The 68,012-nt window shown below is 36.9% G+C and overlaps 1 protein-coding gene across 1 annotated transcript; it reads left to right on the top strand.

Moving 5' to 3' along the window:
* The first annotated feature begins 25,195 nt into the window (after positions 1-25,195).
* On the top strand, positions 25,196-58,024 carry Lrrc63 (leucine rich repeat containing 63). Its single transcript, XM_077795469.1, has 10 exons — positions 25,196-25,310; positions 29,039-29,346; positions 29,463-29,502; positions 33,129-33,283; positions 34,878-34,976; positions 39,090-39,226; positions 49,018-49,101; positions 53,212-53,451; positions 57,706-57,866; positions 57,984-58,024. Exons 1-10 carry the CDS (start codon positions 25,196-25,198, stop codon positions 58,022-58,024), a joined length of 1,380 nt encoding a protein of 459 aa, XP_077651595.1.
* The last annotated feature ends 9,988 nt before the right edge of the window (positions 58,025-68,012 follow it).

The raw sequence follows: 68,012 nt of genomic DNA, 5'->3' as shown, positions 1-68,012 counted from the left end.
CCCAGTACCTCCCACATGCCAGGCAAGCACTCTACCACTGGGCCACAACCCTAGCACCCCCAGCTCTACTGTTGTACTGGTCATGTGACTTTGGGCAAATTATTTAATTTTAAGTCCTCATTTAGAAAGAGGACTGACACATGCAAGAACTGAGCACCTGCCACATAGTAACCACTATGTGAGTGTGAACTAGTCTTTGAATATTTATACCAGGCTCTGGACTAGACCCCTCACATACATGATTTCATTTATTCCTCACAACAACTCTAGGAAGTAGATATTATTTTTGGTTTTTCTTCCATTTTCAAATAATAGCCTTATTGAAATAGGATTCATATGCCATGAAATTCACCCTTTAAAACTACACAATTTGGTGGGTTTTATCATTAACAGAATTGTGCAACTATTACACTATGTAACTTTGGAACACTTTCATCATCCCAAGAAGAAACTCTGTACCTATTAACAGTTACTTCCCTCTACCCCCATTTCCCAAATTCTCAGCCATAGGCAACCACTAATTGACTTTCTCATTCTGTAGATTGGTCTATTCTAGACATTGCATCCAAATGGAATCATAGAAACATAATATTTCATGACTAGCTTCTTCCATGTAGTATGTTTTCAAGGCCCATGTGCTAGAACTTTGCTCCTTTTTATAGAAGAACATACTACATTATATCATTGTTCCACCGGCTGATGGCCATTTTGATTGTGCCTACTTTTTAAATATTATGACTAATGGTGTTATCAACATTTGTATAGACATATGCTTTCAATAATATATGTTTTCAGTAATTTTTTAAATGAAGGTAATACAAGTACATAGTTTGGAAAGTCAGATATTTCTCCAAGGGTCATTATGAAACAATAGCCTCCTGACAACACCCTCTTCACCTGATTCTCCAGAAACAGCTATTTTCAATAGCTTTAGCTAGTTCTTCTGCTGTTTAGCTCCACATTTCTAGATTCTATGCTTATACTATATACAGGTTATTTGATATATATACACACATATAGATAATATGCAATACTTATATATAATTAATATTTCTACTTCCTGCTCAGGAGATAAAGATCTGACCCTCAGCCACCCATCAACATGTACACACTAATCCTCCTACCATCCTCCAAAATGGTTTATAACATCTTTTAAATTAAATCATCATTCAGCTTTTACAATGATCAAAATACTCACAACTGAGTTACGTAGTACACTACATTTTTTGTATCTTTTTTGTTTTTATGTACTTACTACTAACACTGGACCAAATTTTTGAACAGAGCTCAAAGAAATAAACACTTGCTCTTTCCCACTTTGGAAAGAATGCCCCCTGGAGATTTCTGTCCTCCTATCTGGTACTGTCCAGTTGCCATCTAGAATGTTCCTTCATCCTCATCCTGGGAAGCCCCTTTGTACCCTGCTGGGCTTATCTCCTGTTTCTGAACCACATCCCTTCTACTTCCTCGGTCTACTTCCTTGTTTCAATAAGCACATCCTCTAGTAGATTCCTGAGAAACAGTATCTGGGACATAAATTTCTTGAGACATTTTACACCTGAAAGCATATGTAGTCTCCCCCCTCTTCTTAGAAACCTACACTTCTAGGAAGTCATCTTCTCTCAAAATTTTGAAGAAATTATCCCAGTGTGTTCTGGGTTGCAGTGTTGCCGCTGAAAAGTCCCGAGGCCATTCCCACTCCCTGCAGTCATTTGGTTTTTTTTTCTAGAACTGCTTAGGATTTTTTTCTTTATGCCTGGTGTTCTGAAATGTTTTGTTGACGTGTCTTGGTGCATGTCTGTTTGCCTCCACTGTGCTAAGTACTCAGGGGTCTCTTTTCATCTAGAAATTCAAGTCTTTTGGTTCTGGGGAAATTCTCTGTTTTCTATGTACTTTCCCTGGCATTATTACATTTATTTGCATATTGTACCTTTTGGGTTAATGCTCTAGTTTCCTTTTTTTCCCCCCTCTTATTTGCTGCCTCTTGGCCTTCCTATTCTACTGCCAGAAGTTTTCAACATTTTCTTCAAAATTTCTACCGAATGTTTTATTTCTGCCATCATTATTGAAATTTCTCAGTCCATTTTGTGCTGCGGTGACAGAATGCCACTGATTGTGTAACCCATAAGAACAGAAACTTTATTGGCTTATAATTTGAGTCGTTGGGAATTCCTAGGTCATAATGCCAGCACCTGGCATGGGCCTTCAGGCTGTGTCATCACATGGCGGAAGGTAAGAGGGTGAAGAGCAAGAGGAGGCCAAACGTGCCCTTTTATGATGCATTAATTCCACCCATGAAGACAGAGCTCTCAAGGCCTAATCACCTGTTAAAGGTCCCACCCCCTAATACTATTATAATGGCGACTAAATTTTAACATGAGTGTTGGAAAGGACAAACACTCAAACCATAGCAATAGCCCAGACTCTTTTTCCTCTGAATGTCCCTTTTTCTTTTATAGCCGTATGGGGGGTCAGGATGGGATGGAAATATCTGTCTGTTCTATATGTAAACTTTCCACCAACCCTTTTCTTTTCAGCTCCATCTTGCACCCCAGTCTTCAAAACTAACTGGTTCCTCAGAGTCCTGAGCTTTGCTGAATGTCTGTTGTGTGAACTGAATTTCTTCTTGCTGGTCTCTCTCTCTCGCTCTCTCATGCTCTCTCTCTCTCTCTCTCCCTCCTCTTAAATGTTTTATCTGTTTTTAAAGTTTATTTATTTATTTATTTTTAATTTTTTAGTTGTCAATTAACCTTTTTAAATTTTATTTATTTATATGTGGTGCTGAGAATCAAATCTAGTGCCTCACACATGCTAGGCAAGCGCCCTGCCACTGAGCCACAACCCTAGCCCTGGCTTCTCTTATCACAGGCCTGGGGCTGTTTGTTACGTGTGCTAAAGCACTTCTCACAGTCCACCTACTTCATGGCCTCCAACATTCTGCTGACATCTCTTGGGTACTATTGCTTCCTTTGATACAGTCTCCCCTTCTCGACTTGGAATTCCTTCAGGTCAAGGGATGATTGTTTTGTCGCCTTCTAAACACTGTACCTGGCAACTCAAAAATGTTGGTTGTACAAATTCATGAAGAAAATTAAGCTGATACTTGAAGGATGAGATGGTAAGAAAGGGTGGACGCATTCTGTAAGCACAGGGAATGGCAGAGTGAAAGATCATGGGTGAGAGAAAGCAGCGCATCAACAACCTGACCACAACTGGATGTTACTGCAGTCAAGAGGGCGAAGCTGGGGGATTTAGCAGAAGCCAGTTTTTGCCTGTGTCCTGGAGCTTGGGCTTTACCCTGAGGATTAGGGTTTTCCAGAGAAGCAGAATAGAATGTGTATGCATGTATGCACACATCTACAAATACACACATACACACATACTCATACACACATACACATGTATGTGTATAAATGTTTCTGTATACACAGAGAGATTTATTACAAGGAATTGACTTATATGACTATGGAGGCTGACCATTCTCAAGTTGACTCAGCAAGCTGAAGGCCCCCAAAGCCCCTAGTGTAGTTCTAGTGTGCAGGCCGGCAGGCTTGAGACCCAGGAAGAGCCAGCGTTTCAGTTCAAGTCCAGAGGGAGAAAGAACCCGATGTCCCAGTTCAAAGGCAGGCAGTTTGAAGAATTTGCTCTTATTTGCTCTTATCCTTCTCTTCAGGCCTTTAATGGATTGGAAGAAGGTCACCAACACTAGGAGTTGTCCTCTGCTTTATTCAGCCTACAAATTTAAGAATTAACTTCATCCATAAACTCTTGCCCCAAATACCTAAATCAAATAAGATGATTTGATCAAATACGATGGAAACTCATGCAATAAGACAGGAAACTAAGGAGGAATGGTTTGGAGAAGAGGATTATTAACCTAAGAAATGCTACCTTATTTTTACATGAACTTTATTGAGTTGCTCTTCTTATTACTTTTCTGAAACTTAGACTCCAAAGTCTTCAATGTCCTTGCCTTTATATAATACTTCATACTATTAAGTAAGCTTTTCTTTTTCAAATTCTTTTCTTGATGAGCAACTATTGATAAATTTAAGTGCAAGGGATACTCATCCCAAGTATCTGAAACTGAACTCATCATTTCTTCAACAACTAGCAGTCCCACCTTCTCCCTTCTTTCTTTCATTCATCCAGGACTGTACCTCTGACCCAGCAAGGATCCAGGGTACTCCTTGAATCCTATTTTTTTCAAAATTCCAACATGTTGTCAAAATTACATTTATTTTTTTTCCCTCAGAGTCTCCCAATTCTGCTCTTTATACCAATTAGATTTGCTTCCTGATTTCCCTGTCTCCTATCTCATCACTCCCCAATTCATCCTATGTATCACCAACAAATCACTCTTGATGAAAGCTACACCCTGCTCCCATCCCTTTCTTACTTGCTATGCATCTGAAATTACTCACCACTTCCAGGATAATGTCCAAGCTCTGCCTAAATCTATCTTTCCAATCTCATACTAACAACACTAGCCCTCTGCTGCCTCTGAGCTGATCTGTCATTAATTCTCTGTCTGCCTGAAACATTTCTCATTATGCCTGAGATTCTTGGGCTCTTTCTGCCTGGATTCTCTCCCCACTCTACATTTCTATAAAAATGAGTCATTCTCTTAGAACCAAGAACAGGAACAGCAACATAATTTGGGTGCCCCAGAGAAAACCAAAAATGTAGAATTATGTTAGCTTTCCCTTGCTGTGACAAAATACCTGAGAAAATCAACTTAGAGGAAGAAAGATGTGTTTTGGCTCTTGGTTTCAGAAGCTTGAGTCCATGGTTACTCTGTTTTTCTTGGTCATGACGAGAAGAAAATGATGGCAGGGAGTATGTGATGAAGGCAAGGGGCTCTCCTCATGATGACTGGGAAGAAAGTTCGGGAGAGGGAAGGGTTCAGGATCAAAATATACCCTCCAAAGGCATATCCCTAGTGACCCACCTCTTACAACGAGGCCCCACATCCTGGTGTTTCCATTACCTCCCAATAGCATCACCAAATTAGGACTTAGCCTTTGGGGACATTCAAGATGCAAATGACAGCAAGAAAATTTTGCTAAAAAATTAAGAATTTTTAGATATCGACAGCATTAAACCAAATTTTGGGCCATTCTGGACATAAGGGCCTCGTGAGACTGCAAGGGCTATAAATCCATGAGTCTAGCCCTGACCATGAATCCTTCCTTGATTATCAGTCTATTCTTTCTTCTCCTCTAAAAACCTTGAGTACTGTTCATAAGCCATTCTTGATATCTCTTGCATGCTATTTTTCTTTGCCAGTTAATATTTGTACGATTCTGTGTGTTTATAGCATCTTTATTCATTCATCAAGATCTTACTGGGAACATACTCTATGCCAGGGTCACAGAAAACACAACTAAAAGACATGGTTTCATAAACTCACGGAGTTTGCAATCCAGGATGTTACAAAACATACTAAAAATTAAAATATCCTATAAACAACACTATAATATATATAGATGCATAAAATACCAAAAAGGCACTAGGGTAGGATGGCAGGAAGGACAGCATCTTAGAAAATCTATAACCACAGTAAGGTATCACCTCATACCTGTTAGAATGGCTATTGTCAACAAGACAAAAGACAGTAAATGCTGGCAAAGATTGTTGAGAAAAGGTACCCCTGCACACTGTTGGTGGAATGGAAATCAGCCCTGTCAGTATGGAAAACAGCACTAAAGTTCCTCAAAAATTAAAACTAGAACTACCATATGATTTTCTACTTCTGGTTATACAGCCAAAGGAAATGAAATCAATTGTATTGGTAACACAGCTGGATCCATTGTTTATTATAGTATTATTCACAATAATCATGTTATGACATTCAAATGCATACCAAGAAATAACTGGATAAAGAAATTGTGGTATATATATACAATTGAATATTATTCAGCCTTTAAAAGAAGGAAATCCTGCTCTTGGTAAAAACATGTATGAACTTGTAGGATATTACATTAAGGTAAATAATCTAGGAACAGAAGACAATCACTACATGATCCCACTCCTGGTGAATATAAGAATGTTGAACTTATGGGAGCAGAGCAGCCAGGAACTGGGGAGATGGGGATCTGGGGAGATGCTGGTAACAGGATACAAAATGTTGGTTAAACAGGGGGAATAAGTTCTACAGCTCTGTTGTACAGCATGGTAACTCTACCTGCCCCAGTAGATGCCATGAGTGTTTTAGTCTAAGTCATTTCTTCCCAAAGGTAAGCAATGTCTTCAAAATTTGAATATTCATAATAATGTATTTTATACTTCAAAATTGCTAAGAAGGTATATTTTAAACATCATCACTACAAAAAATGATGTCTGTGAAGTGATGACTATTTAAATAAGCTTGATCTAATTATCACACATTGCATACTTACATCACAATGTTGTTATATACCATAAATTGAAAAAAATTTTATTTGTCAATTTAAAAAAAGGTGATGATGATGTGTAACTGAATCTTAAGAAATATAAAGAAGTGGGACAGGAAAATGACGGGGGAGAGAGAATGAACAACATTTCAGTCAGAAGGACCAGCAGATATATACAGTGTGGGGGATGTTACAGACATTTCCCAAACATCACCTTTGGGACCACAGGAATCTCACCCTCTCACAGAACCTGACACAGTGCATCCTCCATGGACAAACTCAATACATATTTGCGTAGTTGAAAAGGCAAGCTGACTCCACAAACAATGTGGTACTTAAAAGTTAAACCAAAAAAAGCAAAAGTAACTACAAATTTTAAATATAAATCTAAAATTCACTCTCTATGATAAGTCTCCCAAAGAATTTATATATGCAGCTGCCACATAAGTGTTGATTTTACATCCATATGATAAGTTTACCATTCCTCTTAGATAACCAGGTAATAAAAGCTAATTATAGTTATTATTGCCAGGAGATCATAAAGACGACTGTTCTTCATGGTAAATTTTGTTTTCCCAAAATGTCAAGCACACAAAAATGTTCTCTCTACACTCTTCTTTAAGTATTAAAAAGTGAAATTCAGCAAATGAGGCAGGCTGTGTCCATTTCCAAAGTAGAAAATTCACCCACCTGTGGATCATAACAATTCCCTGTAATCCTCACGGACATTTGCTAACCCATGTGCAGGCACAGCCATTGGAGAAGATGCAGGCTGAAATGAATGTGTGTGCTTGCCTTCACCTTTCCATGCTGGCACTACCAGATCTCCTCCACTTGCAAACAAGTGGGGAGACCATGTTTCATACTCCCCCAACCACCAAGACTTCAAATAAAGGGGCCCAAAATTTTAAAATACGGATGCAGAAAAATGAAAGAAAAACAGTGTAGATCAAGTATTTCAATGGAAAAATAAATATGTAAAGTCATAAACCCTTTAACAATGTAAACCTAAAAAATAAATAAATAGGCATGCGATAAACTGATCAGGAAAATATTTGGGGGAGCAGAGTACATGGGAAAAGTAAAAAGTCTGGAATTAGAAAATATTAGACACAAATTCTGATTCCAATGTACACTAACAGATCTGGGGTAAGGCTTTCTCCTTTCCTTGGCTAAACTTATATGTACATTGGGGGAAATACCATCAGTTTCACAGGGTGACATCCAAGAATAAATGAGATAATATGTGTTAACATAGCTGACATAGGGTCATCATTAGGAGTGTCAAATTTTAGTTGAGTCTGAATTTTATAAACAGCAATTTACTTAAAAAAAAACAAACAGAATTGGGATTGCGGTTCAGGGGAAGAGCGCTTGCCTGGCGCGTGTGAGGCCCTAGGTTCGATCCTCAGCACCACATAAAAAATAAATAAGTGAATAAAATAAAGGTATTGTATCCAACTACAAGTAAAAAATAAATATTAAAAAAATGTTAGTTTAAAAAACAAATAAATATTTCATTACATCATGAAGTTAATTCATTCCATCATTTTGTTTTAAGGCTCAAGCAGGATTTCTTTTGCATCCCCCAGATTCTTAGCCTGGGTGGCTTTACACATCATTTTTAATACTTCCAGCAAATCTAGGGTATAGGTCACGTTTTAAAAATTTATCTTAAGGTAAGGAAACAGTCCCAGAGGAGAAGTCTGTGTCTTTACAGTTTATGTGCGGCTGCCATATGAAAACATCTATAATCAAGTTCCCCATTCTTTAAATAGAGATATGAATCAGCTGCTAATTCTCTACACACTAGGTCAAAGAATAGTTCACATAGCTTCTGTGAATTCATATGACACAGCTTCCTTATTTCAATTACTCTTAGGACTTACGGAGCAAGAATCCACCCTGCATAATGAAGTGCTAAAGAAGATGCAAAACAAAGACAGCCTGAAAGAATCAGGCAATTCCATCAGTAGAGAGGGAGACAAAGTGGAGCATTTTAGAAAATTAGTCTTCCAAGTAGCCAGAAACAAAAAAAGTTAGGAAACTGGGACTACCGTCAAGGGGTGAGGCCACACGACCAGGCCTAGGTTGGTGTTGATGGGCAAAAGGGACAAGAGGTACAGAGACTGATTGTCTCCTGAGGATAATTGAGAAGGATGAGTCAAGGGTAATCATCTAAGGATTCTGGGAAAGGTCCTACAACGGACAGAACTATGGCAATTAAGCAAGATAAAGATGAAATCCACTGGAGCCCAAGGAGGCTGAGGCAACATGAAGACAGCTCAGAGGGCTCTGAACAACTCAAGGCTTGTCCCAGCACAGGACAAGGTCAGGGCAGAAGATACAGATCTGAGCTCATCAGTACAGAGGTAACTAAAATCACAAGACAGAGTTAACTCTAGTAGGTAGCCCTTAGGTGCAAATGAGCAGAAGTGTAAGGACTGACATCTAAATTGGGAAGGAGAAAAAAAAGGCCAATTTAATCAATTTTGGCATGTACTATATTTTAGTAAGAAAAGAATGTTCTCTGTGCCCAGTTAATACCAACAAAGAACGAGGCATGACCCTTTAGATTCTGTCCATTTCAAGAACAATCATACTCAGGGGAAGGAAATCATGGCTAGAAACAAAGCCCTTGGAACCAGATAGAAATATTAAAATCTCATTTCCAATTCACCAGTGTGTGAGATCTGCTTCCATCAACAAAACCCTGGAAGTATCCAGCAAATCTGTCTTCTACCTGCAATGACCACATAACTCAATCTAAACTCCTTCTGTCCTTCCTCATCCATCCTATTTTCTGTAAGTTACTCAACCACATACTGAGCACACATTAAGAGTAGATAGAGATACCTTCTTCTTTGTGGAGTTCAGTCTAGCACATAGCATCTGCATCCTACCTCTTTGTTTCCGATCCAAAGTATTCAGAATTGAACCTAAGTGGCAATTAACTATCTGTGCTTCTCATCCTTCAGCCATGTAGTTTTTATAGATGAAGGCTGGGTGTTCATTAACCAGCATAGGGATGTCTTCTTTTAAATGAATTTATGTAGTAGGCATCAAATGTGATAAATATGTGAATAGGTCACCGCACATTTTAACTCAAGTGGTTGAGTGGTCCCTGTGATCACTCTGCAGGGCCTGTCAGTGGTCTGTATGGCAGAGGGTTTCAGCCTTACGAGGCTTCCTAGTCCCTTATGAACTCCAAAGGAAATAGATCACAGGTGGGAAGGGGATTCTTCTCACCTTGTCTCCCTTCTTTTTTTTTTTTTAAAGAGAGAGTGAGAGAGGAGAGAGAGAATTTTTTTTTTAATATTTATTTTTTAGTTCTTGGCGCACACAACATCTTTGTTGGTATGTGGTGCTGAGGATCGAACCCGGGCAGCACGCATGCCAGGCGAGCGCGCTACCACTAGAGCCACATCCCCAGCCCACCTTGTCTCCCTTCTTATCACTTTTTCAAAAGAAATGAAAGAAGGATAAATGAACGAGAAAATGTTTTTTAAATTTTTAAATAAAGCAAGAGAATGAATGAAATGTGGACTCGCTAAAACTGTTTTGGTAGTAGATTTACTGAACCTATTGAACTTATGAATATTCATGTTACGAATGTTCAGAAATAAAGCATGATGCTTTAGAATAAGTGTGATAACTCTACCTGTGATGGAAAGAGCCATTAGTGTTTTAATCTTACAGGTCATCTCCTTGCTTGTGGTTTAAGTCACTCTCAGAACCTACAGGGACTCATCATCTAACAAAACTGAATGAAATGGGTTGAGTATAAGTGGCAGGACTGTCTCCTCCTGGAAAAGATACGCCTTGTCTAAAGGCAGAAGGAGAAAGAATGCAAACTTGTTCAAACAAAAATGAATAAATTGAATTTTTTTCATGGAAAATATTTTTTAAAAATCAGCAAACTGTTTTAAAAAATTAAATGTCAAGTTGGTTATTCTGTAACTGATTCATCCAGAAGTCACCCATTTACCACCTCTAGCCTATAGCAAGTTTGTTATTTGCATAGAAACTCAAACCTTTGTGGGTTTACAAACATGATTGACTTTCTCACGCACACTAAATGCAAACAACTTGAGGATGTTGCAAAAACCTAAGAGTCATATATTTATAATGTAAAAGGAGAGAGAGAGAGAGAGAGAGAGAGAGAGAGAGAGAGAGAGAGAGAGAGAGAGAGAGAGCATTTAAAAAATTAAGAATGGTGATAAAACAATGAATATATTACTGGTGCTTGTGGGATGAAAGTTTGGATAGTAATAATGGCATTGAAAGTCCAATACCAAATCATGCAAGAGTGTTGAAATAGGCTGGAGCTATGCAATAATCATCATCATCGTCGTCATCGTCATCATCATCGTCATAATCATCATCCAGAACTAGGAGAAAATCTTTGGTGTGGACAATATTAATTCCAGACATTCGGAATTTCAGCAATGAACATATCATGTTGAACAACCAAGTTGTTGCAAGGCACAAATGATTCCAGTGATTCAGAGCCTTTTTCACTAAAGTTTGTGTTGGGGTCCCAGTGTGTGTTCATACAACTATTCATTCTTTCAACAAATATTTGTTGAGTACTTACTGTCTCAGGTACTATCAGATTATACTGGAGAGAGAACACAGCATGAATTAGACAGAAGTTCCTAACCTTCTGTAAATTCTATGAATTTACATTCCAGCTTGGAGAGAGAGACAATGCTTAACATGACTAAATATTTAGTGTATTAGCTTATTAAGCCTTAGGTAGAAAAAAATAAGGAGGGGAAATAGAAATCTCTGGGTATATAGTGTACATGCCTGGGAAAGGAGGAAGAGTGAGGTTTAACTGAAATTCTAAATAGGGTTCCCAAGAAAGGCTTTCAAAGAAAGTGATATTTGAGTAGAAATATGAGGGGAGGCAGGGCTGACAGTGAGGTTATAGAAGTGGAGCAAGCCCTGAAGATATCTGGGATAAGAGATTTCCAAGAGAAAGAAACAAGTACAAAGGTTCTGAGGAAAAGTGTGCTGGTCATTTTCAAGGTCAATGTGATAAAGCCAAGAATGAGGGGTATGGTGGTAGCAGATTAGGTCATAAAGGCCTGATCATGCATGGTATTGGCTTTTAAAAAGGTAACATTGGAAGCTACTGCAGGGAGGGGGTCTTATTGAGGGGGTTACAGAATCTGATATTTTAAAGGATCCCCTTGTCTGCTGTGTCATTATTGAACCATAGGAGAGCACCACCAAATGAAGTGAGACCAACTGGATAGTTGTTGCAATGTGTGTAGGTAAGAGACAATGGTGGTCTGGAGAAATCTTAGAAAAGGAAACGGCAAGATGACAGCAGATTCTGAGAACATTTGACAATAGAGCTGATAGGATTTGCTGAGAGACTGATTGCTTTGTGGCATATGAGAAGGTGAAGAGTCAAGTTTGAAGCACTGCAAGAGTGAAGTTGACATTAACCAACATGGAGAAGACTGGATGAAGAGCAGGCCTGATAGCAGAGAATAGTAGGTACTCAATTTTAGATCTGTGTATGAAATTATTGCCTAGAAGTTTGGAAGGATGAATGCTTTAGGAGAATGGGGTATGATGGCTGGGCAGTATTCAAAGCCAGCCATTATAGTTTTAAAATATTCTTAACTTTTCATTTTGAAATAACTTCAGAATTACCTAAAAGGTAAAATAATAGTTCAAAGAATTCCCTTATGTCCACCCAACTTTCCCTAACTAGCATCTTACTTAATCATTGTACAATATCAATATGGAAATTATCATTTCCACCATTAACTACAGACCTCTTTCAACTTTAGTAGATTGTCTATTGATGTCCTTTTTCTGGATTAGGATACCAATTCATGAACTTGGTTGTGATGTCTCTTTAAATCCGGGATAGTTCTTTAATCTGTCTTTTATCACCTCAACACTTTTAATAAGGACATTCATAGAATGTCCCTCAGTTTTGGCTTGTGTATTTCTTCAGTTTAATTTGGGTATATATTTGGGCAAGAGTATCACAAAAGTGATTTTGTATCTTTCTTAGAGCACTGTATCATAGAGCATGATAATCTGCTGCGGTCTTCCACTTTAAAGTTACTATTATTAAAAATAGGTGACCATGAATTTAAAATAAGAGTATTTCATATGAGTTTCCTCCTGCTACAGTACTGAGTAGGTGGAGAGTTAATTTAATATTGTGGTTTATCAAATGAGTGTCTTAGATAAGGTGAAACCTAAAACAGCTGCAGATATCATCACAGAGGAGGGTAAATTGCCTTCAAAGAGGAGGGTAAATACCTCTTGATCATCAATGGAGACCAAGACAAACAGTTATAGAAAGGGCAATGGACCGTTTGTGTATAACCTCAAAGAAGAAAAACAGACCTAGTTTTAAAATTTTTCACAGAACTGATTTATCCCCATCTTTACAGGAAATGCTTCTGGGAACTTTTGAGAAATACTTTAAATCCATTTTAGTCACTCTAGACTAATACACAAGTGCACTTGCAAATAGCCTTCTGAAATCGGATCTGTTTGGAGGTTCTAGATTTTTACTTGTTCATGCAACAAATCCTTATTGACCAATATCTGTTCCCACTTGGTGTGTGCAATAGGTGACAGAGTACATAAAAGAGGTGTCAAATATCAAGTTAAAACATCCTAGGGACTCCATGAAAAATCAGGTTTTCAATCCCCAGTTCTATAATCAATCAAATGAAAATGAAAGTGAAAAAATGATTACATATTCTGAATTTTCTAATATACATGTACCAAACTAAGTATTTTTCTTACAATAAGATCTCAAACCCCTCTTTAGCTCTACACTTTCAAAGAAAGGCAGAAAATGAAGGAGGTCTGAGGCAAGGTAGGAACTATACTAGATCACATGTCAAGAGATCCTAAATCTACATATGGCTGGTTCAAGCTGGTCTAGAGACAAGGGTAAGCTAGCAGGCCCTGGAGTTACAAAGGCCTGGGTTCCAAACCAGCTCCTGAATTTATGATCTTAGTGACCTTGGACAAGCTTCTTAATGCCTCTAAGCCTCAGTTTCCTTATCAGTAAAAGAGGAACAGAGTACATAATGCTTACATCATAGCACAGCTGCAGGGTATAAATGAGGAAATGCATGATGAATACTACCATGTAGTCCAACAGAGCCCGTATTAATACATTTTATTGTCATTCATTATTAGTCATCTTTCTGGGCTTCATTTTCCAGAACTAAGGACAATCAACCAGACTAGAATTTCTCTAACATGCGTGAGTATATATAAACAATGATCCCAAAGTTCCAGAGTTGTGTTTACCTTTTACACCAGCAAACATAAAACTTGAAATAAATTGCTAATGCAGTTAGATCACAACTATAAATCCAAGCTTAAAATTGAACACATACACACCCCCAACTCAGTATTTTAATAAGGATAGTGGTAATTTACTGGGATTGTTATACTTAGCCCTGTGGCCTGATGCTGACCCCCAAGGCCGGGTTCTGCCCAGGCTTCAGCCCATGCATTCTGTGCCAGCTCAGCACTTGTTCACTGTCAGTGAACTACTACTACCTTCAGTGACATCATGGGCTTTTCACTTTACACTTACTCCTGATTAAGTCAGACCTGCTTCTTTTATCATTCTCTCTTAAACGTTACAGGAGTAACTTGGCTTCAATTCCAGATTCATTTCAGTACCAATTCCATGGCTTCTCTACTCCAAATGTGTCAGTGGCTCTCTACCACCAATTGATACCCTGATATTTAAGTTCCTCCCAGACCTTCATGTCCACCCTTACCTACCTAATTTCTTCTCTATTCAAACAGGGATACCTGCTAAGCATCTCTGGAATTTGTTGAGATTTCCTCTGTGGCCAAGTGATCACAATCCTGGTAAATATTTCATGTATACTAAAGAGAATGTGTTTTTTCTACCTATTAAACACAGATATCTATACATATTTCTCAGATCATGTTTAATGACTTATTCAAAAATTCTATATCCTCAGTAATTTTTTTTGTTCACCCTTTTATTTTCTAAGATACATATGTTTTACAAAAAAAAAAGTAAAAAAATCCCCATGTTAGAGGTGGGCTTTCCAATATTTCCTTATAATTTTTTCAATTTGTGTTTCATGTATTTAGAAGTTACAAGGTTCATAAAGTTTCATATGGGCAATTCATTTTGCTGAATAATATTTTGTGTATCCTTAAAAATGAGCCCTGTAGGGCTGGGAGTATAGCTCAATGTATAGCACTTGCCTAGAATGTACAAGGTCCTATATTCAATCCCCAGTACTGCAATCAATCAATCAATCAATCAATCAAACAAAAGTGAACCCATCAGACTCTACTTTGTCCAGCATATTATTTGATTAGCCTTTCAATCACTAGGGAGAACAATTTCCTTGACACTGTGCAGGCCAGGGTGTGGATTTCCACTCTCTATTTTATAGAAAGGGTCTCAATTTTGAGGCTGTCAGCTTTGTACACAGTGTTTCATTTCATTTGGTTGCCTGCTGTGTAAACTAGACAGCCTGTCTTCTATGGAGGTGGGATGATTCCAGTGTCCACTTCTTAAAAAGTCCATGTCCAAATCAGATATCCCTATGACCACCATGTCTTCACCTACAGTTCACATGATTGTCACTAGCATCTTTTTTGTTTGCAACACCAGGATGTCTTTTTCTGTTCATCTCAAGTATGTATTTTATCTAGCATTTCTACTCATTTGAGGTGGGCAGGAGGCCATCCATATCAGTGCTGGTGGCCACATAGACTCAAAGTCCCAGCATCAATTTCTAACTAAAGGAACTACACATGCTTAAATATAAAATAACTTCATTCAAAAGCATACAATGCCATTCTCATGTAACCTATCAACAAAATCAGTTATATGTAGTAATAATAACAGTAGTAATAAGTATGGTACTTCCTTTGGAATCCATTGAGAAAAAAACAGCAGTTGACATTCACTGAAGATTTCCCATGCTCCAGACACCAGGTTAATAATGCACTTTGAGGATGTTCTCATTTAATTTTTCACAATAACTCTATATGGAGCATTATTATCCCAATTTTACTTACAGGGTTGAGTAACTTGACCAAAGTCATATAATTAGTAAATGGTAGTGTCCATATTTAAACTAGTCTGTCTGACTTTAGGGTCTTCATATGTAACCATTTTATATCTCATATTAAATTGAGGCATTTTAGGTATCCATAATGTAAAAAGACCCCTTAAAAATCACTAGGGAGAACAACACACATTACAATGTAAAAATTAGCAAGGCACTAAGATAAGCCATTTACAACAGAATACATCCAGTAATAAGCACAGGAAAGAATGTTTGAATTTGTTATTAATCAAACCTTGCACTAATTAAAATAAGATGGAATTTTCTACCTATCAGAGTAATGACGATTAAAGAATTGCTTAATCCTAGGATCACTTAGAGTAAAAAGAAATGAACACACCACACAACTAGTGAGAGCTAAAATCAAGATTTCTGGAGGAAAAATATGGAATATTTTATCAAAAACTTTAAAATATTTATGCCATGTAGAAAAAGTTCTCATATTTTTAAGAAAAATAATACTTTACAAAATAGCAATGTAACAGAAAATTTTTAAGTTGAAAATATTTAAGGGCACGTGTGCATTTGTATCTATATAAATGGCTGTAAGAATATATTATATGAAGACATTAACATTAGTTATCTCTATATGAGATAAGTACAGGAAATTTTGCTTTTCTCTGTTTTTTTTAAAATGTATATAACTTAATTTTTCTACAATAAACCTCTACAAATTTCATTACTCCCTGTTTGGTGGTTTTTTTTTTCTTTCTTTTTCTTCTTCTTCTTTTTTTTTTTTTTAACAATATCTGGGCTGATGGAAAGTCAAGGTGCTAAGTCTATAAAACTGAAGGCTGATATCAGAAAGAGCAAGGAGGATCTAACCCTATTGTTCTATGGGATGTATATGATGTGGATCTGAATGACCCCCAAAAGTTCCCGTGTTGAAAGTGTGGTCCCCAGGAAGGTGCAGAGGCAAGCTCTTGGGAAATGATCAGATAGCGAGGGCTCTGACCTCATTAGCTAGTTGATCTACTTGATGGAGTAATAATTTGAATTACTACAGTTTCCGTGTTGCTGTGAGCTGAGCAGCTTTCCTCTGCCATGCCTGTCTGCCGTGACAGTTCAGCAATGTAAGTGGCTGACTGTGGACTGGACTAAGACCTCTGAAGCCCTGACCCCAAATAAATCTTTCCTCCTTTAAGTTGTTCTTGTCAGGTATTTGGGTTACAGGGACAAAAAGCTGACTAACACAGGATGTCTGAGGTAAAATGTCAAGGAAAAAAGAGAGTTGCTAAAGAAAAAAATAATAGAGTTTTCCAAAAAATACAATGTGATCTCTTTATATAGAAGTTATATAAATACTGTACATACACGTACATACATACATAATACACGTGTGTGTAAATATATATATTTAAATATATATTTATATTATATGTATATAAATGAATATTTACATACATATAATATAAATATATATTATATATTACATATAATATAAATATATTATATATATTATATATATTACATATAATATATATACATATATAAATTCTGAATGTCTCACACCAAACATTTAGAGTTGGGGAGAATACAGAGAAGAATTTCACTTCCTGCACCTTATTATTTTTTCTCCAACAAGCAGAAATTACTTTGATATTAAACTCAATTAAACATAAGAAAGTTGGGCTGGGGATGTGGCGCAGTGGTAGAGCGCTTGCCTTGCATGGGCAAGGCCCTGGGTTCGATCCTCAGCACCACATAAAAATAAATAAATAAAACAAATAAAGGTATTGTGTCCAACTATAACTAAAAAAATAAATATTAAAAAAATAAGAAAGTTGGAGAAGAAACTGATCAAAATCCGTGAAGTATATACATGACTTTGCTCACTAAATCATGGAAATTCCAAACTCAAATGCTATCATTAACCAAAACTTGATAGATTTTATGTAATGATAAATAAAAATCACCCAGTCTAATAAAAAAAACAGAAACAGAACTATAGACATTTGTACTCTAAGACCAGCATAGGTGAAAACAACCAATATATTCAAACATTATTTATTTATACTTATATATAATTGATAATACTAGTTTATGAGCAGAAACTAGCATTGGAATCATAGAACATGAGATGGAAAGATCCTTAAAGGGGAGGAAACAGGTTCATGGAGGCTAACCAACTGCAGCTATACTTTTAAGATTGATAAAGCAGATGAAAATGCCCGATAATTTCCTCAGATCCTTTTTTAGGAGAGAGCTATACTGGTGCTGACTCTAATTTCTTATGTACATCTCATGATGGCACTTTTAGGATAAGTACCCACTATTTAAAACAAGTAACTCTAAAGAGTATTTTACCAGTTTCATGAGTTTAAATTTAAAAAATCTGGATCTTGTCTCTAACTCACCCTGTGCCCATCAAAAATGTGTCCCTTCTACTTCAGAGAGGTACTATCAGATACCTGGAAGAAATGTGTCTGCTAATTTTTGTGCATTTGGTTCTGAAGGGCGGAGGTCGCTTGGGGGAGGTCTAAAGGTCACACAGGAGATAGAGGGCTTCTTTCATTTCTGCTGGATTCCTTCACCTCTGTGCTTCCTTAATCTTCAGCCAGAACCTGTCAACTCATTCACAATCCACACCTCCACGACTGTAGAAAACTCTTCTACAATGCTCTAAGGCTTCTGCACCTCACAGAAACACTTCTCTTTGAAAATGACTCTTTCCCCCGTGGACATAGTATAAATAAGAGAAATACGCTGATGAAGAAACACAGCCAAAGGTAGTCCTCGGGTATAAGTCTAAAAATCTCAGCTGTTCCAATTCATCACAGCTCGTCTTACAGTTAACCATACTAGATTAGAAAAACCAGCCCTTCCAGTTCCTAACTAAATAATTTCTCCTAAGCAAGTGGTGCCAAACCGGATTTATTATATTCATGGTTCTACATTCAGTCACCGTGGTCTGTCGCTTTAGCTCCCTTCAGAATGCTGGTATCATCTCGGTCCCCAGGAATACTAGTTTCCTTTATTTTTTTCTTGTACCTTCACTGGGGACATCAAGTATCTCACAACCACGTACTGCAAACGTCCACAGTGAGTGAGTGTGTAGGAGGAGATGCTTTGTTCTTTCCCAAGTAGGAACACCTGGGTAAAGTGATATGCCAAGTTACAAGTCCTCTGGAAGCAATCCTTTCAATGTCATGAATCTGAGTAGGGAAGTGCAAAGTGGAAAGGGAACATTCTGAATTCTTTTGTGCCTATGGAGGGCAGGGGTGCCTTATTGGTCTAATTCTGTGTGGACTGGGAAGTGATGATGCACGTGGGGTTCCTGGGCACAAGGAATGGGCAGGCAATGTTCCCATGACTCAGGGTGAGGCACCATCCAATGAGAAGCAGGAGTAGGCTAAGTCTCAAGAGTGGAAACATCTAAAACATCTAGTTTGGTTGTTTGCATGGACACCTCTCATAGTCACAGAACCTACTCTTCAAAGCCATTTTTCAGGAAAGTCTAAAATGTCCAACTTACAAAAGCAGAGCTTCTATTCTCCTGTGGCTTCTTAGTAGAGCTGGACAACAAATCCTCTTCCTTTGCTGGGTATTATGTCACCTGGAATGACTGGCAGAGGAAATGAGGGAGCTTTCTCCATACCATCAAGGCAAGTGACTACCTGAGGCAGGGTGAGGAGAGAAGCAGTGTCCTGGAACCATTGTTAATGTCAACCCTGATAAAAATTTCTGACATCAAAACACATTATGAAAGTGGAAACGTAGCAGAATGGTCAAAGCATATCAAACCACATGGTGCTGAAACACACGCTGCAGTTCCAGCTGTCCAGCTATGGTATAAGAAATGCAAGTTCTTATTTATTTATACTTCTATATAATTGGAGAATTCAGTGCATCACTACATGTCCAGGTAATCCCTGTCCATTCCCACCATTAGCCCTTTAAAATCTGTAGCTTCACTACACTTATGAATAAAACATATGCTCAATCAGGACAGTGAGTGTAAAGCAGAACGACAGGTTTGAAAAATAAATCACTGTATCTGCTGTTTAAGGTCATAAATTGCTATTGACATTATAAGAAAGAATAAGCCATTACAAAGCATTTCTAAATGCTACAGGTGTTTGTTGAGGGCTCAACGGAGGCCACGCAGCTCAGTCACCTTATGGAATGTTACATCTTCCTTGTAAGTTTAGGACAAACTCCCAGCAGAGCCCAAGACCTCAAATATACTCAGCTCCCAAAGCTTGGTGTGCCCATCTGAGAAACCCTAGGAAGGTTCTGTGCTTCTGTAACACCTTTTCTCTGGCTGTTCAAAGGAGCTTCACATGGCAGCCCTTCTGCCTTTCCACCTTTGTTAAGCTCACCAGCGGGCCCAGGAGGCTGAGAACAAAGTGGCTTTCATCCTCAGGTTGACTGGCTGAAATTCATCATGGATTCAGTCCAGCTGGATCAATGCTGCTACAATACTCCACTCACGTGAGGGACAGGTCAAGGCTTCCTGGATACGTCACTGTACTTGGACTCTTGCAGGCACCAGCTTGTCCCACTATTCCTCTGTGGCTCAGAGTATCAAGGACCAAGGACCAGTAACCGAATGTAGGCCACTTCCTAGGGCACAGACTGTGTGTCACTGAGTGCTATAAACTAGGTCCTCTAACTTTCAGAGACATCAGCAAACTAAGTGTGAAACTTGATGGAAAAATGCCCAGGATTTATCCTCTAGTCCTCCAGATATTTCTGTGAATATGAACTATTATCACATAAAGCAGGGGCATGGAGACAGAAACCTGGGCTGTTTGCCTAACTAAATAATTTTTATTAGTTTTCTAACACGTACTGAGCACTCCCTCACTAAACTCTGGACACTGATTATCTCTTTAAATTCTCAATGGCCTTGGGTTGGGTACCATTTCCTTCCAATTGTACAAGTGAGGAAACCAAGGGGGGTTAAAGAGGTTGGGCAGATGGCCCAAGGGCACAGAGCTAACAGGTGGCAGCAGGAGGATTTGAACCCAGACAAGTAGAGATATGCTATGCTGCTTTCGATTGAAATGTGATGCAAATATTAGAATTCTCAATTAAAGTGATAACTGGGCATAAGTTTAAGGCAGGAGAATCGTGAGTTCAAAGCCAGCCTCAGCAACTTAGTGAGGCCCTAAAGTCAACAATTAGCAGAGTGCCTTCCATATAGGAACAAACATTGCTCATGTTTAAGATGATGTCATAACCCACAGCATGAGGACAGTTTACTTAGTCAAACTAACAAGGAAACAAATATTAACTGTCTTTCTGTTGCTATTGTTGATGGACACAATCATATAATATACACAAATACCTAACATCACCTGGTTGCAGACAGCAATTGGGATAGTGCTATTTATAAAATATATATAAATAACACTATTCTACCTAAGCAACATCAAAACAAATTGTTAAAAAAATAAAAATTCAAGTAGCTATAATTATAAATAATGAAACCTTGGAAATGATTTAGTGTTTAAAATTATAAAGAGTCGAATGATTCATTATAAATTGCTTTAATAAAGTTTAAAGTTCAGCACCTAGCCAAATGTCTTATACATATTAGGTGTCCAATATATTAATCTGGAATGAATGACTGAATTCATTACTGTGCTTTTAAAATCAGACATTGTCCTTTCATTATGTGCAGGATATTTTTATATTAATTCCATAATGCAGACTGAATGTCATTTCCTTTTTGATAATGTTTTGTTTTTTTTTTTTTTACAAAGAAATTCCAGAATTTCTAGTTCAAACAAAGGAAATGAAATAGCTATCATCTTGAAAAAGCCAAAGGTATAACTGGCCAAAATAATGAACAGAAATGAAGTTTTGTTCTTTGCAGTGAAATATGAAGGGTAAAAGGAAGAGTAGAGTCTTCTAAATATCTTTATTAATATTGGAGAAAATATAAAACTATCCTCTAGGCAAGAGCATGAAAACACTTGGCATAAATGAATGTGTTTAAGACACTGTAAACTATGAAGAGTAAATATGTTTCATAGTATATATAATTAGTATAAACAGATAAACAGACCAAGAAAACACCTCTTTTTCAAAAGCACTTTGGTGTCCTGGGTTATCCTGGGGAATCAATATTGAATTCACATGTACTCAAAAATAACTCTTCATTCTTTAGAGGAAATTCAAAAACTAATATGAGCAGGGCATGGTGGTGCATGCCTGTAATCCCAGCGGCTCAGGAGTTTAAGGCAGGAGAATCGTGAGTTCAAAGCCAGCCTCAGCAACTTAGTGAGGCCCTAAGCAACTCAGTGAGACTCTGACTCTCAATAAAAAACAAAACAGGGCTGGGGTTGTGGCTCAGTAGTTAAGTGTTCCTGTTCCAAATACAAAACACACTAACAAACTAATATGAACATAAAACCACAAGTTACTACTTTATTTCCATATGATAAAATGGATTAAATCGACGCTGACACAATTGTTCAGCAAATTCTATTCTGTTTAAAAGGAAAATAACAGGAGAGAAATCTATGGAAAATAGTTAAGATTTCTAGTAACACTTTTTTTTTTTTAACTTCATTCCAACAGTGTGTCCTTTCGCCAAGAGCAAATCTAAGGTTCCCCCACTCCCAACCCCAACCTGTCCCACTCATTGGGGAAATAAGTAGCATTATCTACCAGTACCTAGGACTGCTCTTTTGCTTTTATCTCAATTTAACAACATGTTTTAAAAAGATTCAGGATGTCTATAACTTTGGTGCTCACCATTATCCTGAGCACCTTGATACAATTTGCTAATTGAGCGAAAGCATTGTGGTTTTTGTTTGACAAGCTTCTTTCCCTGGTTCTGCCAAACTGCAAAGCTGATGAGACAAATAAACAGGAACATGGTTCTGTACATCAGATAAAGTAAACCTTAAAACCAAACAGGGAGCTGCCTGCCTGATTTCAATGAGCCATATAATAATTATTTTTTAAAAAGAAAGAAAAATAGCAAATCTAAAAATAGTAAAGTGATCAAAATTGAGTGTGATTTGTTTTTTCAAAACCCATCCTACAATTTTATATCAATTCCATGGGTAAATCATATAAGATGAGTTAAAATAACTATGTATACACATCAAACATACTAAGCAATGGACTTAATTTTCATAGTAATTATATTATTTGTCTAAAGGTTTGGCACTAGGTGATACTAACAGAAGATAACAAAACTGTCCACACTGAGAAAGTTGCATATTAAACAGCCCTAGGTTCTGGCCTGGTACTTGCTAGAAGAAAATCTGCTAGAAGAAATCTGCAAGGAATGTAGCCTGATGCCTGCTGGGTCCATATGTGACAAAGCATTTTTATAAATATATTTAAAAATGCATTGCCTTGATTTTGACTATGCAAAACTAAGCACCAATTTCTAAAGGTCAGACATCTGTAAGTCAAACTGAAATCTAATAGTTCTCATGGTTCAAACCACTTTTCAGAGTATAGGAACTTGACTCAATTTATATAGTGGCATACATATATTTTTTTATGCTTAAGAATGATAGAAACATTTTTTCCATATTTGCAAATATGTACAATCTATACTACTATAGGCAAAGCCTCACCAGTAGATCTACCTTTTGCTCTCTGCTTTCTTGTCTTTCTGAGAAGTTCATAAATCTATGATGTAGACACAGGCAGAAATGGCATAAATTCATGGTCTGGTCATCTAATCTGGGACAAAGTAATTTTATAAGGAAAAGAAATCACATGCTAAGACTCTAAAGGAAATAATTTGCATAATGTTTCCCAGAGTCAGTTTCTACTTTTTTCATTGTGTTAAAATATAGGCTTACTCCTAAAGAGACTAAGGAAGATTTGATTAGGGAATAAATCTTGAAAGAGTCCCAAAGCTTATACGAAAGTGCCTCATTTTCCAAAATCCATTACTAAGGTTCCTGCCCCTGTACCTAACAAACAACCTGGAAGGAAACTCCATCTACTTCACTTTCTGAGCTGTGATTTCCCCATCTACATAGTGATTTCTTTCTGGTGCTTTCTCCCTCAAAGCTCCAGAGAAACAACATGCAAACACACGATGCATCTACCGCTGCACATACAGGTTCATCAACACCATGACTGAATAAGAGACAACTTACAATAATCAGAATGAACGACTGAGACAGAAAAGGGTCTCTTTTTTAAAGCCCACTCGAATTCCTCCCTAATGCTCCAATTCCTACACAGCTCCTCCTCAACCAGGAAGTTTAAAGGATCAGAACGACAAAACAGGTTGCATCAGAGGAAAGCAGAATGTTTGCTTTTCAGGGGGCACTGCCAAATAAGCAAGGAGACCCCGCTGCGCAAACGCGCATCATTAAAGAATACAAGCCCAGACTCTAGACACCCAAGTTAAGCTTCGTGTCAGAGAAAAGTAAGTCATTGTCATTAAGAATAAGAAAAGTAATAACAATTGTCACCACGGCGTTCCGTACAGCAGCTGCACGTGGAGTGGCGTCTCCTCTTGCCCAACCGCCCGCTGCCTCCCCAGCTATCCCACACCGCACCCGAGTGGCGCCAGGGGGCACCGCGCGCTGCGCCATGGGCGGGGCCGCCTCCGCGGGGCTCTGCGGGCGTCGCGATCGCCCCGCCCGCTCTCCGCCCTGCCCAGTCACCACTCCTGCCCGCCCTGCCCTCCAGCGCCTGCGCATGCCTCGGGCGGGGCGGGCTCTACCGGTCTCAGGTGGCCGCTAGTTGCTGAGTGGTCGGTTTTGGTGGCCTCTGGACACATCTTGCTGGATGGGAACATCTTGCTTGTTTGGGAACAGCATCCTACGGAAAGACGGGCGACCTCACTATACTTTTACCTGACTGGCTAGAGACCCAAGAAAAAGAGACGGAAGCCCCAAAGTCAGTTGATTTGAGAACCAGATGAGTGGTGTTGGAGTTCAACTCTTCCCGTAATCTCTTAGGATACTACCAGGGAAGTTTTCCAGCATCAAGTAGGGCATACCGCCAGGGAGCAAACCTTGAGCGCTTGTGTGCAGAATTATCTTTTATGGGTGAACAGCTCAATTGCGCAGCTGCAGGTTCCCTTCTAGGCTGTCAACGAAATAGTGGCGTGCCAGGCCTTCTTGATATTGCCCTGCAAACTGAACACACATTTGCGGGGTAAGAGGGGTGTGAATCTTCTCCCATCATTTCCAAAGAGTACTAATTGGGTTTACCAGCAATCCTGGGAAAGCCCATGTTATTTTTGGATTACATGGTTATGACCCAACTGTAGTGATCGAATTTAAACCAGTTATTGTTAGAGAAAGAAAACAATGAATTTGTCAATAGTTAGATGTGATGGGTCTTCAGAGGTTTGTATATTGAAAGGATCTTCCACATATAGTGATAACATTTTGTAGTGAAATAAAAGTCATTTCTACAGTTCCGAAAAATCATTTACTGGCTGAAAGAGTATTGGTAGATTGAATTTTGCCCTAACTTGGGAAATTTCAGGTTGATATTGATTAACAATTGTATGTGTATTTTTAAATTGTGCATTAATTAATTATAAATCTAAATTTTTAAAGTAGAAGTTATAAAAAATTATTTTCTTAATCTCATTTTCTTATAAAGAAATTCTGCTTGGATTCAGTATACTATTATCACAGAGTGAGTTTCCTTAAGATGTAATTAAATTCTAATAAATTGCTTTTCAGCAACATGCTTAAAAACTTTTTAATTCTCCCTTAACCAATAGTTATGAAAAAACAGAGTTTATTAATCAGTAAAATGCAACAATACCCACAACTTCTTCGAAGACCTTTACCTCCCAAACACCCTAAGCTGCCTTTATATACAAAGAAAACCCATACAGGTATGTGTATTAATCAGATATGTGTATTAAACTTTATGTGTTTTTCATAGAATTTCTCTGCCTTGCATAGCTCAGAATCATAATAGTTAAGGACAATAATAATCATAACTTACAGGTGTTTATTGTAAGATGATAACAACCAGATATTAGTTCTACAAGTGTAGACACTGTTCCTTATTTGTGAATTTGGTAAATATGGATTTACTCATTGGTAAGATTTATTTGTATAATCTGGCTCCTTCACAGTCATTTGTGAATCCGTGAAAACAGGAGCTGTGCCTCACACAGTGCTCCCCGCTGAAATGGAAGAGGCTACCGCTGCCTTCTAGTTTCTGCTCCCACTGTAAATAAGTGCCCCTTTCCTAGTCTATTTAGTGCCAGAGTTCTTGAATTTTGGGGCTTTTTGTTGGTAATTTCATTGTTTAAAATGACCCTAAGCATAGTGTGTAAGTGCAGTCTAATGTTCCTAAGCACAAGAAACTGGGATGTGCCTTACAGAAAACAATCCATGTGTTAGGTAAGCTTCTTCCTTCATGTACAGCACTATTGGCTGTAAGTTCAATGGTAACGAATTAATGATATATATTAATAAATGTTTGTTTTAGTCTGCTTTTTTATCACTGTGACCAACAGACCTGACAAGAACAATGGGAAGGAAGAAAAGTTTATTCTGGTTCACAGTTTCAGAGGTTCAGACCATGGTTGATGAACTCCATAGCTGTGGGCCTGAGGTGAGGCAGAATTATTACAGAAGGGCACAGCAGAGGAAAGCAGCTCAGGACATGACACCCAGGAATCAGAGAGCTTGTCTCACCATGGACAAAATAAACCAAAAGTCATGCCCCAAGGGACCTACCTTTTCTATTTACATTGTACCTGTCCACAGTTACCACCCAATTAATTCGTACCAGTGGATTAATCCACTGGTTAGGTTACAACTTTAAAAATCTAATCATTTCATCATTTAACATTTTTGCATTGTCTCACACTTGAGGTTTTGGGAGACACCACATATACAAACCATAACAATGTTTAATATACTTTTATTTGTGAGAGGCTGAGTCAATAGGATTTTAAGTTCCAACCCAGCAGATTCAGCAGCTTAGAAGACCTTGTCTCAAAACAAAAGAATAAAAAGGGCTGGGGATGTTGCTCAGTACTAAATACCCTGGGGTTCAATTCTCGGTAGAGAGAGAGAGAGAGAGAGAGAGAGAGAGAGAGAGAGAGAGAGAGAGAGAGAACGAACTGTGATTAGTATAGGGCTTGAACTAAGACTTGAGGAATTAAAGTGGTATGGAATATGTTTAATTATAGAGGAGACCTTGGCAGTTTTTGATGATAGAGGAAAGTGCTTGAATAGTAGGAATTTAATATACTAGAAAAAAATCAGAAATGATCATGGTGAGATTTTTCAAAAAAAAAAAAAAACCAACAGGGAAGTATGGAATTGAGAAGACAGACATCATCTTGTTTGGAAAGATTTCTTGAAGCATCTCTTCTCTTTTTATCGAGTAAGATTGCCTTCCTCTCTTCACAGTAGCCTGTACTTACTCCTGCCAACTATTTATTATTTTCCATTGCTACTGTTTACCTGCTTGGTTTCTATACTAATTTGTGAGATCTTTGCTGATGGTAAGATTTGTGCTCTTGTACCCCTGGCACTGTGTGTACAACTGGCACATACCATAGATGTTAATGTGTCTTCAATGAATTGATGAGAACAATAAGTCAAGCTGTAATCATCAAAGATGATTATATAAGGTCAACTTTGAAAGAAGAAAACTATGTAAATTGGTTAGTAAGAGAAGGTATTCCCTGCAGCGTGATTAACCTAAGAATGAAGTTATTAATGAGCAGCATGACATTTGTGATTATCAGTAGTAATTACCATAACTAGGGTTCTCATTGGAAAATGAGTCATCTTGAAGTGAATCTATGAATCCAGATCACCTGGATTCTTCTTCTTCTCCTTCCTCTTCCTTCTCCCTGCCTCCTCTTCTTCCTCCTTTTCCTCCTCCTTCTCTTTCTCTTCCCCCTCCCCCTCCTCCTTCTTTTCCTCCTCCCTCGCCTTCCTCTTCCTTCTCCCCTCCTCTTTTTCCTTCTCCTCCTTCCTCTTCCTCCTCCCCTCCTCCTCTTTCTCCCCCTCCTCCTCTTCTCCCCTCCTCCTCCTTCTCCTTCTTCTTCCCCACCTCCTCCTCTTCCTTCTCCCCTTCCTCCTCATCTTCCCTGCCTCCTTTTCCTCCTTCTTCTTCCTTCTTTGCCCTTTCCCTTTTTCTCTTCCTCTCCTCCTTTCATCACATTGAACCAGGGGGCACTTAACCCTTAGCCACATCCTTAGCCTTTCTTATTTTTTATTTTGAGATAGGTTCTTGCTCAGTAAGTTGCCTTGGGCCTAAATGGCCAAGTCTGGCTTTGAACTTGCAATTCTCCTGCCTCCTGAATCCTTGGAATTATAGCCATGCACCACCATGACCGACTACATAGATTCTTATATCTCAGTTATCACAATGAAGATTCTGGTAACTCAGTGAAAACGTTGTAAGGCAGTATCAGGAAATCAAGGGAAAGGTTAAGCCATTGTAGACTAGGAGGATGGCAGAGAGAATGAGAAGGGGAAACCTATTTGTGGGATTTTCAAAAATCAGTTTTTTGAGATCAAGTTTCAAATGCCTATATAAAAGCACTTTATAAAATTACTGTCTAATTTTAAGATGTTATTTGTAATACTCCCACTTGGCCCATAATTATTTCCTGTTTGCATCAACAGTGAACAGTGCAAAATGCTCTACAATGGGAGTCTAGGGATTTGAATTCTGGTCTCAATACCAGCTAAAGTAATGTATGGCTTTAATAAGCAATTTTGTCAACAAAACTTATCTTTCTATTCTGAAACAGCAGTTTTTAATTTTTTTCACTTTAATCCAGATATGGGTAGAATACAAATCCATCAGAACAAAAGCTCACCTTTTAAGTGATTCTTATGGTGGAGATGGAAAGAGAGTGTGCCCCCTTAAGGTGGGGGATAGCGTTAGAATTTGGGAATTAGAAACTCTACAGTTGACACATCATTTGAATAAAGCCCTGAGGTCAGACTGATTGTCTGTGTTAAATGTGAAGAAGGAGGGATGGGAGCTGTGTGTTAGCTCCTGTTAATGCAGGGAGAGCCGTCAGAAGTCAAATGATTACAAGAGCTGTAACCTAATCAGTCTATCCTAGTTTGAAGGGACTCACTGGTTGGTAAGTAGAAGAAGGTGGGGCGTGGCTGGAGGAGGTGGGTCACTGCAGGTATGCCCTGGAAGGGTGCCTCTTCCTACAACCCCTTACCTCTCTCTGCTTCCTGAACCCTCCTGAGCTGAGCAGTTTTCTTCTGCTGTGCCCTTCCTCCATGATGTGCTTGGAATTATAACCATGGGCCCAGAGTAGTGGAGTTGGCCTTTTATCTTAGTCTTTTCCCATCAGTTCTGTTCTTCCAAGCATATCTTCCTACCCTTTCTAAATTTAATACAATTTAGCCTATTAACTTCTTCAGTTGTTTCAAATTTCTCAAACTTTATCCCCATCAGCTTGACAAAAGTCTTGGTAGCTAAGCAAACATAAACAGAAATGTTTTTAGGGAGAGAAGGGTGAGAGGTAAAGAAAAAATGTGAATGCTATGACATTATAGTTTTTTCTCTGACATCTTGATAAAAGCCATTCAACTTTGCTCTTTTTTTTTTCCTCTTGTATAGCCAAGACTGGTGAAATTGAGACACTCTCTGGAAAGTTCACTCAAGATGAAACCACTCCAGTTCTCAAAAAACCTGCTTTACTTGATGTATCTTCAGAAGAAAAAGCACAAGGTCCTATCAATATCCAAGCTGACTCTTTGGATCAAAATGTAACAGAAGCAGTAACTGCAATTTCAACATCCACAAAATCGAGAAATGTCAGATCCATGTTTATTCCAAGTTATGCTTTAGTTTCAACTCAATTTTTCAAGAAAAATATAAGAAAAATGAAAAGAAGTTCAGAAAAGTCCACAACTAAACTACCCAAAGTAGAAAATATTATTACTGATAAAAAATTAGAAGACATTTTGGTTGTTTCTTCAAAGTTCCCTCAATCAGACGGTTCTTCGTTAGTTAACAAACGAAAGCATGACTCTTCCAAAAGTGCAGTATTGCCAAGTCGTCTAGTCAGTGCCTCACACAAGGTAGTAACCATTAGTAAAGTGCTACTAGGGATTACTCAGTTTCCAAGAAACATTGTCCTACCAACACCGATTTTACCAAGAAAACCTCATCCACAGTCTATCATAGGTAAATATAATCAGAACATGGTATCAAGTAATGGGGACCAATTGGAACAAAGAGGAGAAAGGAAACATAAAGGGTGCCCCTCCCCTGGGTGTTCAGGGTGGACAAATTGAATCACTTTTTGTGTTTACATTTAACACCTGAGCCAGAGGGCAAGAACAGAAATCTTTACCTTGCAGATCTACCAAGCCCAAAAGGGGTAGTTCTTCCAATGGTAATGATGGAGACCAGTAAGGAAATTCAAAGGATAAAAAAAAATAATAATGTAAAGGACCAGTGAGCAATGATTTAGAAGGTGATCTAGTTTTCCAAAGATAGGACACCAGTACCATTGGATAGCTTCATGGATGCATTCCAATGGATAATACCAGTTCATTAAATTGACAATTATAATGAAGCCAAAACATCCTCAAGTGAATTTTCACAAATATCCAAAAGCTCTCCCATTTTTTTTTTCTAGAAAGTCTTGCATCAGAAAATGAAAAGAGAGAAAGTGTTCTGAGGCTACCTGAAGGTAAATGCTAAGCCTATTATCATTCTTTTGGAAATTGTATATAAGATTATCTTTCTATAAAAGTATTGGTGATTTTGTGTATTTGTGTATGTGTGTGTGCAGTTCTGCTAGTGCTTTGATCTAGCAGAGACAAATCGAAAATTCTCCTTAAACAAAGATTACACCATTCTAGACTTTGCATTTATCTCTACCAACAATCTCACAAAAATAGTACAAGGCATATGATTTAGAATTATCAGGCAAAAAAGGAGAAAGTCAAAATGGTTAAGGACTAGCAGGAAGAGAAAGTAGTAGAAACAAACTCCTAAAAGTATTAAGTATGAGAATTATCAGGCACAGATTTTAAATAACCTGATGACTTCCATTTCTGTCATAATTGGGTAGCTTCTATTGGACAAATTTTCCAGCCAAAATCAACTATTAAAGCTGCCAAATATACTTAAAATAGTCATTAAAGGCACTGGAAAGCAACCAATGCAGACTCAACCTGAGCCACTACAATCTCTAGAAGGGCAGCCCTTGAGTTAGCTGGACCTATGGGCATTTGTGGTGTGGGAGAATACATATAGGTAGAAAGTGGTAGTTTTCATGGGTTGAGAAGATAGAAGTCAGACTTCAGAGTGGCCAGTGTCGCTGGGACTTGAGAAGCGAAATCTTGGAAAGGAGAAAAGTGAAGGGAAATGAATTTTTAAAAAATTCTATACACAGATTCCCTTGGGGGCATTGGCTGATTTTGAAGCTGTGCATCTGCAGGACAGGATTGAGAAACACAGCAGAGAACATCAGCTGAAAAGCCAAGAGATTTTTGCAGTTGCATAAGAAACAATTAATGGAGTTCAAGCTCTGGCCATGTGTAGGGCTTTTAATAACTCACTGGGCTTCTGATTGAAGATGCAGAGGACCTATGACATAGGACCTATGACGTAGGACTAAGGATGAAGTTCTAGGAGAAAGGACAAAACAAAAATACACTATAGAGTTTTTTAAAAAAAATTCAAAACCAATCCTTGATAAATCAAAGTGATACTTTCTGCCTAATAAAGAAAACCTGATACTTGTTAGAGACAGAATTATCCAGACCCCTTAAAATCATTCCTCCACAAAGTCTAGCATTGCTTAAAAAGTCACAAACATTCTTTAAAAAAATATATAAAATGTCTGTAAACCAATAGAAAGAAACAAGGCAATAGAAGCAGCTGCATAGCTGATTCATATATTGCAGTTTCAAACTGGAATTTTAAAACAATTGGTTACTATGTAAGAGGGGGGAAAAAAAGGTTGGAGAATTTCACCAGAGGACTGAAATTTTTGTTTTAAAAAAATAAGAGTCAAATGAAATTTTAGAGCAGGCAAAATAATATAACAAATTAATATTTCAATAGCTGCATTTAGTAGGACAAAATACACGGTAGAATACTCCACCACAGGACTTCTCGAGCCCTCCCTTTCTTCCCAGTCTTTGTGTATCACTGTGATGTAAAGGAACTGTGGGTCTCTTCCACATCATGAGCCCAGGCAAGCCATGCCGCCATTCCTGCATTATTGAGCTTCTTCCACTCTGATTTTCCCTCCTTGGAAAGTTTAAGGATCCTCAGGTACTTCAGAGATCTATTAGGGACTTTCTAACCCCTTTCTCTTTTCCACTCAAAAACCAGATGCTTGGGTTTAGATACTGAGGATGTATGATTAGGGATCAGGTCACAGACTTAGGTCTTAATACACAATCCTTTTCTTCTCGCTCCATTTCCCCTCACTAGACAAGGTATCACTATTTCACATTATGCATCCTTCTTTATTTTGGGGTTAACTTTCATATCTATTGATCTAAAATGGGCACAAAGTTTTCATTTTAGAGATTAAAAACAGATTTTTTTTGATTTTTTTTGTAGTTCTTCTAGGATGCTTTATTTCCTCTCCCTGAAACAATAGCATAGAATAATTGAGGTTGTAAAATATGTTTCTGCAAATAATACTGCAAGAAATGTCTGTGAATATAAAATATGGGCTTTAAAAAATATTTTTGTTTAGTTATAGATGAAACAATGACATTTATTTATTTATTTGTTTGTTTTATGTGGTGATGAGGACTGAATCCAGTGCCTCACTGGTACTAGGCTAGCACTCTACCACCGAGCCACAACCCAAGCCCTAAAATAAGTTTTTGAAAATTTCAAAATATTTTTTGGCTGCACTTTGGTGTATATTTTTGTAGACCATTTTTGATGGAAGGTGATCTCCAGAATGCTCATGATAAAGTAAATTTAAATGTAAGTGGTCTTTGCTCAGCTACACCTGGGTTATTTTTTGTCTTCTTTCCTTTCCTATGTGAAGTCTACAATCTGAGAGAAGAGTTATGTACAGCATTTGAATCATACATCCAGGTGATGTTAGGGGGAAAGTGAGATGCCGCTTGGGAGGTGATATCTGAGTTGTGTTGTCTTTTAATTTTGTGGACCAAAAGGTTGTTCCCTGTGATTTGTAGTAAAATTTTTGCAGATATTTTACATATAGTACAAAAATACAGAGTTTAATGGAACCTAACTTATTCAGGTAAAAATCTGTGAGCGTATCATTTTGTTTGAAAAACAATTGTACTATTCACTTTTTTTATTTGTTTTAATTAGTTACACATGACAGTACAATGACCTTGAACAAAACGGTACTCATGTGACAAATAGGAATCAACTAAGATTGGGTAGAAGAAGGATAGGGGGCATTTCTTCTAGAAGAGGTGTATAACTTTCCCCATGGTGACTCAATCTTATAGCATAAACACCCTTCAGCTTTCACTCTTAAACAATAACACTTGAATTTGATGATCATTACTATCCAAAGTACATGTATGAAGACACAAATTGTTGTGAATATACTATGTATACAACCAGAGATATGAAAAATTGTGCTCTATATATACAATAAGAATTATAATGCATTAAGCTGTCATATATAAATTTAAAAAATTACATAAAACAAATAAATTTCATGTTTTATTTTGATTTGTTAATTTAGGTGGCTCTAAATATAAAAAAACAGAATCAGACTACGTTTTATACGGTGACGGTTTTAAGACTATTGAGACAACACATTCCGAAACAATAATAGCGATGGCCAACCTGGCTGTAGTAACTTGCCAAGTGCATGGAAGAAATGCACTTAACCTTAAGGTATTCTAGATCTTTCTAATGACAATATCTTATCAATCATTTTTACTTTCACTCTTCTAAGGGAGGTTAGTTTCCATGGTATTAAAGGAGTCTTTCCTATTGCAATAAAGATTTCCCAGGAACAGAGTCAAATTGTATCTCTAAACCTATCTGTTCTAGTTTGCCTTCAGCCCCCCAGCTAAGTTTAAAAAGATGCTCAGATCCTAACAGTAATGGTGTCTTTTGCATTACATGGCATAATAACAGAAATGGAACTCAGATTTATCAGATTTTTTTTAGTTGTCCAATTTTATTTATTTTTTTATTAGTTGTTCAAAACATTACAAAGTTCTTGACATATCATATTTCATACATTTGATTCAAGCGGATTATGAACTCCCATTTTTACCCTATATACATAATGCAGATTCACATCGGTTACACATCCACTTTTTATCAGATTTTTAAGTTAGCAGCAATTTTTGGCTTTTCAACAAACACAAACCCAATACGATGCATAACAGAAATACTTGGTACCATTTGTTAAGCACTCACTATGTTCCAAGCCTATGCTACTCTTAAAACTTAGCATTCTGCAAAGTAGGTATTATAATCTTTATCTGACATATGAAAACACCAAGTTTCAGTGAAAGTAACTTGCATAAGACTACACAGTAAGCAAACTTCGATTTGAACCCAGAACTCTTTGGCCTAAAAAACCTATATATTTGATAAAAACATCAACAACAAAGAACTACTAAAGACTGTTTTAAAATGCTGCTCATTAGCCAAAGTGAAGCATGCACTAGTTTTTCTGTCAGATTTAGTGGTAAATATAAGAAGTCCTAACCGAGAATAACTTACCATATAACGTGTTTTGTAACCCTGGAGAAACTTCTGAATCAGCAAGCCTCTGTCAGAAGGTCACTGAACTCCTCAGATCCTTCTCATGCTCTGACAGTTTCTTGAAGACAAACATGACATTCTGTGTGAATGGGAAGTGTTACATAATGGAATAAATTGGCAACTCTACTGCATACAACAAAAAACACACTAATGCCTTCCCAAGAATTCAGTTTTCTGTCCCTCCTATGTAGGCTTTTCTTCAAAGGAAATTTGGAATTTGGAGATTTTAGTTCTCAGGGTTACAACATTTAGGATTTTAATCTTTCAGGATTGTGATTTGAGGGATTTTGATCTTTAGACATTTGGGATTTCAGGGAATTTGATCTTTGGGGATTACAACATTTCTGATTATGGTTGCTGGAGTTATGATCAGCACTGATGAGAAAGCTGCTAGAGCTAATAAACAAATTAAGACAATAATTGCATTTACAATAGCATCCAACAGAAAAAAAAGTGGGGGGCAAAATAAGTGAACAAACAATTCACTGAAACAAAATACCCTTATAAATATGAAAAGTGCTTGACCTCATTCAAAATAAAAACAATGCAATTTAAAACTACATAGAGAAACAATTTCTCCCTTCACAGATTAGGAAAAGTTTGACAGTGTTAATGAGTTTGTAGTATTACCATTAGAAATTTAAAAAGGAGCACTCTCATGGGGAGAATATATTGTTAAGAATTAATATCTCTTTTCACTTTCTTTTAGGGTTTTTTTCTCCTTTATTGTCCAGACTTCTCACCTTTGGCTTCCCAATTGATATATCTTAATTTATCATTTAATGACCTCCGTGAATTTCCCATAGAAGTGAGTCCATTTTAATTCTTGTATATATATATATATAATTATTGTATATACATATATTGCTATGATTTATTATTTATAAATAACTGTAACCAAAAAATAGACCCTGAAGTTACTATAAAGTACAAACATCTTGTATTGCAACTGAAAAGACTTATTCACACAATACAAAAAGGCTGTGGCTGTGGCACAGTGGTAGAGTGCTTGCCTGGCAGGTGTGAGACAGTGGGTTCAATCCTCAGCACCACATAAAAGTAAAATGAAGATATTGTGTCCACCTACAACTTAAAAAAATACATATTAACAAAAGTGTAGTATACTTTTCTTAGGAAGTCCCTTGACATAATCCTCAAAGGCTATGCTATAGTCAGACTCTCCAATATGTTTACTGTGTAAAATTTGTTCAATGTACAAAAAATATTTCTTCTAGTTCTTAATAATAAACATGTCCCCATGCCAATCCAAAGCTCTGAAAACAAAGTTAGTGATCAGGTGATACTTTAGCAAGTTTAATTAACCATAGACTGCTCAATGAAATATATGAAGGATAACATATCTGGAATGATATAATTTAATGCCATTTTAAATAAACAAGACATTAGGGCAAATTGTTTTTTGTTTATTTGTTTTAGTGTCTGTAGTCAATGCCTCACAAGTCACTGGGTGATTAATTGTTTTGTGAATTGACTTTCAGAATATTGACATTTAGTTAAGCCATTTTTTTAATATTTATTTTTTAGTTTTTGGTGGACACAACATCTTTGTTTGTATATGGTGCTGAGGATCCAACCTGGGATGCATGCGTGCCAGGCGAGCGCGCTACTGCTTGAGCTACATCCCCAGCCCCAAGTTAAGCCATTTTTAATTTTCAATCCAAATTGACCTGCTTCCTATTTCAAACATGTAGTAGTGAAAACACATATTTTCCAGCAAAACAAACAAAATACCTATTTCATGGAGCATATGCTGTAGTGGGGGGAGATCATACAATCTTTGGGAGTGATCTATCCTATGATAATAAGAGCTTTGAGGAAAAATAAAGGAGAAGGAGAAGGAGTTTTTATTTTTAATAGGAAGACTTGCTTTTTACTTTTCTAAACAATGAAACCAGTTTTATTAATTTGACTAAGACGAATTGAGACGGATTCCCAAGGAAAATAAGGATCTTAGTTTTTTGTGCTAATTTAATTTTGGCAATGTGTATCTGCCAAAAATTCTCCATCCATTAAAAAAAATGACATTTAAATGCAGGGGAGCTGTTAAGATATGAGATACAGAGTGCTTATCTTTAAAGTGATAGAAATTAGTAAAACTTGTCTTTACTATGTACATCTGTGCTATATAGCTGTAGATAAAATATTCTAGTGAGGGTGGTAACATCCAGGCATAGAAGGGCTACGTTGAGGTGAGCTAATTATACCCAGTTACTAGCATGGGACACAGGTAATGGATGGAAGCCTGGGGACTTGGGTGAGTGGGGTGACTGGAATTACGACAGGATTTAAGATGGGGAATCAGGCAGAGCACAGAGTCTGCTGCAATAGTTGAGGACAGGAGAAGGTAGAAGCAGAAATGTTAAATAAGAAGATTAATATAATATTCTATGTAAACATATTTGGTCTCCTTTCTTCTCTCAGCTTCTTTGAAAAGATGGAAAATTATATTTGGTAATAATTATAACAATATATCATTAGTCTTATAACCTATGGATGCAATATGTTTAACAATTACAGAAGAATAAAGGGAAGACAGAATAGACTACAGAGAAGGACATTTCTATATCTAACTGGAATTAAGCTTATGTAAATACGAAGTAGGTTCTAGTAAGAACTCAAGAGAATATAGTGAAAAATCATTAAAATAGTTACAATGTTTGCACTAGAAAATATTTACTCAATGCAAAAGAAAGCAGAAAATAAGGAACAAAAAATCATAAGACATATAGAAAGTTAAAAGTAAAATGGCAGGTGTAAATCCAGTTGTGTTTGTCATAATGTTAACCGTGAATAAATTAAGTGAAACTCACAGATTGTCAGGCTGGGCTTCAAAAATACACAGGGTCCAGTGATATGCTATCTGTAGGAGACACACTTAAGTTTGAAAATGACAAAGTGATTGAAAGTAAAAGCATGAGAAAAGATATATCATGCAAGCTGGAGTGACTGTAATAGTATCAGACAAAACAGATTTTACAACAAAAAATGTTACAAGAGACAAAGAAGGACATTTTGTCAATATATCAGGATGATGTGAACATACATGTATTTTTACAACAGAGCCCCAAAGTTTATGAAGCAAAAACTGAAAGAAAGGAAGAAATAAGAAATTCAACAATTATTATCAGATACGTTCATCACTTTCAATAATGCATAGAACCACTAGGAATATCATCAACAGGGAAATAGAAGAATTGGACAACACTGTAAACCAATTAGACTTCAAAGACATCTATGAAACAGTCCAACCAATAGCCATAGGAAAAAACATTCCCAAATTTTCATTTTTCGGGATAGACCATGTGTAAGGTCTCAAATAAGCCTCAACAAACTTAAAAGGATTAAAAATCATAAAGGTTTATTTTTTTTACTACAGTGGAATGACATTAGAAATCAAAGTCCAAGATTTGAAAATTCACTCATGTGAAAATTAAGCAACTCATTGTTAACTATGAGTCAAAGAAGAAATCAAAAGAGAAATTTTTAAAAAATTGAGAAGAATGAAAATGAAAAAAAGGAAATGATAAAAACCAGTACTATAACTGGTGAAATAGAGAGTAGAAAAAAGAGAAATAAAACCAACAAGCCCAAATGTTATTACGTTGAAGTGATCCACAACAGTTCACAAACCTACATAGACTGATGGGGGAATAAAAAGGCAGAAGGCATTGATACTAAAACCAAGAATGAAAGGTCGCTCCTGACCTTACCAATTTTTTATAAAAAGAGATTTTAAGAGAATACTATAAATAAATTGGCTACAAAATTTACTATCCTCCACTTCATCAATTTGTTATTTTATTATTATTAAAGGCTCAATAATAATAATCCCAGCAACTGGGAGGCTGAGGCAAGAGGATTACAAAGTTCAACGCCAGCCTTGGCAACTTAGTGAGACACTGTCTTTTGAAATGAAAAATAAAACAAGGACTGGGAATGTCTCTCAGTAATAGAGCATCCCTGGAATCAATCCTCAGAACCAAAAAATGAAACAAACAAACAAAAACAAGATTCATCAGAGAGCAGAAAGCAAAATTTATATTAAGCAAATATCATGGGTATAAATGGTATATCTTTAACTTTGATATGAAAATTAAATTACTGTGATAGCTCATGAAACAGTCTTACTGTAAGACTGTTTCACTGAGTATTGTTAGATACTATGTTAGATACTCTGTTATTGTTAGATAGCCGAGTAGAGTATTGTTGAATCACTCTCCTCCAAGTGGTTGGGTCCACTTACCTTCCCAGCTCTGCAGCTGTCTCCTTCCTCCCTTATCTTTCCATGGTTGCTTCACATGAAACTCTGAGCTTGATCAAAAAGGCTGACCTTTCTCATTTTGAAAAGAACTCTTCTTGAGTCAAGGACATATGAATATACTAGTTGCCCTGTCTCTCTTGATCATATCTATTAATGCTGGTCACTTGTTTTAAAGGTTTATTAGAAGTATATGTTGAAATGCCAAATATCTTCTCTGATAAAGATGGTGATTCATGATGGGGATGGGGGCCAGTATGGGAGGAATAGACGAACTTTAGATAGGGCAAAGGGGAGGGAGGGTAAGGGAGGAGGCATGGGGGTAAGAAAGACGGTGGAATGAGACAGACATCATTACCTAAGTACATGTATGAAGACAAGAATGGTATGACTCTACTTTGTGTTCAACCACAGACATGAAAATTTGTGCTAATATTTGTGTAATATGAATTGAGTTGCATTCTGCTGTCATATATAACAAGTTAGAATAAATAAAATAAAAAATTTAAAAAAAATATTGTTGAGATATAGGTTATAAGCCAAGTTATGTTGTCATACTGATTTCGCGATAGTTCAAAGAGTTAAGGTAGCAAATAGGAGTTATTATTCTGTTCATATTTGTTTCTCTTTTCTATTCTCCAGATACTTTGTCTTAAAAATCTACAAATACTGAAAATGAGAAATAATCCAATCAAAGAAATTCCTTCTGAAATCCAATACCTTAAGTTCCTTCGAATTTTCAGCATTGCTTTTAATTACATTCATGTTCTTCCAAATGGGTAAGCTTGATTATCTGAGATTATAAACATAGGAAATAAAATTAAACTATTTAATTTAGTAAAGAATAAGCTACCCTTTGGAAACAGCTAGAAGCTCTTTGGCTATTTAGTAGTCTTCTCTTCTAATTAACTGATTTGATTCTTATTCTGGTACTAAAAATAACCCTATCAGCTGCATAAATGGCAATTAACATGAGTCTAGTGAATGCTCATCTAAAGATCTGCTACTGATTATGGAGTAAATGAACCAGAGTCCTGTAATACAGTTCAGATGAGAACCTTGTACCCGCCTTTCATGGCCTTTGGGGATATGGGAAGAGCACTGAACTTGGATTTGGAATGTACACCTCTAATATTAAAGTTGATATTTTAATCTGTAGGAAGTAATTTGACAATTCTTGGCCTCAATTTCCTAATATATAAACTAAGGAGATTGGCCTAAGTGCTATCTAAGAGCTTTTCAACTCTAATGAAAAGGCTGATATTTGAGTATATAGAGACAGACTTCTTACATAAGAACCATTAATTTGTTGTTGTTGTTGTTGTTGTTGTTACTGGGGATTTAACCCAGGGTGCTTAACCCTACATCCCCAACAAATTTTAATTTTTAATTTTGAAACAGGATTTCACTAACTTTCTAAGGCTGGCTTTGAACTTGTGATCTTCCTGCCTTAGCCTTCCAGGTTGCTGGGATTACAGGTGTGGGTCACAGTGCGTGGCTGAACTTATTTAACTTTTAATGAAAGCTGTAAACCCATATCTTAACCAAATGCCCAAACAAGATACTTCTTTAAACTATAGTTTAACAAACTGAATGTAAGTTAAAGACATTATATATAATATCCATGTTACATTATATATATATATATACATATATATATGCATACACACATAAATTGCATATATTTGTGTATATACACAGAAATATATAAATATTTATGTACATATACAGTTACATATGCAGCACCTAGACATGAATTTGTGCTGGATAACCTGTAATCATAATTACATATTATAAATAATCATAACCATCATTTAAAAATATAGAAATCCCTAAAGCAACAAAAATTTGATCACAACTAAAGGGACAACATATTGTTCATTGTTAAGAGATTGGGCAAATTAGTGTGAACTCTTGGTTTTAAGGAGCTAGTTTTCAAAATGTAAGTGTTTCTTAAAGAAAGTACTATAATTTTTATAAAATAGCATTGAATATACATAACCAGAAAAGATTGATGGCATAATGAAGCCAAGAATGAAAAACATAATGGGAAAACTTTATTGACCTCAGAGAAGATTTATTGTAACATCTGACATAAGTTAAAATGTTTGTTTGCAGAGTTTGTTAAGTAAAAACTTACCAAGAGAGTGCTTGTACAGCGAGGGAAAGGCTTAACTCTGTATACTTAGGAACTGTTGTCAGAATTCCAGTTTGCTGAGCACAAATGACCCAATGCACAGTGGCAGGATTTAGGGAGCATTAACTGAGTAAAATGGAGTGAAATGCAGTGAATCAAACAGTTATGCAACATATTAGAGATAGTTCCAGTTCCATATAAATTTTGAATTTTGGATGTTATTACTGTCAAAAGTAATTACCCTGATGCACTTCAAATGCTATGTTTTCGTTTTTGTACTTAATTCAGCAGATGTTGATGAAGCATCTACTATGTTCTTCCAGGAGCTCACTGCCTACAAGGAAGGCAGACAGTTGGATACAATTAGTAAAGTAAAATAATAGCGATGTAAATTGTAGGATGTGTGAATTCCATAGACTAGCATGCAACTCATTCTGGAGGATAAGAGATGACTCCCTGGAAAAGATGATGTTTGATCCAAGTACGACTATGAGTTAGCTGGATTTCAGGGTCTGGAGAGAGCAAGAGAGAGTTGGTCCCATAATTTTTTGCTCAAAAAGAAGATAGCAAGGGAGCAACATATAAAATATGGGATGGGAAATATAAGGAGTTTGTTATTTTTGAAGCAAAGTCAAGTGGTGAGAAATGAGCCTGGTGCACCAGGGTCCTTGTGAGTCAAGATTTTTAAAAAATTATACTTTATGCTATATGCAATGAGAATACATTACAGGGTTTTCCACAGGGGAATATGGAATCTATTTTAGGTCACACTGGTGGCAGTACAGACGATGGATATGAGGGACCAAGCAGAATTCAAGGGGACCAGTTGTAGGGCTATTAAAATAGCTCAGCAAGAAATAAAGAAACCTTGAACCAGGGCAATGGTCATATGCACAGAGAAGGAACATATTGTTGAGAGATAAAGCATAATCTGCAAGATTTGGTACTGATCAGACATTCAGCAGTTAAGAAACCTAGAAGTCAAGGCTAAAAATAATGCATTGTGACTCCCAGATACCTACAGTAGAATAATTTAATCATGTAAAATTTATTTATTAATTATTTACTAAATAGTGGGTTCTTTCTTAAGAATTGGATTTAGATTGGTAGACTGGAAGGGGAATGATCCCTTCTCTTATGGGGTTTAGAATCCAGGGAAGGATATTGAAATTCTAATAGATACTGTAATAAATAAATACGTATTCTAAGGATTATGAATGAAAAGAACAGGAAGAAGGAATATGAATTAAATTGATTTGCTAAGAAAACATTATTTGAGGAAATGACATTTAGCAGACATATATGAGTCTAGGCCAAGAATAGAGAAAAGGATATTTTATGCAGTGGGAATAAGGTAGGTGAGAGCCTGGCCCTTCAAGGCTTCCAGGAAGCCAGCCTGGTTTGGGGAATGATGAGAATGTGGCCCCAGGTGAGGGCCAAGTGTTTGAAAATGGCTACATCCCATCAAGTTTTGGAGGTCGCATGAAGAAATGTATATTTTAAGTGCCATGAGAAGCCCTTAATTAGTTTTAAGCAAAACAAAGACCAGATTAAAGTTAAAGGAGTTTTGAAGGGAGGGAAATAATGTGTTTAACCCTAGATCAATATGTTGGTCAGGGGTTATTTTCTATCCCACCGTTGGACTTAGACATAGTGAACCACAGAAGAGTTTTGTGCTGGAAATAAATTTTTTTTTAATATTTATTTTTTAGGTGTAGATGGACACAACACAATGCCTTTATTTTTATGTGGTTCTTAGAATCGAACCCGGATCTCGTCCATGCTAGGGGAACGCTCTACCACTGAGCCACAATCCCAACCCCTGGAAATAAAGATTTTTGAATTAACAGTATATACTAACTGAAGGCAGTATATATGTAGAGGAATTATCTGAAGGATGTTGCTGGAGAAACATCAGCATTTCAGCTAAAGACAGATGAGGAGGAAATTCTAGACCTGGAGGGGGAAAAACTGTCAAATTGCACAAAGAGAACCAGGTGTATTGTGGAAGCCAGATTACTTCAGAAAAGGAGGATGACTAACAGTACCAAGTACAACAGAAAAACTCGGGTTAAATCTGAGAACAATTTCAGTGGAATGGTAGGAACAAAAGCCAGTTTGTAGTGGGTTGAGAGAGAAGGGGAGGAGAGAAATTGGTAATGATGAGTATAGGGACCACCTTTTGGAGAAATCTGGATGTACCAGGAGGAGAGAGATTCAATAAAAGATAGAAAGAACATGGGATCTTAGAAACATTTTTGTTAGTTGTTTTTTTTTGACTCATAGTGGGATAGGGAGGGGGAGCATGGGAGGAACAGACGAACTCTAGATAGGGCAGAGGGGTGGGAGGGGAAGAGAGGGGGCATGGGGTTAGAAATGATGGTGGAATGTGATGATCATTATTATCCAAAGTTCAGGTATGAAGACACATTGGTGTGAATATACTTTGTATACAACCAGAGATATGAAAAATTGTGATCTGTATGTATAATAAGAATTGTAATGCATTCCACTGTCATATATAACTTTTAAAAAATAAGTTTAAAAAAAAAAGACTCGGGAAGCTTGGTGCACTGGTGCTTGCCTATAATCCCGGAGGCTTAGGACACTGAGGCAGGAGGATTGAGAGTTCAAAGCCAGCCTCAGCAACGGGTGAGGGGCCAAGCATCTCAGTGAGACCTTGTCTCTAAATAAAATACAAAATAGGGCTGGGGATGTGGTTCAGTGGTTGAGTGCCCCTGAGTTCAATCCCTGGTACCCCCCCCCCCAAAAAAAAAAAAGACTCAGGCATATTCACAGAATGATGAAAAGGAATAAGTAGAAAATAGACTGGCCAGCTGTATGGAAGGATGCCTGATGGGATAGAACTTCACAATCTTACAGGAGGTGGAAGGGAAAGGAGTCATGGGCACAGGTGGAGATCCTGGTCTTGAACAGGAGGAATGACCCTATCTCCTAAAACCGGAAGCAGGCTCTGAGAATGAATATGGAAAAACATGCAGTCCTGTGGGTGGGAAAACCGGAAACCCACTTATTAACAACAAAAAATTTTAACTCCTATTATGTGTCAGTTGAGGGAGATGACTCTGAAATGACTTGAATTACAGTCATCTTTGAGTGTATGAAGAATGATGATTAAAAAGGAGGTTTGAAGACACTTGTAATGATTTAGTATTGCTTTTGAGCTAAGAGAGCAAAGCTGATGCCTGAGGCAGAGCCAGGAGCCAGGAGGGAAGGACATCGAAGCCAGTAGGTTGAACTGTGAGTTGCAGATGATGATTCCCTGCCTTGAAAGCAAATGGAATTTACCCAGTTGGATTCCTAAATTGCTTAGGATTGGTAACTGCTTTTTAATTTTTCATTTTCTCCCTTTTGAACCAGAATGTCTATAACTGTTATTCAATGCCTGCCCCGTTGTATCTTAAAGGATGATAACATTGCCTTAGTTTATTAGACTACCAGTGGAGAAAATATTGTGTCCCCAGAGAGATTAAGTTTGGAACCTCACCTCCACCTGCTTTAAAGCATGATGTTTGGGTTTGAGTTCAGAAGAGATGTTGAACTTTGAGTTGACACTGTAATGGGATGAGACCTAGGGGAGTTTGGAATCTCTAAAGGTATTTTGCAGGTGGGGTAGAGGTAAATCTCTAGGATGGATTATGATCAGCAGAATAATTGTTCCTAGAGATGTTTGCATCCTAATCCCCACAAAACATGGATATGTTACATGGCATGGAAGAGGAATTTAGACTAGATACCAAAAGGTTTCTAATCACTGATTTTAAAAAGTAGGGAGATTATTCTGGATTATCCAAATGGACCCAGTCTAATTCCATGAGTTCTTAAAAATGAAAGGGAAGCGGCAGGATTTAAAGAAGGAGGCAACCTGTGGGCCTGCTCTTACTGCTTTGAAGGTGGAAGGCGGCCATGAGTCAAGGAATGCGATACGGCAGTTTGCAAAACCTGGGAAGGGTCATTAACTTGCTGCCAACAGGAGCTCAGAGACCTCAGTGCTGCAGCCAGAAGGAACCAAATTCCAGGAACAACCTAAATGAGCAAGACACAGATTATCTAGAGAGGGATGCAGCTGGCTGAAGACTTAATTTTAGTATGGTGACACAGTGCCAAACTTCTGACCTATGTAACTGTAAAACAATCTTTGTGACTTTAAGGCACAAAGTTAATGTTGCAATTTAAATGGCACCAATAGAAAGCTAATATAAAATCACTTCTGAATCTCACATATTCATAGAACAAGTAATATACACAGTAAATAAAGTACCTAGTAGGTAATAAATGGAGTAACTTAAAAGGTAATGTTATGAAAAAAGAAGAAAACAGAATAGTATAAGGAAGTGAGAGTGGAATTTTAAATGGGATTTTCAGGTGGACCTTATTTACAAAGGACATTTGAAGAAAGCATGCGGTTAGTAGTATACATTTAGCAGGTCAAATAAAATTTAGCATTACTTTATTAAATAAACAACTAGTTTGAAGCCATAATATTAGAATTTAAATTAAGATGTATACTTTTTTGCTGGGCCAGGTGGCTCATGCCTATAATTCCAATGAAGTGGGAGGCTGAGGTAGGAGAATTTCCAGTTTGAGAAAAGGCTCAGCAATTTTTAAGGCCCTCAGCAACTTAGTGAGACCCTATCAAAGAATAAAAAAAAAATTTAAAAAGGCTGGGGTAAAGTGCCCTTTGTTCCATTCCCAGTACCAAAAAAAAAAAAAAAAAAAGTTTACAGCACATGCCTGTAATCCCAGCTAATCCCAGCAATTTGGAAGGTTGAGACAGGGAGATGGCAAGTTCAAAGCCAGCCTCAGCAATTTAGCAAGGCCCTAGGTAACTTAGCCTGACCCTGTCTCATAATAAAAAATAAAAAGGGCTGGGGATGTGACTTAGTGATTAAGTACCCCTGGGTTAGACCCCCAGTACCAAAAACAAAAAAACAAATACCTCAAAAAAACATGTTTAGAAGATCACCTTTTTCTAGTCTTCTTATCATCATCTAAATTTTCTTATCACTTCCATATTATAAAAAACATTTTTTCTCAGATATATTATTTAGGTGACTTTTTAAACTTTTTCTAAAACTGTGACGAAGTTCTTTCACTATTATCTTCCTACTCCTCACTAGATCTTTCTGCTTTCATGAGACTCAACCTGGCATCTTTGAAAAGGCTAGGGACTGTCAGAGGTGAGCTTTGCCCCTTAGATGCTATAAGCTTCACTTCAGCACTCTTAACCTTAACTTCAATTTCTATCTGGAAGTTAGAAAATAAGAAAACCTTGTAAATTATTTTTTACATTCTCTTAATGATTTCTACAGATTTTTTGTTTCCCCTTGATCTAAGTTTCAAAATCAAAATGAAATATCCAACATTTAAAAAATTATATAACAGCTGACTGTTTCAATGTAGGTGAACTAAAAGTTAATGAGGAAAAAAATCTATTTGGTAAGAGCACCAATTCACAGAGGCCGCATTTTTGTTTCTGATGGTTTGCTCTGACCTGGGGGGGCATCCGGTATGCAGCAACATGGATGAAGGAAGGCCCATGTTTTGGAGGCAGAAAGAACTATCATTCCAGCCATGCCCCTTAGAGACTATCAATATATAGTCAATTGTCCCATGTCATGTTTGGAATTTTGCAATCATGAGAGTTCTTTGATTTGTCTTTTTGAAAGATTTATAAAATAAAGATAATAAATCACTTTAAAATCCAAAGTTTTTTTTTTCTTCCCACAAAACTTTTAGATAGAGAAGATAAGAGAGAAAAGGAAACCAAAAAAGGAAAGAAGCTTGTTTTGGTGATGTCATTACAACCTTTCGTGAACAGAGAAAAACACATATTTTATAAACAAATACTATTTGCTACCAAAACAACTTTTGGGAATCAAACCCTGAGGTTATGCAGAAATAACTATCACAAAAGTTCAAGAAAGAAAAAAAAAGTCTTTATCTTTTTCTCAGTGGCTAGCAGAATAAAAATGACATAGAAAATTGTAACTTTTAACTATTAGAATCAAATGTTTGCTTTCCTTGTCTGATTCAGTTTGCTTTAATGAGCAGGCAGTTTCTTTGGGAAAGATAATCTATTTAGAACAAAATACCCAGCAACTGATCTTGAGAACTTATACTAACAGCTGGTTTTTCTGTATTAACAACTGATGTTGCATACTTTGTTTTTCCATATTGTTATAGATTAAAAGGGGGGATTAAGTTTCTTTGTCTCCACATATCAGATACCTGAAAAAAAAGGATAACAATCTTCCAATGGTATGGTGAAAGAACATTCTAAATTGGCATGAACATACAGTATGCTACTAATAAATGATATTTATTATTTGATCATAACCATTAAAACATGTAATTATTAATGATAGCCTATTCCTCCAAGCTAGCAGCAGGGCTCTAAGCACCTTTTGCCCAATAACGTGCTGGTAAATAAAGCAATGAAATAAGTGTTAAAAACTCTATGCATCCTAAAGAAAAAAAAAGGGACAGAATTGGTGCTAATGGTGTATAGAGTACCAGAACAAACTGAGGCTTTCTACATTTGCTTTCTAAAATCACAGATGAGGTCAGTCCCACTCCGGAACCTAAGCTGCTTCCTTGATGCTGCCCACAAGCCTTATTCAACTTCCCAGTCATCAGGACATATCATCCACCTAAAAGCCTGGAACTAGAATAAGGGGGAGTTCAGGATGAGGCAAGAAAATAAAACATATTTTGAATTGCAAATTATAGCAAATGATATTATCATATTCTTTACAGAGGTGATTAAAATTGGTGTGCACTACCACACCCAGTTTCCTAGTCAATCTTAATTTCTCAGAGCATTTAATTTTAAGTTACCTGGAATCACCACTCCTTTCATCTAATTGTGATTTACTCAGTAATTCTGATACACATAGGTGCTATGTGAGGAATGGATATATAGAAATGCAAAATGGAATCCCTCCAGGAACTTATGAGTTTAGGAGGCAAGCATTTATTGCACAATGCTACAGGTCCCATGATAGAGGCAAGCAGAGAAGTACAGAAGAGAAATCTTCCCACTCTGAAAGAGTCAGAAGTAGTTCCTTGAAAGAGCTAATATCTGAACCAAGACTTAAAACTTGAAAGACAAGTCAAGTGTTGGGGAAAATACATGTAGTATTTGGAGATACGTGAGAACTAGTTAATGCAGAGAATTTTAGCAAATAAATTTTAACAAAATAATTTTAGCAAATAAAATTTGTCCCTGGACTACAGGGACAATGGAGAAGAGTGTGAAAGGTGAGATAGACAAGTAATCTGGAGCCAGGTCCTAAGGACCTTTGTATGTCATGCTAAAATAGTAAAAAGTTAGTGAAATACCGTGTTAATGATGCCTTAGTTAATAATCATGCAAGTAAATTTACATCTTTTATTTATAGGGAATCAGAAAGACATTTGAAGATAGCACACACAGAAAGGGGGATTTTCACTAGAGGTTATGATAAATATTATATATTGAGTCCTTCAATTCCAATCTTCAAGAAGTGATTCCCATTCTCATCCTCCAGGAGACAGGGCTTGTGGCAGAATAACAGTATTCTTCAGTTCTTATAACTGCATAACTTTATAACAAGTCTTGGCATTCTTTGGTTTTTACTTATAGGAACTTATCTCAATGGAAAGAATGATCAAAGGTATTTCACCATGGAAGTCTTAATGCAATTGGGTTGAGTAGTGTCGCTGAACAATCTGTGTCCATATAGAAACTCAGAATGTGACCTTATTTGGAAATAAGGTCTTCATAGATGCAGTTAGTTAAATTACCGTGAGGTCATACTGAATTAGGGTAGGCCTTAAGTCCAATAACTGGTATCCTTATAGGAAGACAAAGTCCAAGGTGGGAGTTCTGTTGTCAGAAGCTAAGGGACCCCCAAGGACTGCAGGTAGCCTCTACAAGCTGGGAGACATGCAAGGGACGAGTTCTCCCTCAGAACCTCTAGGAGGAAATCAGCCTGCTGACATCTGGAGTTTGGCCTTCTGGCCTCCAGAACTGCAAAAGAATAAATTTCTGGTTTTTGAGCCACCTGGATTGTGGTTCTTTGTTATATTAGCCTGAGGACACTAATACAGCAACCACGAAAAATGGAGTGTGTGTGTGTGTGTGTGTGTGTGTGTGTGTGTTTTAAATGCTTTTAAAAATGTCTCAGGTGCCTTTTTCTAAATGGGGCTTTACCCACTCCAAATATCTCAAACAAGTCTCATTGGATAGATAAATAATTTTTAGAAAGTAATTACCCCATACCTAATGAAAAGATGTCTATATAAATGTGAAGATATTAGCAAGGTACAACTTCTGTACTATCACCTATGAACTTAAATATTTGATTCTTTTATTCCCAACTATGACAAATAGATAGTCATATTTACAATTAGTTTTCTCTGTTTTAGGTTATTTTCCTTGGCCCATCTTGAGGAACTTGATATTTCCTATAATGAAATCACTTCTATTCCGAATGATATCCAGAAACTCAGGTATTTGGGGATTAGTAAGTACAAAGAAAGTCATGTTTCCCTTAAAGATATTTGGTAACGATTGTGATGGAGAAATTTGAGTCCTCTCATTTATTTAGTAGCATGCAATGAAAAATGTGAGCTACAAAATTCATAGAACGGCTCTTATCTGTTGCATCTTTATAAGGAAATACACATTATAAAATGCTCAAAATACTTAATGTAGTTTTAATATTGAACTCTGGTTCTCACATTAATAAAAAAGAAAGTCTGAAGTTTTTCTGTGTCTTTCTATATCAGTATCATACTTTTTAAAATTTATTTTTTATTTTAATTTAATTATTCTAATTAGGTATATATGACTATAGAATGCATTTTGATTCATTGTACACAATTGCACAACTTTTCATTTCTCTGAATGTACACAATATAGCATCGCACTATATGTGCAGTCATACACGTACCTAAGGTAATGATGTCTATCTCACTCCACCATTTTTCCTGCCCCCATGTCCTTTCCCCTTTGCCCATTCACAGTTCCTCCTTTTTTCACATGCCCCCCCCCATTATGGATCAGAGAGCATTCAGCCTTTGGCTTTTGGGGATTGGCTTACTTTGCTTAGCATGAGTATCATGCAATTTTGATTTTTACTTTAGAATAATCTAATAAAAATAGGAAGGTTATTTTGTTATTTTTCAATAATAATTTTTAATAACTCTCTTTGGATGATAACCTTTAAGATCATTTTATATAATTCCCAGCTTCTCTTTCAATACACATCAACACAAAGTTGGCATTTTAGTTGTCCATCACCTTGAGATTACACAAAATTTTGAAGAATTTATATTTTTGATGATAATAAATTTTTTCATTCTAAAACACATTTTTTTATATTTTCAGATCTTGTCTGATCCACTTTGTATCTTTCTTAATAGGCTTTTCTAAGTATTCTATAATTGTGTTGCTACTGTGAATATAATGCTTCTCTTACTTCCATTTTTAGCTCTATCCAGCATAGAAAAACTATGTATTTCTTTATGTTATCTTAAAATCAAGCAATGTAAATCAAGTTCTCCATAGATCTGATGGCTTTCCTTTTGTTCTCTAGGAGTATGATCTTTGGCAAAGGAGATCATTCTAATTTTACAATATTTATACTATTATTTGATTTTCCATGTAACAATCCCTGAATTTTAATAGGAGAATTCTGCCCATCCATATTTGTTAAAGACTGATGTATTTAATTTTTTTTTTTTTTTTGCTTTCTGCTTTACTTTGTATTTACTATTTATTTCCTGTTTCCCCCTCTCCTTTTCCCTCCTTTTCCCTCTTCTTCTTCTGGTTTGTTCAGCATAATATTTATTCTCTTTTATTCCTCCCTTGTTAATTGTGGTGTTTTACTATACTTTTCTAATCCTTTCCCCAAACTCATTATCAAACATGTTTTCCTTAATATTTTACATAAGCCCCCACATAATGGCCTGTCTGCCCACTGCTGTCTTTGACATCTAGTTGAGACTTAAAAATTTTTATTTTCCCTTCAAACTTACCTGCCTTTTATCTAACTCTAGATTTTATGGAGATGGCTTAGAAACTTTTGACAGAGATTCCCATTGATATTTTCCTTTGCATTATGTCTGTCTGTCTACAGAACATTTATCAAGTATTTCAATCTCACAACATTTTCAGGCAATCTCCATTCATTTTTAACTGTATGTTTCAAGATCCATTGCTTGCTGCTGCTTTGTCTCTTCTTTCATCTCATCTTGAATCTGGAAAGATGTCTGTTTTAAGTCGTTGATGGGATAGAGTGTTCCTATAGACCTTTTCTCCAGTGAGTAGCTTTTTTCTCTGAATCTTGAAGATAACAAATGACATCATCAGTGTTGGAAGATCTGGCTCTGCAGTCCTCCCTCTCCATCAAGCATTTCCTCCCCATCTTCCAGCATGGCAGGCCAGGTGCCTGATGCCAGTTTACTCTTACTTTGTAAGCGGCTCTTATTCTCATCTGAGAAGCCTTAAGGTTCTCTCATCATCTCTGATCTTCAGCAATTCCATAAGGTTATGCTTAAGAGTGGATCAGTTTTCTTTTGTAAATCTGTCTTTCCTTGGATTCAGGGAACTCTTAATCAGCCAGCTCACAGTTCTTTAAGACAATATGTTAAGTGATTGCCTCTTCCATCTTTTTCTACTTCTCTTCCTGAAATGACTATTATTTATATATTAGGTCTACTGGATCTATCTTCCGTGTCACCTACGTTTTTCCTCATGATTTTTCTTTATACTTTTGTTTTGTTCTGAATCATGCCTTCTACTTGGCTTCTGATTTGGATCTCCACAATGGTCATGTTCTTCTGTTTATCCACTTAAATCTTTTATTTCACAAATCATGCATTTGGGTTCAAGAAAGCATTTGGATTGTTTGAGTGTGCACATATTTGACTCTCATTGTTTTTCCTGTTCCCACCCCAACTTCTTATCTGTCTCTCCACAGAGAGTGCTTGCCTCAGGGCCACTGTCCTGTGCAATGTGTCTGTTTTTCTCATCTGGTAGCTAGCTCTTCTGCTTGCCCAATGGCAGTTGAGAATGTCACCACTCAGAACAGCAGGAATGTCAGTCATGCCTCAAGGAGACTCCTCTGCCCCCAGAGTGCTCAGCTTCGAAACTGGATGTGGGGGTCTTCCAGCTTCAAATATTGTTTGGCCAGCTTAGCTCCCCAAAACCCATAAATAGGAAGAGGGCACCCAAACTTCTGGGTCCTCAAAATGGATGTCCTGGGAACATTTGCTGGCCTTTCCCTTGCATGTGCCACACTCATTCTGGTTGTCCACACAGGACTTGTCCTTGTCAGCGGGGGCTGCTACAGCAATGTCCTGTAGGCTTGGTACCTTGTATATAACAGAAACTCATTTCTCATGTTCTGGAAGCCCAGAAACCCAATATGAATATGCAAGTGAATTTGGTGTCTGGCTAGGGTGTGCTGTCACGTACACAGCCACCTTCTCCCTCTTGCCTCCCATTATAGAAGGAGCCATCTGAAGCCTGTTTTATCCTGCTTATGAGAGCTGTCCACCCCAACCTATTCACCTCCTAAAAATCCTACCTCTAAATGTCATCACCTTGGGGACAAAGATTTCAACATAGGAATTAAGAGGGACATAAATATTCAGCCCATAGCCGGTCTCTCTGCTTCTGGCATGTTGGCTTGCGTTTGATACAGAGGAAAAAGTGAGCATGCTAGTTCTCTCCTTCAAGACCAAAACAGCCTGGAGTCTTGCTCACCTGTACCAGACCATGGGAGGCACAAGGTCAAACTGGAAGAATTCTGTTATCTGCTTAGCCTCTTTCTGTTTTAAATACATACCACCTTCAAACACATTTTAATACTGTTAGTAAGGGTCACAATATGAGACTAGACTAGTCTCACTGCCTAAATTCCATTTTCCAGCTGGTTCACCTTTAATGCATATGAAATTTTGTTGGCCTTTGACTTCGATTTTTATGTGTCCCTCATGAACAGATACTTTTCTGTCTGCTTCCAGCACTAATTAGAAAGGAGATAAGTGACTGTGGAAAACACTAGTGAGACAAGTGAAAATAAGAAAATCAAGTCATGCTGGTTTTCTGAATAAAGGACCAAGGATTATTGAAAGCAACTGACACAATGAAGACTTAAGGGGACTTGGGTGTTGAAAAAGTCAAAGCATAACATAGCACATGGTACATTTTGATGGCATAAATTTCACTGGTTTTATTACCATTGAATGACAAAATACATGTTGACATTCAATTTTCTATAAAAGCATTTTTTTCTGTATTTTTTTATATTGTATTATATAATATTTGTTAGTCTTCCTGTGATTGTGGACATTATTTCTTTTTCCACACTGATGACCCCATTCAAAGACCTTCCAAATACAGGCACCAACTGAGCACACAAAGTGTACTTATTTGGGTAAAAATATATTAGTTCAGTTGTTTCATATGTGAATTTCTCTTGATTTTAATACTTAAATACACATGTGTTTTTTCCTTGCCACTAAATTTGTTGCCAGTTTTTAAGAACGCTGGGACAGAATTGCATAAATATTGCATAAATATCTTTAAAATGAGTTTATCTTTGTTTACAGATCACTTGACAAACTGATTATTGATGGGAATTACTTGTTTTTTCTTCCACCTGGAATTTTGAAGCTTAACCTGACAAAAATCCAGCTTGAGAATACTTTCACTCATCGTAGTTTATGGGTCGAGAATTGTTTCAATAGTCCCCAACAACTTACTCACATATGTGCTTTGTTCATTGTCAAAAATGACCTACTTGGTTCTTATGATAAGATCCCACTAAAAGTTCAAAAGTTACTGATATGGTGAGTAAATTTTGAAGTACTTCAGACCAAAGTACACCTTTTTGTATCTGAAATGTCTTCATTAAGGGCTGGGGCTATAGCTCAGTGGCGGAGTCTAGCATGTGTGAGGCACTGGGTTTGATCCTTAGCACTACATAAAAATAAACAAATAAAATAAAGGCATTCTGTCCATCTACAAATACAAAAAAAAATTAATTTCTTCATTAGGGACCAAATAACAGTTTTACTAAGTCACACACACACACACACACACACATACACCAGCGTATCACCTACAAAAGCATATACACAATTCTTCAAATTGCCCCTTTCAGCTTTTCAGGGATAATAATACAGTCTGAATTTAGTACCATTTTTCTCAAGTTATTATATAAATCCAATATAAAGAGTGGATTGCTGAAGTATATTTATACAGCTGTTACATAAATCCTTTCTATGAGTTACTAAGTACATAGAAGTGGTTTCTTTAAAAAAAAAATCCTCCACCCAGGGAAAATGTTTGCTTTATTGTGGTAGAGACCTGGACAGAGCAACTGCTCTCCTCCAGCGTCTATGACCAGTTGTAGAGTCATTACCTGATCTCAGGACTAGAATTCTTAAACCCCTACATACTTATAGCTCACTTAAGCTTGTTTCTTATTTCCTTCAGATAGCATGAAACCATTTTTACTTAAGTATTAATCATCAGCACTATTGATTTAATAAATACTATTGTATGCCTAAGTTTCCCTGGAATGTCTAAATTACCAGTATTGACTCAACAAAAGGCAGATGCTATAGTTTGGATCCTGAATGTTCTAGAGGACCATGTGTTAATGGTGTGGTCCTGAAGATAGTACCTCCATTGAGAGGTAGTGGAACCTTAAAAGGGTAGGGCCCACCAAGAGATGACTAGGTAATTGGAGACATGCCTTTGGACGGGATTCTGGAGTCCAGTTCCATCTTCTTTCTCTTTGCTTCCTGGCCATGAGGTGAGTGATTTTACTCCACCACTTGCTCCCATCACGATGTGTTGCCTCACCACAGATTCAAAGCAATGGGACCAATTGATTATGAATAGGCACCTCCAAAACTGTGAGTCAAAACAAACCTTTTCTCTTTTTACAAGTTGAATAACTCAGGCATTTTGTTAGAGTGATGCAAAGCTAACACAGCAACTATTAAAGAAATGTAAAAAAAAAATAGTTAAAGATCTATCTATAAAAAAGGACCAAGCCAAGAAGTTTTCAATTTTAATATACTGAAATTTCAAAGCACATGAAATTTTATTGCAAACGAGAAAAATTTTTTAAATTCTCCAAGGGAAAAATGTTTTAAGAAGCAAAACCCAACTTGTAAAGATTTAGATTCACAACAAGGTTGGGAACATGAACCTGAGATTCCTAAATTAAAGCTAGACCCAAAGAAGGCCTACATGGTTCCAGAGCAATGAACCACCAATGTATTGGACATTCTCGATTTATACAGCAAAGATTCCAGGAATTTAAGTTTGATGAATATTATCTCATAATTTAAAGAAATTTACAAACCATCAAAAATAAAAACCAGAAGAAACAACTAACATGTACTAATCTTCAAGAATCTAAGATATTAGTATTATTTACAGAATATGTAAATGTTTCAAGAAATAAAATATAATTTTAAACATAGTTAATAAGTAAGAGATTATCAAATATGGCCAAGAAAATATAGAAAAGAAACTTTAAATGAAACTAAATTCTAGAAACTAAAAATGTAATACTTCAAATCAACTTGGTGCATGAGTTAAACAATAGGTTATGCTACATGAAAAAAGAGGCAGAAAAATCACAGTTAAGACAGAGATAGGAAGTAAAGAAGGAAAAGAGTTAACATAGACTTTGAGAGCCAGAAAGTGAGAACAGAATAGCAGAGTCCTCACTGGATGAGATGATGGCTGCAAAGTCTCAGAAGTAATGAAAGGTGTGAATTCACAGACAGCTCTGCACTGGCTCAGAAAGGTACCTCATAGTGAAAATAAAGAACACCAAAGACAAAGACAAGAAACCAAAATCAGCTGGAAGAAAACCACAGTAATGGCTGAGGAACTGTCAGCAATAACACAACAGTGTCTGAAAAAATATTATATTCTGCCTGGCAAAACTACCTTTCAAAAAAGAAAGACAAAGAATGGTGTTTTTGGAGGAAAACAAAACAGAGAATTTACTCTCAATAGATTTTCCTTAAGGATATGCATCCGAAAGAAGGAAAACAACTACAAAAACAAAGTCCAAAATGTAAGAAGGAATAGTGAAAACAGAAATTTAAAAACAAGTAAGCAAACATAATATCTATGAAATGATAATAATAGTAATGGGCTTAAGAGGAGATATGGCTAAAAGCAGACATTAAATAGAAAGAAAATCTTTAAAAGATATTTTTATGATAGTAAAAACAATGTATCTAGGAATATATCAAATGAAATATGCGCAAGATATTTATGAAAAACAATTTAAACAATGAAAAAGTAAAGAAGTCTGAATGTAAGGGGAGGGATACATATTCAATACAAAAAATATAGCAGATATTCCCAAATACAGCTATAAATCCAATACATTTTTGGTCAAAATCCTAATACAGTTTTTTCAGGAACTTGACGATCTGATTCTAAAATGTACATGGAAAAGCAAAGGCTCCAAAGTAGCCAGAGAAAACCTGGAAAAGAAGTCTAACATATAGGGCTTGCAAGACTTTATATTAAAAGTTAAAGAAAGTAAAACAGGTTGGTATTAGGTAAAGGGAAGGACACACTTAGTAATGGAAGAAGAAAACATAGCCCAGTCATTTTGTTTTCATGCATATGTGAAAACTCAATATTTGACAAAATGGCACCATGGATCCAGAGGGAGAGGCTTTTCAATAAATGTTGCTGAGACATTTGCTCATTTTCAGAGAAAAAAATATTTAAAATTAGATTTCTGCTAGGCATTTGTCACCACCATTCACAAAGATCATTTATGAAGATCATTTCCAATAGTGTTAAAAATTTAAGTACGAAAACCAAAATCTTGAAGCTTTTAAAAGCAAGTACAGGAGACTTATCTTCATGGCATACAGGGAAAGACACCTTGAATAAACCACAGAAATGCAAACAGTAGAGCAAAGTTTATGAATTGGATCCAAGAGAGAAATTTTCACAAATACAAAATACCATCAATGAAATTGAAAAAACAAGTCATCGACTGAAATAAGATATGTCAATGACCATCAATGAAATTGAAAAAACAAGTCATCGACTGAAATAAGATATGTCAATGCTTATAAAAAGTTGAAACATGTATATCTTCCACAGATCAATTAGTAAAGATATAACCCAGAAAAAAGTGAGTAATAGGAATATGCAGTTAATTCATGAATGATACAGATAGCAGATAACTAAGAGGAATGTTAACCTCATGGTAATCAAGGAACCAAAATGTGAAATAGCAACAATAGATTTTTTTTTTACTTACCTGTCTTATCAACTTTTAAAAGATTGATATTGTGTTGACTTTCCATGCCTGAAGACAGAACTATTGGCTACTGTTGGTGGTAACTGTAAACCGCTGGAAGCTTCATGGACAGCAATTTGACAGTTTGTTACTTATCCCTTAAAACAGCAGTTTAAATCTTAGGATTCGGCCTCATGGAAGTAGTTACCCGTGAACACAAGTCTGTTACAAGGATGGTAACTGCAGCTTAAATGTGCATCAGAAAGAGAGTGGTAAAATAAATTGTGGTCTACCCAAACTATCAAATGTGCTATTAGTAAGAATGAAGTAAAACAAAATATATCATTATGGAGAGTTGTCTAAGAGATTATACATAATACTTTTGTTTAAGAAAAGTAATTTTGGGTTACACATGTGAATACTTCATTGTTTGGCACTTTTAACATTTAAGTTTTTTGTCCTTACCAGGGGTGCTTAACCATTGAGCCACATCCCCACTCCTATTTATTTATTTAATTTTGAAACAGGGTTTTGCTAAATTCCCTAAGGTCCCACTAAGTTGCTGAGGCTGGCTTCAAATTTGTGATCCTCCTGCCTCAGCTTCCAAAGCCACTGGGACTACAGGCATGGGCCACAGCACCCTGCAGCATATAATTTTTCACTTGATTGTAAGTGCCACTTCTAGAGGATAAGCTCAACGAAGAGAAAGGTTGTATGTTATAGTACTTTGGATCTTGCCAAGCGACAAGTGTTTTTACTTTGGTAGAAATTTATTACATGTTGACTTGATGTTTCTCCATTTCAGCACATCCAGGTGTGAATGGTGCCTTGGTCCCAAGTTTGGTGAAGGTTTTCGTATCATCCAATCCTACAATATCTTTGGAGCAACAGAGCTTCCTGTCATGTTTCATGTGTGTTCTCTTTCCTGCTATAGGAAAATAAAGGAGAGCGGTTTTGCTTGTGAAGGTGATCTTTATGACAATACATATTAAAATTGAACAAGAAAGATAGTACAGTGGTTTATCATTCCCTCTGTAAAGGAGGGTAAAGTTTATGTTTAGTCATTCCTCTCTTTTCGTACAGGTTCTGACAGAAGTGTTTTCTCAGATGAATTCTCTGTGTAATCTAACTTCTTGAGAAAGTTTGTGATTGGTGGGAACTCGTTGCAGAATAATTTTACTCAAAAAAGATTAGTAAAGGCCTCTGAATTTCAACAAAGATTTAGAAAATTTCTTTCCATAGCCTGTTTACCATAAAAAGAAAAATGCTCCTATGCTTTTCAAAAAGATTTGGTGCATTTGATCTTTCAATGCATCCTCAGTAAATGAAAAGGTAGCATTTTGAAGGCATCACTGAAGTTTGTGCTACAGATGGCTTCAATGTTATGCAACCCAAATTCTCAATGTTTGTGTGCATTTCTTTGGAAATCTGTCCAGTGCTGATCATCTCAATTGTGGTTTGCTTTTTTGAATAAAAGATGAATTCTAGACTGGTTTTTAATTGTTTGAATTCATTTCCCAAGCTCTTAGAAAACGGCTACAATTTCCAGTGGTTACCTTGAACTTCATTGCAGAAAGCTGAGATACTGACCATTAGCCCGATTCCCTAGGTCGGCACTACATTTACCAAGGTCTTAAGTGATAATCTGACAAGAAAAAAAGAATAGAACTCACAAATTGCATTGCAAAGCAACATACACCTAGGGTAGAGCTTGAAGATTTAAGAATTAATTTTTGGTAAGAGGAAGTTTAGAAAGTGTTTTGATATAACAATTTTATATGGCATTGAATTGTTTCATGTATGATGTGCGTTTTATGTGCAGTTAACTTAAATACAAAATATGGTTCATTGAATTTTATGACATAAATTTATGATCTAAATTTATACAGCTATCTTACCATTAGAGAATGTCAGAAAATCTACAGTATGTTAGGTTTATGTGTATCATTGAATAATATTTAAATTAAAGGCAATATAATGAGGCAAAATAATTTTTTGACAATTGAACTAAATAAATCAAAATACCTATACACTATTCCTTGAAATTCAGTTGATTTTAAGAAGAATTAGGCAAACTTTGCCTGAGAAGTACAAACTGTATTCTCCAGCAAAATACATTACTTATAATAGAAATATATAGCATATCACATATGTAATCCAGAAGGAAATATTAGCATGATAATAAATTAATTCATTAAATCATAATATACAACCAGGTGTGTTAGTGTATGCCTGTATTCTTAGATACTCAAGAGGCTGAGGCAGGAGGATTACAATTTTCAGGCCAGCCTCATCAGCTTAGTGAGGCCCTGTCTTAAGAAAGGGCCTAAGAAACTTTACCAAGACCCTGTCTCAAGATTGAAAATAAAGAAGGCTGAGGATGTAGCTAAGTGGTAAAGTGCCACTGGGTTCAATCCCCAGCGTCCTCTGCAGAAGTACTTCTAGTGTGTATTTCAATATAGAGTCCCCCTTGTAATGCCACCACCAAGTGAAAGGTAGAGATAGTAATTTTGACATGTGTTGGTATGTGTTCTCAAATTTATATCATGCGTTACTGCTTTTAAAATGAGATTGCCTAGCCAAACCTGGTAGCCTAAACCTGTAATCCCAGCAAATCAGAAGGCCGAGAGGGGATCACAGGTTTGAGGTTTGAGGTTAGCTTTGGCATCTTAGCAAGATCCTGTCTCAGAATTAAAAATAGAAAGAGCTGGGAATGTGACTTAGTGATAGAGTTCCCCTGGGTTCAATTCCCAGTACCAGAGAGAGAAAGAGAAGGTGGGGAAGAGGGGAGGAGAGGGAGGCAGGGGGAGAGGAGGAGGGACAGAGTGAGAGAAACATTGCCTTCCTTGCCTTATACCACATCAAAAATTAATTTCCAATTTTAGACCTAAAGATCCATATTGAAAATATAAAGAAATAAATAGGGACTTCAAAAAATCAGAATGAAAAGCATCTTTCTAACCAGGAATTGAAACTGCAATGATAAGATTTACTATCTAAAAAATAAAAATAAAAAATAAAATTAAGTATATGGCCAAAACCACCATAAATAAAATTACAAGCCACACACTGGGGAATATAACTATAATGTATATGACCAAAAAGAGGTAGGCTATTAACCAAGGAATCTCGGTTGTAAATTACTGAAACCCATTTGAACCAGTTGAAATAAAATATATATATATATATATATTCATTTGTGCATGCGTCTGCAGGTACAGCTGATTCAGGAGCTCAAACTGTATAATCAAGGCATGATCTATTTTTCTATCATCTAGCTCCATTCATCCATCTATCAGCCTGTAACATTTCCAAGTTTGCCTCATAACCAGGTAAAAAGGATTGCTGCTGATAATCCCAGGTTCATGTACTTAGCATCTCAGGAACCTCAGAGAAAAGCACATCATCAATTCCACCTGTCACCATAAAATATATTAGGGATAATTTTTATTGGTTCAGTGTGGGACACATAACCACATATAAACAAATCCTTATAGCTTCATAGACAGAGCCCTCTGATTGGCTGGGCATGAGTCACAAGCACATCTCATGAACTGGGAAAGGCAGAATTAGCCCCTCCCAAAACAAAAGAAATAGATTCTCCATTAGATAGAAGAGTCCTGGAACTGAAAATTGGGGAAAGGAAAAGTGTTTGGGGCTCCTAAAATCCAGAACTGCCAGAAACTTCTAACCTTCTTAATATTGACTAAGCTGTAACAAATAATGAAAAGGATCTCTTTAAAGATTAGATACTTGAATAGCTTTAGGAACTAAAATTAAATGTATTCTGCTACCTTTCCTATCCCCTACTATCCCCCCTCCCTTTCCCTCACATCTTCTCTCTCTACCCCATCTACAGTTACTAATAGGGCATTATGTAAAATTGTGGATGTGTAACCGACGTGATTCTGCAATCTGTATTTGGGGTAAAAATGGGAGTTCATAACCCACTTGAATCTAATGTATGAAATATGATATGTCAAGAGCTTTGTAATGTTGTGAACAACCAATAAAAAATTAAAAATAAAATAAAATTAAATTAAATTAAATGTATTTTTATCACAACAATTCTAAGAATTGTCTTCTCAAAAATACTTGAACATTATAGGCAAGGATATTCACCATAAGATTATTTTTGTGGTGAAAAGTTGAAAACAATCTAAGTTTTCATCAATAGAAAATTGGTTAAATGTGATAAATCCACATACAGCAATATCTTTCAGTCATCTAAAGAAATAGCTGTTTTTCCTGACATGAAAAGATGTCTATCAAATATATCTGTTTTGAAAATTATGTACTAGGTAATATAATCACATAATTCAAAATGTGTCAGAGTATAACATAAAAATTCTTTCTTTAACCCAAATTCTTCCTTTATTTGCCTCTCAGAGGTAACCACTGAGATCAATTCGTTTGTATTCTTTCAGGATAGCTTATGCACATATAAGCTAATATATAAATGTATTTATTTACTCTTTATATAATGTTATCCTAACATATATTCCTCTCTGCACCTTTCCATTCAACATTATGTCATTGAGGTAGTTCCTTATCAGTACCTTATTAGCTTATATTTTGTGGGAGATGCGTACTGAGGATTGACTCAGGGGCACTCATCCACTGAGCCACAACCCCAGCCCTATATTGTATTTTTATTTAGAGACAGGGTCTTACTGAGTTGCCTAGTGCCTCCTCATTGTTGTGGCTGGCTTTGAACGCAAGACCCTCCTGTCTCAGGCTCCCAAGCTGCTGGGATTACAGGCGTGTACCACTACACCCAATTTTACTTATATTTTTATAGTTACATATTATCCCATTAAGCAACATATGCAATTTATTTCTACAGCTTACAACTAATGGAATATTAACTTTACTTTTTTGATTCTGGGGGTTGAATCCAGTGGCACTTTACCACTGAGTTACATCCCCAGTCCTTTTTATTTTTTATTTCTTAGTGCTGAGTCTGGTCTTGAACTTGCAATCCTCTTGTCTCAGCTTCCTGAGTTGCTGGGATCACAGGCATGTGCCACCATTCCCAGCTTGATGCGGGATTTTTTTTTTTTATGTGAAGATTTTAAACTTTAAACTATAAAATGTATTGTTTTTTATGTTTTTTTTGTTTTTATTACTAAACTTAGTAATTCCATCTTCACTCCCTAGATTACATAAATATTTACCTGGATTTCACTTACTTTGCATTTTAAACATTGAATCACTCAGAATTTTTTAGTATAGTGATGCATTTCTGGTCTTTCTAGCATTCTGGGAAGTTGTACCCTCAGTCATTATCCACTCAATTTTTACACCATCAACTTGAGATACCTACATTTATAATACATTAAATTATTGCATAGTTAGGTCTTTTTTTTTCTACCTTCTATTCTGTTCCATTAACTTGTCTATTTAATGCCAATACTGCACTGTTTTTTTTTTTTTAAAAAAAACTACATCTCAAAATATCTGGATTATCAGTTCAAATTCATTACTTTTTTGTGCAAACATTTTTTCTATTCTTATGCCTTTCTCTTCCTATAATAATTACTATACTTTTTGAAATTATTTTCTCTTTTCCCCACAAGCACACTGCTTTAGATTTTGGTCAGAACTACATTAGTTTGAAGAGAGTTGACATCCACACAATCAGGAACACTCTGTGTAGCTTCATTTGTGTAATTAAAATGATAATGATAATCCAGCCATCAGGGGATTCACTTCTGTAGGATCCAGACCGTTTACAGTGAACACAATGGTCTGCATCTTATTTGGGAGTTATAATTATGGATATAATTGCTTTGGCACTTTCTCAAAAAGTATAATTTCAAGATCAAAGTTTTGCTCCATACAGCTCCATGGAACTTAGTGTCTTGCTCTGGAAGCCTGGGTGCCAACTCTGCCATCTCCCTGCTTTGTTCTCTCAGTCAGCATCCAGGGTTCTCCGTGGAATCAGCATTCTCAGATGACGTGGTGGCAAGCAGTGAATAGGCATGGAGGGCCAGGGTGGTGTTGTCACAAGAGAAGAGATGCCTCTGGAGAAGGGTCCAAGGAGTTCCCAGAGGGGAAGGAGTATTCAACCCAGGATCAGGGGGGTGCCTGGCATATATAACAGAAGAGAATTTCAGCATAAGCCAGACAAAGGCCTAGACAGAGTATTTTTTAGGAAGTAGATACATATTCAAGGGAGAATGGGGGATATGTTGAGAGTGAGACCCCTCCTTGGGTTAGGGGTCTTAAATTTATAGAAGGGCTATAGTTAGGGGCCAGACTGGAGGTGGAACCAGGGTGAGCGCTGCACAGTTTCATGCCAGTTTCCCTGCACTTGTGTATTTTCCTCATTTTACAAGGGCATGTTGCCCGTTCCTCAAGATTTACAACTGGGTTTCTTTCTGCATTTCAATGGCTCCTGGATGTTTCCTTTAAGACTCAATATTTCTCTGACTTAATCCTAAATTGCTATCTCCTTTTAAACCTTCTTTTCTAGGGACTGTCATTTCATGCTTGGAATCTCAGAGAGAAGAACTTTGCAATATCCCTTGCACGCCACAGGGATATGTGACTCACGAGGAGCCCTCTGGCCTTGCGGTTGAACCCTAACATACCCATTGAGACAGCGCTTTGATCCTGAGTCTGTACTCTCACAATCTGACTCTCATAAATTGTCTTACCTACTATACCTCCAGAAAGATGATTTGAAGATTTTATATGGTGTCTTTGTCTACCACAGATGACAGATGGAGTGGGAATGAGGAAGAACCCATCCTCAACCAAGGCCATCAGAGCTTTCTCCAGCCCAGGCTGGCCCAGCAGCAATGAGGGCTCCAGGCATCGTCCTGTGAGCTCAGGAAGTCAGGTGCTGAGGCCTGCAGTCTGCTTGCACAAGTGGGCCACAGGAATTGCCCATTCTGTAGTACTGACTATGATCTCTCCAGGCCCCTGCCTCTTCTCCACTAGTACCCCACCCCTCCCAAACTTCTCAGTATTGTGGGTTGACCCCCTGTTGGAAAGCCTCAACCAAGGTCACGTTTATACACATGGAGTTCTTTGAGCAAGTGGACAATTCAACCTGGGCAGTTGCCACAGGGTACAGAGGAAAGGGGATAGGAGTTGATTCTTTCTCCTCCCAGAACCCAGAATCAAGGCCCTCACGTCCAATAAAGAAAAACAATGGCCAGATGATTTGCACAAAGTACCTCAGAGCATTATAGGACTGATAAAGCACCTGGTACAAGACTTGTCACAGAGCAGGGACTCAGAATGGTTGCTCTTTTTTAAATATCAGGACTGGAGTCTGCTCAGTACCATCCTAATTTTCCCTTTTCCTACACTGTGATGGTTGCCTTTCAGGGCCTTATGGTTTGTTTCTTTAAATAGATTTTTAGATATAAACTCCTCCATTTTTTTTCTATTTAAATTATAAACACAATGACCTTTCCAAATGACTGAATGTCCATTGAGGATCTCTGACTTTTTCATTTGTTGTTTTCATTTCATTTGGGGGGAAGGGGAAGGATGAAGTGAGCATTGACAGAATTGATTCTTCTTTCTATTCTCTCTGAGTTGTGCTTAGTTAAGCACTTCAAAACTTTCAATAGGATTACTTTGGCTACTGAGCAATGCAAATGTTGTGAATGCTATTAATCTCAGAAATCCATATATCCACAAGAGTGCCAACTCATCTTGACTACCTCACCACTCTTTTCTAACATATTAGCAAGTTCTATTTTCCACTAATAATAAATGCTATGTGTCTGATCAGAAGATGGTTACTAGTGACATAGGGTAGTGGGATCAAAGTGTAAGGAGACAAATAGATGAGGATGGTGGGAACACAAGGTTAAGAGAATAATTCTATATAAATGAGTCCACTGTACTGACTCTCCACATGCTTTCTTTGCCAAAAAGCAACCTGCCTGCTCAGGCAAGGAAATGTCACATTCTTCAACAAACTGAAGCAGCAGGCAGAAGGTAATGAATGATGAGAGTTGAGAAGATGAGGGCTGGTTGTCAAAGAAAAGACAATGGGTTGCTAAGGGCTAAGCTCTGGTTCACACTTCCCAGCTCAACCTCCTGTACTTCCCAGTACAAGCAATTACCCACTGTGCTGCTCCTTCGGTCCCCAGACATCCAGAGAAGAAAGAGAAGGTGCAGGAGTCTGGGAGCCTAGAAAATAGCAAGATACCCTCTTCCTCACAGGCACCTAGTTCTGGGCCCACTTCTCTCTGGAGAAGTCTGTCTTTGTCCCTTTCTTAAATAAAACTTGTTTTTACAGCTGTGTTGGCATTTCTCAGGTGTTCAATCTTCCACAAAAGGGCACTGAGGACCGTTCTTGCTCTCCAAGACCAGTATCCAAAGGGTTCATTCACAATGACCTTTTGCGACATACCTCTGGAGAAACCTGGCGATTAGTTGATTAGTAGTGGAAGAAAGAACATAAAAATAACCATATCGAATAAAACTTTCCAACTAGCGTTCCCCAGAGATCACATTCTGTTGGCTTCGTTCAGTTCACCAGTGATCACTGAACATCTACTAGATGCCTGGCACCATGCTAGGTCCTTTGGAAAAGTTACAATGGGGAATGTCCTATGACAGAAGTGTGCCCATCATGCCATAAACACACATATATACAACACAGAGTATATTATTCCCACCAGATAAAAGTGTTTCTGTTGTAAATGTACAGCAGAGAATTAACAGAAGATAAAACTACAGAAAGAGGGATACAACTATGGCCAGGGACATAAGATTCTCATACAACATGATGAGGAGTTCATCAGCTGTTAAGGAGTGAGAAAAAGGTTATTAAGAGAAGAATAACATGATGGATATGTTGTTAAAAAGCTCCTGTGTGAGATCATACAAGGTGTAGAGATGAATTGATTGGGTTAGTAAAGCCTTAACCTAATCAGTGAATTAATCCCTTGATAGGGATTAACTGAGTGGTAACTGTAGGCAGGTAGGTTGTAGCTGGAAGAGGTGGGTCATGGGGGCCTGTCTTAGGGGTATATTTTTTTGTAGTGGGGAGGAGTGCTGGTGTTCTCTCTCTCTCTCTCTCTCTCTCTCTCTCTCTCTCTCTCTCTCTCCCACTCCCTGCCCCTTCCTGGTGCCATGTCTGCAGCTGCTTTCCTCAGCCACACTCTCTGCCATGATGTTCTGCCACACCTGGAGCCCTATGAAATGGAGCTGGCTTCTTATGGACTGAGACCTCTGAAATCATAAGGCCCCATATAAACTTTTCCTTCTCTACTTGTTCTTTTCGAGTCTTTTGGTCAAACAGCAAAAAAGCTGACTAAAACATATACTCTAAATAGATGAATCTGAGATGTACAGAAGAAATTCAGAGAGGATGCTAAAGTTTCTAACAAGGCACAATGATAGTAGTAAGGAGAAATTATTGGAATATAAAATTGGCAGATTGGGTGCTGAGCATGAGGGAAGGGGGCCCTCTAGAATAATTCCCCTGATGGGAATTTTAAGTGAGAAAGACATATGGAAAAAGTTTGGTGCATCAGTTCACCAAGCCTATAACATTGCCATAAAAAAAGGTAGTTCATAGGACTCCTACTGCAAAACTGTATGTTGGTTTTAATTCATATTCCATTCTCAAGTGGGTACTGAGGTGGGGTTGAGGTTACTTTATGCAAATGTGACATATTAAAAAAAATCAAAAGTTGCCAAACAAACAAAAAGAGAAAATAAGATATTTTCTTTATAAAAAAGGATTCTGTTTTACAAAATAAACCTTCATATGACAACTTCAAGTTGTCGGATATGAATTAATATACTGCCCAACAGAAACGTATCTATTTTCTAAAATAAGACATGTACATCTTTCAAATTGATTTATTTTCCCCCAAAAAAAAAATTCTAGAGGAAGGTCAGTATTTTCTAGAGTTCATTAATTTATTTAGTTAGTAAATATTTACTGAGTTCCTATTCTATGCCAGACTGTCTTATATGCAGTAAACTAAATCAAGAAAAAATCCTATCTTCATGGAATTTCCATTTTAATGGATGTCCTTTTTTAACGATAGGTTATGGTATTTTCCATCCTGCTAATGTATATGGTATGTTCTACTGCAGGGTTTGCATGTAGCAAGCACCTTTTGTATATTTGATTGAATAAATTCTCAAAACAACAGAAAGTGACTCCAATAATATATTGCATAAATGACTTCCCAATTTCAAATATTCTGATCTAGTCAGACTCTGATGAGATGCCAGACTATATATTCTCATTTTGTGAAATACATTCAGATTCATGATCACAATGTTTAAGTTTTTATTAGAAGGAAAAGACATGAGGATTTGAATATTTTTTCTTCCGTTCACTTAATCTGTCATCAAATAGTATATTGCTGCATCAGTTCAACATATTAATATCATCCAGGTTACATTGCCTACCTATTTTATAATTTTGCAAAGCACTTTCTTCTACCAATGGAAAGGAGGACTTTTAAAGTCATTGCTTGTCTAAAATTACCTGTGTGGCACAGAGCTCTTACCCACAGCATTTTCTTTCTCTCTTTCCTCCTTAAGAGAAGAATCCTGATTTTGTTAATATTTGGAAGCACAATTTCCCCCCTTGTATGACTTCCTACTTTTCCCAAGCTCCATTGAAGCTGCAGATCTAGAGCTATGTAATGTTTTGAACAACTAATTAAAAAAATAAATAAAGAAGCTGCAGATCTGGTCAGTAAGATATGAATGAAAGTGTTAGGTCAATTTGACCCAGCTATCGCCCTTCTCAGACTATTCCCTGAGGATCTTAAAAGAGCGTACTATAGGGATACTGCCACATCAATGATCATAGCGGCACAATTCACAATAGCTAGACTGTGGAACCAACCTAGATGCCCTTCAATAGATGAATGGATAAAAAAATGTGGCATCTATACACAATGGAGTATTACGGGCAGCACTAAAAAATGACAAAATCAAGGAATTTGCAGGGAAATGGATGGCATTAGAGCAGATTATGCTAAGCGAAGCTAGCCAATCCTTAAAAAACAAATGCCAAATGTCTTCTTTGATATAAAGAGAGCAACTAAGAACAGAACAGGGAGGAAGAGCATGAGGAAAAGATTAACATTAAACAGAGACGAGTGGGGGGAG

Source organism: Urocitellus parryii, chromosome 2, assembly GCF_045843805.1.
Source record: "Urocitellus parryii isolate mUroPar1 chromosome 2, mUroPar1.hap1, whole genome shotgun sequence".
NCBI lineage: Eukaryota > Metazoa > Chordata > Mammalia > Rodentia > Sciuridae > Urocitellus > Urocitellus parryii.
Note: the sequence above shows the minus strand (reverse complement) of the source record. Positions and strands in the feature narration are given on the sequence as shown.

What these genes read in the sequence shown, in the direction of transcription:
- Lrrc63 (XM_077795469.1), top strand. Translation starts at nt 25,196, where the DNA reads ATGAAAAAACAGAGTTTATTAATCAGTAAAATGCAACAATACCCACAA. An exon ending in TCCGTGAATTTCCCATAGAA is followed by an intron (nt 34,977 to 39,089) that starts GTGAGTCCATTT and finishes TCTATTCTCCAG; the next exon opens with ATACTTTGTCTTAAAAATCT. An exon ending in GTTCAAAAGTTACTGATATG is followed by an intron (nt 53,452 to 57,705) that starts GTGAGTAAATTT and finishes TCTCCATTTCAG; the next exon opens with CACATCCAGGTGTGAATGGT.